Source organism: Cupressus sempervirens, chromosome 2 (assembly GCF_028749045.1).
Source record: "Cupressus sempervirens isolate cs-2001-9-10 chromosome 2, ASM2874904v1, whole genome shotgun sequence".
Classification (NCBI taxonomy): domain Eukaryota; kingdom Viridiplantae; phylum Streptophyta; class Pinopsida; order Cupressales; family Cupressaceae; genus Cupressus; species Cupressus sempervirens.
Genome location: NC_143119.1, coordinates 672,089,960 through 672,162,048, shown reverse-complemented (window position 1 = coordinate 672,162,048; position 72,089 = coordinate 672,089,960). Strand labels below are relative to the sequence as shown.

The 72,089-nt window shown below is 36.6% G+C and overlaps 1 protein-coding gene across 2 annotated transcripts; it reads right to left on the bottom strand.

Annotated features, from left to right (window-relative positions):
• Nucleotides 1-45,631: 45,631 nt before the first annotated feature.
• On the bottom strand, nucleotides 45,632-48,452 carry LOC149575141 (fanconi anemia group E protein FANCE protein). 2 transcript variants are annotated; one of them, XM_089815002.1, is made up of 3 exons: nucleotides 48,090-48,452; nucleotides 47,352-47,560; nucleotides 45,632-47,147 (listed from the first exon to the last, which is right to left on the bottom strand). In XM_089815002.1, exons 1-3 carry the CDS (start codon nucleotides 48,305-48,307, stop codon nucleotides 45,919-45,921), a joined length of 1,656 nt encoding a protein of 551 aa, XP_089671128.1. In that variant the 5' UTR covers nucleotides 48,308-48,452; the 3' UTR covers nucleotides 45,632-45,918. The 2 variants fall into 2 exon arrangements, with proteins under 2 accessions (XP_089671128.1, XP_089671129.1); XM_089815003.1 differs by having other exon boundaries at nucleotides 48,094-48,230.
• Nucleotides 48,453-72,089: the final 23,637 nt, after the last annotated feature.

Genomic DNA, 72,089 nt, shown 5'->3' with positions numbered 1-72,089 from the left:
CCTTATACCTATTCCAATCCTCTTCCAACTATGGTTCTAAGTGTTCCTGTAGTTGTGTCTTCCATTCTTGCCGCTTCCTACACTCTTCCTAAATACATCCTTACTAATCTAGTTCCTAATACTCTTAATCCTAATCCTATCCTTCCTAATTTTATTCTTGATATTCATATTCCCAATTATCCATCTATTATTCCTAGTTCTTCCCACACTTATGATAAGGCTCCAGCTATGGTTTATGATGCAGATGTACAAGAATTCTTTAAATTACCTTCCCCTTCTTATCTGATCCATAATGATATTAAAGGGAAGAGAAAAGAGACTTCCTCTTTGAGATTTCTTCATAATTTTACTTCTCATTCTTCTATAAAATAGATCTTTTCTCCTCTTGTCTCTTCACTAGGGGGAAATAAGTATTTCTTTCAGTTCTCTAAGATCCATTATGTTTTTTTTAGATTAATTGGTTATCCTTTCTGTATTTTATACCTATGGTTTTGTATTATGTTAATAATCATCCATCATTTTCTTTTATTATTCCAAATATCTTTTCTAAAAAAATCTATTTTGCAAAGGTATCCCTTGTCTTCATCCCTCAAGGGCAAGGTTTTCCCTTCTTTCTCTTTGTCTAGGGAATTGCTTTCCTTAGCTTAGTGCTACTCATTTTTTATTGAAATATTTTTTGTCACAAAATTTTGTATCCTTGTCCAAATTTTTTACCTAAGGGCAACCTTGTGAAACATAGAAACAACCTCCAAGCTGTGGGACTTGAACTATGAGCTTAAGTCTCCAGAGAAGGCCGACTTCCTTTGCTATCAAGATGCACCTAACTACTTTTGGAGAGGAAAAGGGAGAAGGAATGCATAGAAGAAAACTACCTAATCTACTCTAAGGAGTTGATGCACCAAAATAGAGTGATCAAATCAATCTCTACCTATACATGCACTTTTGAACCATCATGACACCAAAGATATACACATCCAGACTTTTTTTAATCTAACAATCACATGCAGATCAAAAAACCCAAATAAATGACACAAGGAAGATGAGGTTCACTTATATATCATTCATAGGTCAAAGAGATACAGTCATGCAAAATTGCATATATCCACTACACTAATGAGAGGCAAATGATCTTGCACAATACATCAATGGATGAAGGGGATAAGGTAGGATGTCATTAAGTCTAGAGGCAAAGGGATTTTACAGTGAACTTGTAGAGCAATATCAGAGAAAACAAAGAAGAGTCAACCCCAAGAAAGAATTACAACCTTGCTTTTATAGTTCAATCATAACTGAGATATTTCTAACTGAAGTCACTCCAAAACCACTACCATTAAGTGCTTAGAGAATAATCAAGATGATCCAAACAATAGATTTGATTTGGTCACTTGCAGAGGCATGAAAATCATGGAAACCTTGACTAGAGAAAACCCTAAAGTGGTGGAAATGGTGTCAATCAATGCATTGTTAGGGTAGATGGATAACTAGGTGATGAGTGCTTACTCTTTTTCATTTACTAGGAATGGGAGTAATGAGAGCAATCTACAAATGATCAAAAATTTGATCTACCATTAAAGAGCTATTTCATCTTCACTGCTAGCACACCAAGTCAAATGTATCAAAAAGTTAATTATATTCAATGCTAACATCATACCCTTCTTACAATTGTATTGGTCAGAGACCCTTCCCTTTTCCAACTTGGACAAGTAAAACATCTTTATCAAGTCAACCCAAGGTTCTACAATCTTACGATTGTCAACCCATCCTATGGTCAAGGACACTCTTGATAACCTCTACGATCTTACAATCATCAGTTTATCATAACATCAGGCTCTCTTTAAAGTTTATTTACGATCTTATGATTTCTATGATATTATGAAAAAGCCTTGCCTTTGTGCCTTTAGAAAACCCTCTTACTTGCACCTACGATCTTATGACAACCATGTATTGTAAGATCATAACCCTGACCCTTCACCTCTATGATCTGGAGACAATGGGCCCACTGAGAACACGCATCAAGTCCTCGCCATGTCACATAAAATAACTCCCTTGCATCTCTGCATAGTGACACAATGCTGACTGTAGATCTTCTTTCATCAAATGGCCCAAGAACACACAACCAACTTACTGACCATGCCAAATTCAAACCAATCAGAATCCATTCGTATGCCAACCTTTCTAACAACCTTTCTACTTTTTTGGCTTGCCAAGGGAATGATGTCACTAGATACACACATCATAATGTCACTATGTTACATGAATTAAAACACTCACAGCTTTCTATAATGACATGGTGAGGACCGTTGATCTCGATAAGATCGATGGTTCGGAAGATGTATGATGCACTCTGTCAGAATTGAGGAAGAGGGTCCACCCTATTATATGTTCATTCGTTGATCTCGAGAAGATTGATGGTTGCGAAGATGTATATGCACTCTGTCAGAACTGAGGAAGAGGGTCCACCCTATTATATGTTCATTTGTCACTTTTCCACCTTCCATAAAACCTTTTTAACTCCACAAGGTGATATTTCCATGACCATATATCTAGAAAGATCTGACAGTGGGGAAAGTTGCGGCCTTGCAGAAAAATAAACTTAGGAAAACAAGAAAATATTATAAGGCTTTTATTTAATTTATTTTTTATTTCCATGGAAATGTTTAATATTAAAGGTGGGACATGAAGGTTTAACATTTGAATTCAAATATGGCAATTTTGGTGGGAAGGCAAATTTGGCCAACAATTTCGGTGACTCGAGGGGGGATGCAAGCCTACTATGCATAGACCAGTAGCTTGTGCATCCATTGGGTTACAAAGTCATAGAAATCATGAAGATCCACCTAGTAGAAACCCTAAAATCATAGAAAACATGCCCAAGAACCTCAAAATTGCCTCTGTGCAACTAAAACCAAGAACCAAAATCCTTTGCAACCTCTGCAAAAACCACATGTACTCGTGCACTTCTTGGAAAATAGGAAACCACAGGAAAGAAATGAACCTAACTATATATATTCAATACTCATCTTTTATCACAAGAAAAACTTAAAATATATTCCATTAACTGGAATAGGCAAAATTTCACCATTAGGCTTGTTTGATTGAAAAGCTTTGGCCTGTTTGCAACTAATAACCACATAGGGACCACTCCATAGTGCATCAAATTTTGAGTGCCTCCCTAGTTTTTCCCTATCTGCATCCCACTTAAGCACAAGGTTACCCTCTCTAAAAATTCTAACCTTAGCCTTCTTATCAAAGCTCTTTTTCATCTATTGTTGATGTGTTTCTAGGGTCTGCATGGCCTAGTTTCTTTTCTCTTCCAACTCCATTAGCTCTTCAATTCTTACTGTCATGGTTGTTAGAGTAATTAGATATTTTCTAATTAACTCTAGTCTACTTAAGCTAAACTTTAGGCATCTAATAATTAATTTCTTTCATTAATTATTATGATACAACCTAGGTTAGATCTTTTTAGGGTTTCGATCTCCTTTATAAGGATGATCTCTCATTGTAAATATTTACTTGAGATAATTCATTCAGTTTTGATTATAGAAATCTCTTTTATTCTCATCAAGAATGTCTCATCTATGGATCTAGCGATTCCTGTCTCCATAGCTTTTTGTCTCTCTCTTCTATAACAGGTGTTTGTATGCAGGTGATTCTTGGGAGTCATGGGGTTGAGCTTTCATCAACTTCAACATGGTATCAGAGCTCCAAATCTTCATGCCCCTATTTTGTTCTTGACAGATTTGGCTTCAATTTTCAGATCTAAGCTTTTAACATGTTTTTATTTGGTCTAGGGGTCACTAATTTTTGATGCACTTTGAGCAAAAATGGACATCACCGTAGAGCTCAGAGTACTCAAAAACCCCCATTTCCATATAAAATATGTCCCATTTGGATGTTGAAATTTGAGGCAAAAAGATTTTGTACCCATATCGTTTTGACCTAGCACACAAACCAAGGCAAAAAAAAAATTGATTTTATTCATCAAAGAAAATAATTTTTTTAGTATTACCTTGTGCTACCATCTCATAATTGCATTGTGTTCTTGGTCAACAAGTCTTGGAAGGTGTAGTTTTTTGGAGGTGCATTTTTTTATGGCTTTCATGTTTTGGAAATCAAGCTTGTTGTTTTGGAGATCATTTTTTATGGGCAAGCTTTTCCAATCACCCCTGTGATACACATCGGGTAGTCTACACTTCAAACCCACCCACCAACCTCCTCGTCTAATGCACAGGTCTTTTTGATGAGCCATGGAAATTTATTAGCTGTAGCTTGGAGTTTTTTGGTGACTTCCATAGTTTTGGGCAGTTTAGGCCATTCTTTGACAGTGCATGAGTTTTGTTTTGGAAATTGTGTTTTGGATGCCTCTTTTGTAGGTGCTTTGTTCTCCACGTTGCGTGCATATTTCATCACCTATCGGAGTCATTTCTACCTTACGTGGACCCTTAACCAGTGGCCTCTTTGTGTGGTTTAAACATAGTTTTGATTTTTGTGGATTATATTGCACCTATTTTTGGTTGCCTTTTGCTATTGGAAAATGCATGAAATTGCAGGCTCCTACTTAGTTCGATGAGTTTTTCGGCACCCAAGGTTTCTTTCCTTAACTCATGCAACACATTTTATGGGAAGCACATTTTTTAGAGATTGTGCTAAGAGTTTGGCTCCAAGTTCAAACTCGTGCTTCTCCCATTAGTGGCTATTGATCTGACAACTCCTTGTGCATTAGTTTTTTCCTCCAATCACAACACCACCTCCCTCCCATGTGTTCCTCCTCCTTGGCGTGCAAGAAATTATTTAAAACATGTTGCAATCACTATGTGCAGTGATTTTGTTAATGTTGTGTTATCAATGGTTTATGGGGTATGTGGAATCAAACCTTAAAGGCATACTTTTTGGCATTTGATAGGCGCATTTTTAACCTCTCATACGCATGGCCCTTTTTTGGGCTCCTTTTGAGACACTTGGTGCTATTGAGAGTAACCTCCATCCTTGGTCTAAGGCAACGTTTTCGTCTTGAAAATGCTAACTGCATGTAAAAGTGTGTGATTTAATTGGGAGCATTAGGTTGATATGGCATTATTTGTTGGAGTTTTAATGGGCGGCTTGAAGAGCCTTTATGGGCATTTTTTAAGTGAATTTGCCTTGGAATGCCCCAGTGCCTCTTTTACAATCCATGTCGCAACTCATTGATTAGAGGCATTGCAATTTGGGGGAGCTTGTGACTCACATAGACATTGAGCCTATTCTTATGGCTTGGGAATCGCATGGCTTATCAATTTGTGTTGCTCTTTGGGAGCTCATCTTTGGGTTGCATGTTTTTGGTGATTTACCACTTGCTTGGGTGATATGATCAAAAAACATGTTTTTTTTCCTTATTTTTGGCAATTTATTTTAAAACATGTGAAAGTTTGATTTTGACCATCGATTTTTAATTCGCCATTGACCCTTAGTTTTTCGGCTCTTGTTTTTGGTGGTTGGACTTTTTCTTCAATAGGGATCATTTTTTAGGCTTTTTTTTGCCTTGATAGCCATTTGATCATCAAATTTGGACTCATCACTTGCTAATGTTAGCACCACATCAGCATTGCATCACCACTTCCTATCACCTCCTCGGCCTATGTTTGGACCTACCTTCATTTTTTTTCTCATATCTCGGGTATACAGACTCCATTTTTTTCAAATGAGATATCACTGGAAAGTTGGTTATGAACCCGTCATAGTGGTATAGTTAGTCTTTAGTTTTGATGATGTTTTGATGGCTTTTTCTACTGTCAAATTCATGAGTTCAGTTTTGCACTCCAAGAAGCATATCTCGGGCATCCAATCTCCAATTTGGGAATTCTTTATATCATTGGAAAGGTCTTTCTGACATCTTTTTAGTGATGTTGGTTGTTTTTCCAGATTCTACTCCAGGCACATTTTATTTAGTCTTCTACATTTTTGCATTCTGCTAGATAACTTGGTTGTTTCAAGTCTAGGGATTGATTTATTTGCTTTAGATGATTCCTCATGATTTATACTATCTTTTATATATGTCTTATGTCTTTTTTGGTCTATTTAGACATCATTTGTAAGCATTCTTGCAAACGCACTAAGATAAAGTGCCATACTACATCTATATTTTCATTTTAGTTGTTTGCCTTTTTTTTGCCTTTTGATTCAAGTAGTGTCATCTAAGGATACTCATACAGATTATTGTATTCTTTGGATTCACTGTATCTTGTGTTTTATTGTACATGCACTACTCTGATAAAGTGCTATGGGGGGTTGATGTTTTGCCTTTGTTTTCCATCTTCCTTTGTCTAGTGAGTATCCCTTCTGTGACATTAGCCTCATGATGTGTCTAAGATTGATCACCTCAGTACACACATATGTATTCTTTTGTGCATCTTGATTATGGTTCCTTGATATGCAGTTGTTTTGGCCCACTTTTTTAGTTGCCTATCACCTCACCCTTATCTGCATTGGGGGGGTTCTTCTATTGTTTCTCATGCTTCCTTGGTTCAATTGATTAGCTCTTCAGGGTTTGGTATTTCACACCATCTGTATCTTCGAGTTTAGTTGTTTGCCTTTGTGTGCCTCCCGATTTGATGTAGATTACAATCTTCTCTACCTAGTTAAGTTCTATTTTAGTGGAGGTTCTTCAGATTAGCAATTATTTTTGACAGATCTTTGCAACTTCTACATGCTTCAGTGGTGTTCTTCATGATCATCTTTGTTCCTATCTTCTAGGACATTCCCTAGTTTGGAGGCTTCTTTACTCCTTCACTAGTTTTCTTTCAGCATGTTTTCCATCTCATTTTGGAGTAGGGTTTTTCCCATGTGGTTTTCTCTATTTCTCCTCTTTTTAGAGATTTGGTTGTGCTTGGGTACCTCATCAGGCCTTGTTCGCCAAGACCTAAAATCTACTTTTAGTAGTAGTTTCTAGGTTTTTAGCTACTCCCTAAGTATATTTTAAGGGGGGGTGTTAGAGTAATTAGATATTTTCTAATTAACTCTAGTCTACTTAAGCTATACTATAGGCATCTAATAATTAATTTCCTTTATTAATTATTATGATGCAACCTAGGTTAGACCTTTCTAGGGTTTTAATCTCCTTTGTAAGGATGATCTCTCATTGTAAAAATTTACTTGAGATAATTCATTCAGTTTTGATTATAGCAATCTCTTTTTGCTCATCAAGAATGTCTTGTCTATGGATATGGCAATTCCTACCTCCATAGCTTTTTGGCTCTCTCTTCTATAATAGGTGTTTGCATGCAGGTGATTGTTGGGAGCTGTGGGGTTGAGCTTTCATCAACTTCAACAATGGCATCACTTTCCATTAGCTCCAACTGATGAGCCAATTCTAGAGATGGGAATTCTAATGAAATTGGAAGCCTTGCTTCTCTGTCATATACCAACATAAAGGGTGAATTTCCAATTGCCTTCTTAGGTGTTATTCTATCAGCCCACATTGCTATCTTCATCCTTTGATGCCAACACCTTTGGTTATCCTCTATAGTCCTTTTTATAATCTTGATTAGGTTTTTGTTAGATGACTTAGCCAATCCATTTCCCTAAGGATAGTAGTTTGAGGATGTGCTCAAGTAGATATTATGATCAATTTCCCATGCACAAATCTAAGCTCCTCCAAAAGATTTTGCATTATCTAAAATAATGGTTAAAGGGGCACCAAACCTAGTCACAATTCCATCAAGGAATTCAACAACTTAAGATTATGTGGCATCTTTCAATGCAACTGCCTCTATCCATCTGGTGAAGTAATCCATAGTAGTTAGGATCCATTTGTGACCAGAGATGGAAGGTGGATTGATAGGGCCTATGAAATCTAATCCTCATTGAGAAAAATGTTGATCTACCTGAATGGGGTGAAGAGGAAGAGTTGCAAGTCTTTGCTTACCAGAGAAGAAGACACATTTTTTACACTTCCCCACATGTCTATGACAATCACGGAACAAGGATGGCCAGTAGTAACCAGCTCTCATGATCTTCATTATAGTTGTCCTTTCCAAAAAGTGGCCACCATCAAGACTGTCATGAAGCTCTTTGATCATTCTTTTAGCTTGGTCTCTGTCAATGCATCTCAGTAGGGCTCAATTGAAATCTCTCCTAAAAAGGATACTATCAACTACAACATAAACAATTGACTGCAACCTATACTATCTCCTTTTAGTTCTATCCAATCCTTGAGGATATACATTGCCTAACAAGTTCCCTAGATTATCATCTCGTGCTTCCTACCATTTTGTCAATTCCATAGCAACTTCCTCATCTGACTCCTAAGATGAGATCATTTGTTTGCACAATCCTTTCCTTCTTACTAACTTGGTAATCTGAATGTCAACATCATACTCCATTACCTTAGTGATCCATCTAGCTCTCTTCTCACTAATATCTTTTCTCAAAAGAAAGTCCTTCACACTAGCATGGGGTACTAACAAATGGATCTTGTTGTGTGGCAGAAGGTGTTTGAATTTCTTCAAATCTCATATTACTGCAAGGGTCTGCTTGTTTACGTAACTGTATTTGTCTTCATATTCCTTAAGCCCTTCATTAAAGAAGGCAATAGGTTGTTATCATTCTTATCATTTACTTTAAGTTAAAACAACAAAAATACTTGATTCACCACAGTATTAAGGATGAAATCCTTCTCAAAATTTTGATTGATGAGAGTAGGGGTTGAGGCTATGGCTAATTTGATCTCTTCAAAACTTACCTTCCCTTCCTCGGTCCATGAAATACCATGTTCTTCTTAAGCATGGTTGTAAGAGGTTTCACCATGGTAGCAAGATTAGGGATAAATCTCCTCACAAAATTTATTCTACCAAGAAAACCTTGCAAACCTTTCTTATGACAAGGGAGGGAGAGGGCAAGTATGGTTTTAGTTCTCTCTGGATCAATGATTAGACCATCCTTTGATACAATGTGTCATAATAATTTTCCTTGATTGGTGGCAAAGACACTTTTTTGGATTCAAAGATACTCCAAATTCTCTACATCTTAGGAATGCCTGTCTAAGATGGCCAAAATGATCTGCTATATCCTTTGAGTAAACTGTGATATCATCAAGGTAAACCAACACAAACCTTTTCAATCATGTTTTTGAAGGCCATCTCTATTTCCTTTTGAAATGTGGCACCTGTGTTTGTTAGCCCAAAAGGAATTTTACTATAAGCATAGGTGCCACACTTTGTTGTGAATGAAGTCTTATATATGTCATCCTCCTTGACCAGCACTTGATTGTAACCAAAGAATCCATCAAAAAATAAGAACCTCTCTAAATCACTGACCTTAGACAATATCTGCTCCATGGAAGGAAGGGGATGATGATCCTTGAGGGAAGCTTGGTTAAGATCTCTAAAGTCCACACATAATCTAATTTCTCCATTCTTCTTCCTAATAGGGACAAGGTTTGCTACCCATGATGAGTGCTTGATAGGGAAAATTATATTAGCCTCAATCAGCTTGGATAGTTCTTTTCTCATTAATGGTTCAATCTTAGGATTCATTAGCCTCTACTTTTGTCTTACTAGTTTGACATTTTCTACTAGATCTATGGTATGTTGAAATAGGCTTGGTTCAAAACCTTTTAAATCATCATATGTCCAAGAAAATATACCATTAAATTCTTGAAATAGATGAATGAAATTCTCTTGCACTGTTTCAGAACATACCTTCCCCATGTTTAAGAACTTTCCATCAGCAATCACAACTAGTGTATAATCATCTTTGTCAGCAATTAGGTTCATGCTTCTATCTCTTGCTTGGTCATCAGGATTGAAGACACTCTCTAAGGTAATGAGACCCTTCAACAACTTATTAGAATTGAGATTGATGATCTAATCCACATACTGACCATGCAACCTAGATTGGTTTCTCTTTGAGAATTATGTTTCATTTTGCAAGAAACTTACAATTTGTGCATCAGATTCAAACACTTGACAATTGATATTATTTTTAGGAATAGATGGTCTTTTGATATTATTTTTAGGAATAGATGGTCTTACTACCATTTTAATTTGTTGCATATTTTCATCTTCAAGGCTCTTTGGTACATCATAAGATGCACCCACTACTACAAGTCTATCAGCATGTCTATTCTCTATTGTAGGGATGCTTTCAATATTAAATGCATTGAAACTTTCAAGAAAATCTCATACTCTATGTTTATAAGACTTGAGCAAACCATTCTTAGTGACATTTTGATTTCTCACCTAATTAACTACCAACTCACTATCTCCATATACAATTAATTCTTGGATTCCTATTTTTTGAGCAAGTAGAAGACCTTGAATCAAGGATTCATCCTTGGCCACATTAGTGGTACAAATAAATTGGATCCTAAAGGAGAAGTAGTACCTTACTAGTGCATAAGAAATGAACATCACACTAGCCCCTGATCTATTCTTATTCCTTGATCCATAAAAATACATACTCCATATCCCATGCATATCTTCTTTGGTCTTCATAAGGTTAGGGACAAGAACACCCCTTTTCCAATATACAATAGGTACCAAGGCCTATCTTAAGGGTTTCTGATATGGGATCAAATTGATATGCATTAGCCCATTCATTTAAGAGAAAATTAGGTATCTCTGATATAGAAGTGGCAGGCTCATCTACTATATCATTTTCATCTATCTCTAAAATGGTACAATTTATATTGATGAGATTAGGAGTGTAGGGCTCAATATGATGGAGGGCTAGAGGTTTTTCTCTAATTGAAGCCTCGGTTCCATATCTTGTTGTAAAAAACATATATGACCAATCAAAAGATATGTAACCACCTATTTGAGTGGTGAAGTCTCTTGAGAGACAGATGGCAAAGTGTGGCTTGACCTCAACAATTGATATATCTTGAGTCACAGTACAACTAGGGTATGCATGTAGGACCATTTCAATGTTCCTAAGGATCCCTATAGTCCTGATAGTACTACCATCCAACTATAATACATCCTTGACAATGGGCTCATATTGCATTTCTAAAGCATCAACAATACACTTAGGCATCACTAAACTACTAGCCCTTGAATCAATCATCAAATCGTGGACTAGTTTATCCCCTATAATCAAAGAGAAATAAAATAGAGGAGGTTTAACCTTTTTATTTGTTTCTATCTCGCTTGATGGTTGTACCAGGCTTGTGGCACTCTCCATGCTAGGTGGTTGATCTTTGGGTTCAATACTTCCCAATTCTTGTTGCAGCCGCCTCTTTTGCATGGGTATAGTAGCAACATCATCCCACATGGAGATATTTACATTAGTCTTTTTCAGTTGATCCACCACATTAAAAGGAGTGTTGATTTCCTTGGTTGAAGCTTTGCGCATTGCATGGGTAGGTGGCTAAGGTTGAGTAATCTGAGGTTTAACAAGGTCTTTGTTACTTGAGTTTTGCTTCTGCTGAGGAGTAGCATTGGATTGGACATTCATTACTAGCACCTGAGGGACAACATCTAAAGTTGAAGCTCGATTGGGTGACAGGGGCATAGAATCTTCAATAACTCTCCTTATACTCTTGGTATTATGACCTATAGCATCATAACTGGCATGACAATGTTCCTCTAGTTGATGGTTCATAAAAGAACAATCATTTTGCTATTGTAAATAAGAAACATTAGTAGGTTGACTAACATGGTATGGTTTCCCTACTATAGGCCCTTGGGTAGTTAATGCAAAATAAGATTTTGCCTTCTAGCACATGCAATAGGCATAAGAATAGTTGCAAGAAGGGCAGAAATCTTGCTCTTGAGCAAGGTTGTTTTGGGGAACCAAGGCTCCGTCTTGATTTGTATTGGTAGTAGAAGCATGACCATTAGATTTGTTTTGATTATAGGGAACATAATTTGGATTTTGGTTTGGAGGCCTACTATTTGTAGGGGATTGATATTGTAGTTGAGGAGCCTTATTCACTTGAGCTTTTTGTCTCTCCAAAGTACCACCTTATTGCTTGCCTTTTGAATCACAGAGAAAATATCTTTCAACTTCTTATATTGAATTTGAAACTTTTGTCCAATATCTTGCATTAATTCCTTCAACTCTCCTAGCTCACTAGATGATGTGGAAGCTTGAGGGGTTAGAGGAAGAGGTTGTGATGTGGAGGAATTGGGAATAGGGGCTATCATTGGCTGATGATTTGGCATATCAAGGAAGAAAGGCATAAGAGGTCTTAGAGATAGCTTTCCTCCTTGTATCAAAATATTCTATGCCCTTATGGAAATCTCATAAGCATTAGGTAAGGTATCTACTCCCATAGTTTGGATTGTAGTGGCAATATCACTATTAAAAGCTCTGAGGTAATGCAAGAAGGCATTACCAGGGGTAGGCTTCACCAAAGTACGTATTATATCCCATTTCTTTTGAAATTTATAGTTGAAATTAGTCATACATTCATAGGGGCTCTTTTTACAGTAGTTAGTTGTTCTAAAAGTGACAAATAGTCACTTTTGTCCTCAAAGTGTTTACATAATCCTACTCCTAACCCATCCCAATCCGTTATAGAACCATGTGGTAGACCCCTATACCATTGAAGTGCTTTCCCCTTTAAAGATGAAGCTAGAAGCCTTAGACCATGGATATTGTAGACATTTGTAACCTCTTGAATGTGTTATAAGGGAGAGATAGAAGTTTCACCAGTAAATTCAAGTTACTTTAAAGAGTTGATACTAGTATGTCATGTCTTTGAGCTAGCAATGGGGGACTTCCACCATTCAAGGTGGCAAAAGCATGAGCTCTATTTTGTGCCATATAAACAGGTGATCTATTGATATAAGCTAATGGTATTCTAGATTGGGATCTAGCAACAGGAGGAGTGGAGATCGATCTTGTAGGGGTATGTATTTCCTCTGTACTCCTAACTGGTGATAAAGACAATCTAGTCTTCTTCCTTCTAGGATTTTAAAATAAAAGCTCTTGATATTGAAATTTACCTCTAGAAGACACCCTTGTTTCAGCTTTGGGCACGAATCACTGCAACTTGGTCTGGAAACCAGATATGAAGGGTGTAGAGTTGCCAAGTGCTTTGTGGAAATGAGCCTCTTGAAGACCTAGAATACTGAGAGCAACATTGTTTCCTTAACATCAAATTGAAACTCTTCTCTTTTGACACCAATAGACTTGAAATCTTCTTGAATATTGTTCCATCAGACGTGCCAAGACCTATTGTCACAAAAGTGTGCACCCTTGTCCAAAGTTTTTACCTAAGGACAACCTTGTAAAACATAGAAACAACCTCCAAGTTGTGGGACTTGAACTATGAGGTTAAGTCTCTAGAGAAGGCCAACTTCCTTTGCTAACAAGATGCACCTAACTACTCTTGGAGAGGAAATGGGAGAAGGAATGCATAGAAGAAAACTACCTCATCTATTCTAAGGAGGTGTTACACAAAATAGAGTGTTCAAATCAATCTTTGCCCATACATGCACTTTTGAACCATCATGGCTAATGAGGCCAATTATTGCCTCTATTTTATGTTAATTTTAATAATCTATTTTAAATACTACCAAGACATTTGTGAACATATGCTTAGTTGAACTTATGATAAAGTCTAGATAGAACCATTAACCTATGGGTAGATAGTTATGTCATATTTTGCCAATATTATGCATATAATGCAACATTTCATATAATCATCAAAATGTGTGTTCTAATATTTGGATTTAATTTGATTATGCTTATTCGCAAATATTTTTGCATCATAACTAACATGTTAAGGAAGAAGCTGGAGGATGGTCAACAACATTCAAGGAGGAGTGTTAAAGCCCAGCCGCAGTGGAAGAATCATAATCGTACCAGGAGACATAGCTACTACAAAGGAGGAGCTATTATTCTAGGAATGCAAGGATGAAGTAGTGTTGCTATATTCCCTCTGCGTTTACTATTGTGCTGAATTGGATACCCAAACTTTATTGCTTATATCACGAGCTGTTATATTTCCTTCTTCTTCTCTGGCGGATTTGTAATCAGTTTGTTTTCTTAGGGATTGGATCGATAGTTTTGGTGTTAGAGAAAAGTTTATGGAAAAATATTGTTGACTCATGTAGTGAGTTTTTTTACAATTTTTATGTATTGTTCTTATGTAATGAGTTTTGGAATATAATGAAGTAATTCTTGGTTTACATTCTGTGTTAGTAGATTAACAGAAGTCAACCAAGGGGGCTCACTTGGGAGGTGGATTAAATTAAAATAGCATAGATTTACTTCCAGCATTTCCAGTATTTTAGGTAGAGGTTATAAGTTACTTCTTGCAGCATCATATTTTATGATTGTTCTTACAACATTTGCAAGAGCAGTTATAGTGGATGGTCTGAGTTGAAATATAAGTTAGTGTATAGTTGTATTTGCAACATTCATTTTAGTAAAGACTTAAGTGTGTTTCTTTCCTGCAACATAGGTATAATGACTCCTTAAGAAACCTAGTGCACATATTGTGCCGACCATTTCACGTATACGTGCTTTGGTTAAAAAATTAAATGCACCTCATGGTGGGAGAAGTAATCCTTAAATTGAATAAACTATTCCTAAGTAAGGCTTTGGGTATGATTATCATATACTTATTGTGAGGCGGACCATTTTTCGGCGCCATTTCTAGGGATGGTGTCAACCTAGGAACATCTTTTTGGGTCATAGTTTTCTTAGTTAAGGAATTTCAAAGTTAAAGATATCTAATCTACTCTCACATTTCAAGCAGGACATCATAAATGATGTTGCTACACATCTCAATACAATGACTGCAAAGAAGAAGCATGCAGAAGCTAAATCATGATTGGTGGAGTATTGCCCTCATTGCCACAAACAAAAGCAAGACTGTGCATGTAAGCTAGTAGCCAACCTGGAGAATCAACATTTACCAACTGAGTACATTAAGATAGAGGGGGACAACAATCAAGTGTTCTTTGTTGCTCAATGTCAACTGTGGGCTTCAAGACAAGGTATGCCTCAAGATCCTTTACAATTTTCAAATCCTTACAATAATCAGTGGAAAAACCAAAGCTATTAGAATCCTTTTCAGTACTCCCAACCTTCCTGGCAAAACTAGCAAAACAACTAGTTGCCTAACCAGCAAAACAACCAATGGCCTAATCAGCAAAATACCTAGTGGCAAAATTAGCAGAATCATTGGCAACTACCACAAGGAAATTGGCAACAAAATAACCAATGGAGAGGACCTCCACAATGGCCTAACCAAAATCCTGGTAACCCACAACTACTACCTCTAGTCCAACAACCTGCAATAATGCCACTTCCTACGGCAAGCAATACTAATCCTAAACCAACCCAATTTCTTGCTTAGTCTTAGCCAAATCCAAACAACAAGAAAGAACAGTAGAAAATGTATACTACTGATACTCAGTAGTGCCCTACATACTCACTAGAGGTATCTGATATCCATTTGAGATCGGGTACAACTTTTCCTACACTAGAATACCCCATTATCATGGAAGTTGCAGACACTCCTGCAACACCCCTTCTAGAATGATGTACCCACTAGAACTACTAACCATACTACCATGAATCCTCCCTTTCCACATAAGATAAATAAAGAGAAATCCATATCCCAAAAGGAATAGACATTTGATATTATTGAGCAACTAAAAATATGCACATCCAAATTCCTCTACTTCAATCTATTAAAGATGTCCCTCTTTATGGAAAGGCTATTAAGGAAGCATGCCTTAAGAAGTTGAGGCAGAAGAAGAAAGATCCTCAAATAGTCCATGTCGTCAGGCAATTAATAGATATCATGTTAGGGAAGGTAGTGATACCAAAGTATTCAAATCCTAGTAGTCTAGTAGTTAATCTGATCATAAATGGACAAGCTATGAAAATATTTTAGTTGATCTAGGAGCAGCAATAAATGTGATGAGTAAAGATACAATGCATATGTTATGTATGGAAGGCTTAAGAACAACTCCCACAGTGTTACAACTTGTTGATAGTTCAACTGCCACTCCAAATAATCTCATAGAAGATGTGATAGTGACTTTAGATTCATGGGAATACCCTGTTGATTTTCTTATCTTATCACCCAAAGTAAAACTTGTTGGCTATCCTGTCATATTAGGAAGACCCTAGTTAGCCACCAGAAATGCTAGATTAGTTGACGATCAAGCAATATGACAATTTCAACCGGTCAAACCATAAGGAAGCTAGAGCTATATCCACCTACCCAACCCCAACCAAACTTGGGAGAATTTATTTGGCTAGATTTAGGAGATGAAGAGGAAGAATTGAATTTTGTAGCTCAGCTCATGATGTTGCATAGGCAATCTTTTCTTAAAATGGAGGAAGAAGATGATGTAGTACAGTGCATTCTTACCAATGAGTGTATGGTGGCTAGAGATATTGCTGAAAGTTTTGTGTTAAAGCTATGTATCTATGAAGACTGTGTCTACCCAACAAGCCCTGAAATAATTGACCAATTACTACCAAGTGAAGTAGCTACAAGTCCAGTACCAGGAGTGTCAATGGTAGAATTAACAACTACTATGGAACTTTCTCCTGGTCATAATCTCCATGTAAACAACAACTTGTCCCTATCCCAATTGGAATTGTTAACTAAGCTCTTCAATCAGCATGAAAAAGCCTTTTCTTGGGATTATAAGGATATGGTAGGATTGATCCCTAAACTCTGCACCCATAGGATAGACATCAATGATGGAAGCTTGCCACTCCATCAGCCTCAGAGGAGAATAAATTCAGCATTGCGTGAAATAGTTAAGAGTGAGTTACAGAAGTTGTTGGTCAATGTTGGATTCATCTATCCAATCTCTGATAGCAAATGGGTATCACCATTAGTTATTGTACCTAAGAAAGGAGGAAAGTGGTGGATATGTGTAGACTACAAAGAATTAAATAATGCCACAAAGAAGGATCACTTTCCTTTACCCTTTATTGATTGTGTTTTGGATACTTTGGTTGGAAAGAAATACTTCTCATTTCTAGATGGATATAGTGGATACAATCAGATAAGTATTGCTCTAGAAGATCCAGAAAAGACCACATTTACATGTCCTTGGGGTACCTGTGCCTATTCTACATTACCACTTGGCTTATGCAATGCACCTGCTACTTTCTAGAGAGCTATAATCAACATCTTCGCCGACATATCACATGATTGCATGGAGATATACATGGATGACTTCACTACATTTGGTGTCACATTTGAGGAAGCTTTAGTGAACTTGGAGAAAGTGCTAATCCAATGTGAAGAGCACAACCTATCTCTCAATAGTGAGAAATGCTTTCTGATGATGCAGAAGGGGTGGTATTGGGAAATTTTATCTTTGAAGCTGGAATCCAAGTAGACCCTGTGAAAGTAGAGGTAATTCTCACACTCCCTACTCCCACAAAGAAAAAAGAGGTCCTAGATCTTTCCTATGACTTTCTGGCTATTATAGGAGGTTTATTAAACATTTTAGTCGGATAGCTAGCCCTCTTTATACTTTTCTTACCAAAGAGGTTGACTTTTCCTAGACAAAGGAATGTGATGACTCCTTCCAGGAGCTCAAGTCATTGTTGACAACTGTACCAATACTTAGGGGTCCTGATTGAACTTTGCCCTTTCAAATACATACAGATGCTTTTGACTATGTCATAGGTGCAATCCTAGGACAAAAAATCTCAACATCTTGAAAATACAATCTACTATATCAGTAAGAGCCTTCATGGACCAGAGTTGAACTATACAGTGATTGAAAAAGAAATGTTAGCAGTAGTTTATGCTCTGAACAAATTCTAGCATTATATAACTAGGTACCTCATATTTGTTCATACTGACCATGTAGCAATTAAGTATCTTGTGAACAAACCTGCCATTACAGGTAGGTTAGCAAGATGGCTACTTCTTTTGTAGGAATTTGATATCACAATCATTGAAAAACCTAGAAAAGAAAATGTGGTAGTTGATTATCTATCCATAATCCATCATGGAAACCCTAACTAGAGCAAACCCTAAAATGATGGAAATGGCAGTAATCAATGCATAGTTGGGGTAGATGGATAACCAGGTGATAAAGTGCATACTCTTTTGCATTTACTAGGCATGGGAATGTTGGAAGCAATTTGCAAACAATCAAAAATTTGATTCGTCGTTAAAGAGCTATTTCATCTTTGCTGCCAACATGCCAAGTCAGATGTATCAACAAGTCAATTATATTCAATGCTAACCTTGTACCCTTCTTGCAATTTTATTGGTTGGAGACCCTTCCCTTTTCTAATTTAGACAAGTAAAACACCTTTATCAAATCAACCCAAGGTTCTATGATCTTACGATCGTCAACCCATCCTATGGTTGGGGACACTCTTGATAACCTCTATGATCTTACAATCATCAATTTATTGTAACATCGGGCTTCCTTTAAAGTTTCTTTACAATATTACGACAAAGCCTTTCCTTCATGCCTTTGGAAAACCCTCTTATCTACACCTACGATCTTACAACCATGTATCATAAGGTTGTAACCTTGACCCTTCACCTCTGTGATATGAAGACAACAGGCCCACCAGGGACACACGTCAAGACCTCGCCATGTCACATAAACTAACTCCCTTACATCTCCGCATAGTGACATAATGATGATTGTAGATCTACTTTCATGTGACAGCCCAAGAACATGCAACCAACTTACTGGCCATGCCAAGATTCAAACCAATCAAAATCCATTCCTATGCCAACCTATCTGACAACCTTTCTACTTTCGTGGCTTTCCAAGTGAATGACATCACCAAATACACACGTCATAATGTCGTTATGTTGCATGAATTAAAACACTCACAACTTTCTATAGTGACATGGCAATGACCATTGATCCTAGGAAGATCGATGGCTTGGAAGATGTATGATGCACTCTATCAGAACTAAGGAAGAGGGTCCACCCAATTACATGTCCATTTGTCGCTTTGTCACCTTCCATAAAACCTTTGTAACTCCACAAGGTGACAAGGCGATGACCGTAAATCTAGAAAGATCTAATGGTAAGGAAAGTTGTGGCCCCATAGAAAAATAAACTTAGGAAAACATGAAAATATTAAAAGGCTTTTATTTAATTTATTTCATATTTCCATGGCATTGTTTAATATTAAAGATGGGACGTGACCTTTTAACATTTGAATTCAAATATGGCAATTTTGGTGAGAAGGCAAATTTGGCCAACAATATTATTTCATCATACTGACAGATGTTTTTGATGTAAATCGCTCAGTGACACACTCTCATCACTGTCACACCACAACTCCATTCCTCCAAATCGGCATCAACCACAATCCCCTGGCCCATTATTGTGCTCCTTCACTAATATCTTTGGGTAACATTTTATCGCCATTTTCATAATCCAAGATTGATAGCCTTCGAGCTCTCTTATGGACTGGTGCTCTCAAAACATACGCAAAGAGCATTACTAACTGAATGCCATTCATGCACATCTCAAAGAGATCACAACTTGTTTATTTTATATATATATATATATATATATATATATATATATATAGCCATGCTACCACTCTCCTTCATAGAATGGCTTCTCCATTAATGGATAACCTCATGTGAAGCATCCACTCTCTCCTTCCATTGGTTATTAGGCTACTTCCACAACTACCACCCGAGTTCCCTCCTTAGTTTCGTTGAGTTCCTTCTACACCTGATCCTCATCATTATTGGGCTCCTTCATATATGAGCCAAAAAAATGATACCGCCACCTTTTCAAATGTTATCAAGTTTTTCATACCCAATTCCTCTCTTTCCATTATCGAGTTGGAGAATCACCAATGGTGGTTATCTCGTTCAGTCCTCTAGCAACATGCATGAGAGGAAAAGAGGAGTGTTGTGGACTGAGGGAGCACACGGGTTGTTTATTGAATTGAAACTACCATATTTTTCCATAACTACTTCCATGCTGGCCCATACTATTTACTCTCCTCCTCCCTATACAACCGAACCCTTTCTTTCCATTATGACCATCTTCTTCACATATTATCAGGTTCCACAAGTATAGTCTTGTATCATTCTTGGTACCACAGATAGTTTTTTTTCAATTTTCCCCAATGTAGCTCCATTTTGACTGAGTGCATACCACACCCATAACCATCATAGTAAACTTCAAAAAATTGAAACACAATAACATGCAAAATTTGAATGCAAGTGAGGAAAGTCATACATGAAACAACAATATAAAAAGAACAAAAACCATTATATTACTTCATCATATTGAATACATGCATGGAAGCTCTCTGGCTGAAGGCCAAAGAACCAATTCCTTTCCCTAATATTTTCTCAACTCCTAAATCTCATAACTTTTTCCCCTCTATCTACTTGGTTACAAAGTTATCTCTTTAAAAGAGATTCTAGGTAATTATTAAAATTGAAACAGTCCATCTACCTGACATTCATTTTTGAGTAAATTAACCATTTCATATGTGAATACTAATTTCTATGCTATTAACCATTTAACCTTTACACATCATGGTCCCTACAAAACTCTAAATGATTTCTTGGTGAAAACATATCATTATGACAAGATTTGTCATATTGCTCGAAAATGTTGAGGATGTCAAGGTGCCTCCGCACCATACTCCCAAAGTTGAAATATTTCCATATCCCAAGGAAATGTCTGGGACCAAGCTGGAACAAGGCTCTTGCACATGCTTTTGTTGTGCACTCTGATGTTGAAACTAACTCCCATTAAATGGAGTACATACAGGTTGTTATCAAGGTGTTGCTTCGAGTCCATTGCACAATGCTGCTACAACTCACACTAACATTGCCTCACCCATGAGTCCTTTTATTGCCTCTATCCCTAGGTCTGTTGGCAATCTTGGACCTCTTGCTTAGGCCGTGGACCAACTTTTATGGTCCCCCATGACAGATCGCCTGTTTTCCATCTTGCAACTTGTGGAATTTACACCATACAACCACATCTTTATTAACACAACCAAATATTCAACTCATAATTCCATCCAAATCTTTCACTTGCTCTAATAACACTTGATGTGAATCACTCAGTGAAACACTCTCATCACTATCACACCACAACTTCATTCCTCCAAATCGTCATCAACCACAATCCCCTAGTCCATTATCGTGCTCCTTCACTAATATCTTTGGGTAACATTTCACCACCTTTTTCATTATCCAAGACCGATAGACGTCGAGCTCTCCTATGGACTAGTGTTCTCAAAACATATGCAAAGAGCATTACTAATTAAATGTCATTCATGCACAACTCAAAGATATCACACCCTGTTTATATATATATATATGCCACTCTCCTTTATCGAATGGCTTAAACATTTATGGATAACCTCATGTGAAGCATCCACTCTCTCCTTCCATTGGTTATCAAGCTACTTCCATAGCTACCATTCAAGCTCCCTCCTTAGTTTCATCGGGTTCCTTCTACACCCAATCCTCATCATTATTGGGTTCCTTCGTTTATGAGCCAAAACAATGATACCCCCACCTTTTCCAATGTTATCAATTTTTTCATACATGATTCCTCTCCTTCCATTATCGAGTCGGAGAATCACTAATGTTGGTTATCTCGTTCAATCCTCTAGCAACATGTGTGAGAGGAAAATAGGAGTGTTGTGGACTAAGGAAGAGTACAGGTTGTTTCTTGAATTGAAACTATTGTATTTCTCTATAACTACTTCCATGTTGGCCCATACTATTTATTGTCCTCCTCCCTATACAGTCGAGCCCTTTCTTTCCATTATGCCCATCTTCTTTACATATTATCGGATCCCACAATTACAGTCTCATATCATTATTGGTACTATGGGTAGTTATTTTTCATTTTTTCCCAATGTAGCTCTATTTTGACTGAGTACATACCACACCCATAACCATCATAGTACACTTTAAAAAATTGAAACACAATAACATGCAAAAGTTGAATGCAAGTGAGGAAAGACATACATGAAACAACAATATAAAAAGAACAAAAACCATTATATTACTTCATCATATTGAATACATGCATGGCAGATCTCTAGCTCAAGGCCAGAGAGCCGATTCCTTTCCCTAATCTTTTCTCAACTCCTAAATCTCGTAACTTTTCCCCCTCTATTCACTTGGTTACAAAGTTGTCTCTTTAAAAGAGATTCTACTTAGTTATTAAAATTGAAACCGTCCATCTACCCAACATTCATGTTTGAGTAAATTAACCATTTCATATGTGAATACTAATTTCTACGCTATTAACCATTTAACCATTACACATCATGGTCCCCACAAAACTCTAAATGATTTCTTGGTGAAAACATATCATGATGACAAGATTTGTCATATTGCTCAAAATTTTCGAGGATGTCAAGGTGCCTCCGCACCAGTTTTGACTATGGATAACCTTTTTATATGAGAGGTTGTTGTCCTAGCTCATCACCTCTTCTTTATGTTGTAAATTATATTCTTTATAAACTCTTACCCTTTCTTTGGTGTTAGAGTTGTTTTCCTCATTACAAAGATTCCTTTTCCTCTTCTTTATAGGGGGCTTGATGATTGAATCTTTGTTCCCGCTTGGTTTATCTTTGAAAGATGATATTTTATCTAAAAGCACTCCTCTATGGTGGAGGTCTTGTTGATAAGATATTTTTCTTTGAGGATCCTTTTTCCATGAGTGACATATCCTTTTCACAATTATCTATACTCTTGGATGTAGGGGTCAATATCCCTCACTGAGAATATGGTATAAATTAAATAAAAAATCGATCTTCATTGTTAGCTAACTTGCATGAAGAGGTGCAATCTTTGATTTGGAGGTGCACATTGGAAGCTATATATAAGAAATCATTCGGAGGTTGTTTGATCAAGAAATTCATTTAACATCATTACAAGTCAAGTGATTTTTAAGAAGACCTTAAAGTGAACCTAAGGAGGAACTTTGAACAAAACTCATTGATGACTAGTCCGCCTATATGAGCAAATATTATTGGCAAATTATTGCAAACCTTGTGAGAATATATTATTGGTGAGTTACTGCATTCCTACGAGCATATATTACTGGCAAAATTAGCATATTTTTGTGAGCATAAACTATCAAAGACTATAAAAAGATTCTGATGTATATTATTACACAACAATGAGCAAAAAATATTGAAGTTGATGACAAGATTTCAAGAAGCGTTTTGAGTATATTTATGGAGGTGGATCAAATACAATTCAAGAAGATCAAACGTGTATTACTTTATCCTTTTGGTAGGGGTTTGCCTCATCTTTAAGGAGATTTGTGTCTCTTGCAAGAAAGGAAATTACTTGGTTTCTTTTACTCCAATGAAATAACTCGGTTTCTTTTACTTCAATGAAGTGGAAATACAATATTCAGAAATTACATGCACTAACCACATTGGGCTTTACAAAATCTGCAAGGTAGACCTACAAGCTGCATTTCTAAATCTTTGAAATGAAGGACCATTCCCCTTGAATTTTAATGCTATAACTACAAGCTCAATATCCCAATTTATAGAAATTTGTGAGGAATACCACAATGGGAACTCAAAAACATCGGTTAAAACCAATTGAAAAATCCATGCCTCCTTTAAAAGAGCCACACATGGCACATTGAAAGGCAACACGTGGTTAATAGAAAAGCATGTGAGGCTCCTCAAATTCCCTAAGTGTGTACCTAAGAAAGAGACTCATCCTTCATGCTTTACAACCTCCATTGACATGTGTAACCAAAACTCTTCCACTTCCCAATGTGGGCACCTAAGAATGAGATTTATCCTTAATGCTTTGTATCCCTCACTAACATACAATCAAGACACTTCCACTTCCCAAAGAAAACACCTAGGTGAGAAATTCCATGACTTTGCCTTGTAACCACCACTCGTGTCCACTGTTAAGAAATATACTTAAAATTTGACACAAGGCACTAATTATAAATATTTGTCCTTAGAACACTTTCCAAGGAATAGGGGATCGCATAATAGTCTTGCCATGTTAACCCTTATTGAAACATTATTCACCTAACATAACAAAAAATTGACTAATTTTTTTGGGTAATGGAAGGTTGCTCTTACACCCCTGGGTGTTCCTGCTTCAAAAGCCCATTTTAGGAAAAATCGAACCCCGTAATTGTAATAGATACCTCAAAAGTTCTTTCTCCTCTTCTAGCACGTAACTAGAAAAAGCATCCTTCTCAAACAACTCGGTTCTACACACCTCTTTCTCAATATGGAATCTATTCCATCATGATCTGACCTCCTCCACCAATTGCAAATCTTAATCTGGGGGTCTAATCCACCATATTTTGGCCACCTCCACCAATATGCATCACACTATTCTCTGCAGCTTAAAATGCATCACAGTAGTCTCAAATTTAATAAAATAAGATTTGGACACACGTCTCCACTATGAAAACCCCCAAAAAACTGTGCCTATAAGCATGGACCTAGCCTTGTTTGTTGGGGTTCCAAACCCAAAACGAAATGTAGTAGTTTACCCAATTAACATTCAATGGTTGTGCCTATAAGCATGATGCATACTTCTTGGGATTTGAGCACAAGTATACACAATGAAAGCCTTGATGATTTATCACTTGAACTGATACCATAAGATCAAAAGAGAGGTGCTTTTGGTTTGTCCTTTGGACAGTTCATGAAAAGTTCTCACCAATATTTTTAGGAGACTTAACATTCATTCAAGAGTGATCTGTTGGAGTTTTCCACCACGTTCCTTGAAACACCTCTGAAGGCTAGCTATCCTTATGCTCGAGGATTTTCAAGCTGATTACCAACAAACGAAACTAAACCCTAAGTCCTAAACCTTCTGCACTTTTTGCTCTACCAAACCAAGGAGGGTGATCCTGTGACAATATACTAATGACACAACCTTAAACACTTGGATATAGCTATTAGTCAAATGTATTCCCCTTAATATAATCCATGTTCATCGTATATTTTATCCCGCACTAAACTCCATGGATTTCAATTCTTCTTAAGATTAAGGAATACATTTAAATCCTAAACTATTAAAGACAATACGAAACATGAAAGTAAAATTTGTTTTTTTGATTTTGAGATTTAAAGACAACTTTGCAATTCTAACTCTTAAACTTCACAGACCATAGCCTTGTCATGGCAATAGAGTCAAGATCATCAAATCAATACACAATTGAAGCATACAATAATCAAAACCCTAGGTCTTAACAGATATAAAGTCTTGCATTGAATCTCCCATTACATTCATGATCACATTCATCTTTAATATCCTAAATAACTATCTTAGATGCTCATGTTCTGATTTAAGACAATGTAATTTTTAGTAAGAAACCAAAACAAAATTGCAGAATAATCTCACAACTTTGAAATAATGAAAACTTCCTTCATAATTCCATCAGAAACAACACATCAAAACAGGAGACAATTTCGCCACAAAATCCATATTCCATTTCATTTAAAGTTTTGATAAGTGTTACAATTCTTTATGATATGAGTTCCCTTCTATATATTCATAACAAAATACTATTTGCCAATCCCAAAAACCAGAAACTACAATCATCTACCGAGGAAAACTGAATTAGGAACCCAATACAATCACTACAGATTCCCTTTTATAAAAAGAAGGGAGCAACAAGCTTCTAGCCATTGCCCTAACTAATTTATGACTTCACTTGCAGATTATAAACTATCCTAATTAGCAAAAGGTCAGAGTTTACAAAATATCAGAAGAAGCAGAAGAAACAGAGGGATTTCCTCCTTGAAATGTGCTTCTGATACAGGTCCTCTTTTATCTGATTGCTGACTTGTGAAAGCTAAATTTGAGGTTGAATGTTCATTTGAGGGAGCCATTATTTCCCATATCAATTAAAATCTTCTCTTCAGCCCATGAAACAAGATCATATTTCTAGTTCATCTTCAGTTGGTCCGAACTCTGACTAGCATTGCAAGAACACCTCATCACTGGGCCAGGCAGTCTTCAGCATGTTTTCCAACTTCTCCACATTGCTTGCATAGTTTTAATCAAGTAACAACTTCACATCTTTTTGGAAAATACTACAGATATGGTCAAAGGCATAAAGTTCATCAATCAACTTATTCATCTTTGCCACATCCAAGTCACCATCCTTGTACACTAGTATTGTACCTTTTGCTAGTAGAGAGGTGAATTCACCTTTCCATTGATCAAGTGTCTTAAGATTTCCTTGATCATCCTTAATGCTAGGAATTAAAGTGCATTCTATCTACTCCAATACCTTCAAATCTTTTAGTAAACCCAACCACCTCTTCAAGTACTTTAGTAGCATCATATGTTACCTGCAGCTCAGGTGGTTTATCTGCTGCCTTGGATATTTTTTGCTACAATCAATTAGCGATTAAGTTCTGAGTAATGACTTCTCTTGGATTGGTTTTACTTTTAATTGCTCGACATGTTGTTCATGTTTTATGTCAGGTTTCAAATTAATCCTTGATATCCTATGGCCAATTATCTGTTATAGTTGCATGGGAAACAAATGCCTTTGACTTTTTCCCTTCTTCAAGCTTCTCTTACAATTCTTTGATTTCAAAAACTAATGATTCCTTATCAAAAAATACACTAGAAGTGGATGATAATTCAAAAACTGGAATGCTTCCTACTTTCAAGATATAATTTTCCCTTTTCAAACCCTGAATCTCAATAATGAGTTCCATGTACTTTTGTTTCGAGTCCTCAAAGACATTTTGCAATTTATTTGCCACTGCTCTTCTGAACATGGCAGTGTTTACTGCCAAGTCTGCAGCCTTTGGAGCAGAAGCATCAACAACACTCTTAACCATCGTACTACCTCTGAATTCATCACAATTTTGAAACAAGTCAGGCTTCTTTGTTGGTGGGGCTATAACCCATATACTCCAGACTGATGCCAAACCTGACATCACTTTTTCAATTTGTTCTTTAATCTAGAATATAGGTTTATGTTCATAACTTCATTCCTTACAATATAATACATCATTATTGTACCTATATCCCTGCCTAATTTTTTAGCTTCTTCAGTGTTGTCTTTTCAATATTGAAATTGAACTTATTCCTCATTTTCTCTTTTACCTTATCCCATTCCTCAGGAGACACCTTTTTCTTTTCCTCCTCAAGCTCTTCTAGATACCTTTCCCATTTACTGGAATCAAGGCATATGACAGATCTAGTTGCATAGTTCCACCAACTAATGCAGTCCACTTTCTTGAGAGCAACATCCCATAACTAAAGGGAAAATCAACAACAATTATATTCATGCAAATTTTTTCCTCAGGAAATGTTGCTAATGCAAATTCTACATTTCCCATAATGCCAATGACAGGGACTTCTCTTGAATCCATAGCAATATGCATGGGTTACCTGCATCCCCATCTCCTTCATGACATGGATTGACATTACTTTTGTGGATGCCCCTGAATCAATCATACAATTCATGAGAAGCTTATTATTTACCAACAAAATGACATAAAACGGATCAATTTGGGAAGGACACTCTGTTAGGATGGTTCCACATACACCTCTGGGATTTCCTCAATTTCTTCTTTTACTTGATTGACTTGCTTTGTAAGTTCATCAGTCTGGTCACCATTGTTCTCTGTCTAGGGTACAAAATTTGCAATTAAAGATGGAGCATTTTTCTTTTTCTCATCAATTCACATCATTTCAAGCAATCGGGCTGCCACCTTGATTTGAGTTAATGCTAGGGCCTTATCAAATGAAACGTAAGAAGATGGTTCCAAACTTGCACCTTATCTTCTTTTATAACAGAATATTTCTCCTTTTCTTTAACCTTTTATACTCTTTGGGTAGGCTTCGCCTTTGCACTATTATCCCTTATTTTCCATTTCATAGTTTTCTTAGCTTTCTCGTTCTGAGGTTTTAAAATGGCAGCAGCATTGCCTTTTTCATCACCCTTCTTCTCACTGGTTGCTGTTTCACTACTTGCATTTGTCTTGACAAAGAAACTGTCAGGCTTGCCTTGGTTATCATTAAGAACTCTGCTTCACAGATTATAATTGCTCCTGGCTTGAAACACTGCAGAAAAAGTTAGTGCCAAAATTTCCTGCTCAAAGGATCTCCTGAGATTTATCAGTTCATGTGATTGCTCTAAGTAAGTCAGTCGTGTGCAGCCTTGTCATCTGAAAATACTTGTTGGGGATGCACCCCTTGATTTTCCTTTCTCGCTGCAACATCAGTCTCCACATTCTTGCTCTGATGAATAACATTCATTGTCATTTAAGGATGATTCTGCAATGCACATCTTGAGATCCTCTTCCTGATCACGTCGATTTCATTGCATGGAACATTTGATTGCTCAAATGTCCTAGCTATTACACACTGTTGAGGAATTTGGCAAATTACAAGGTATACACCATGATCTGGTTTCAACCATATTTGCTCCTGGTCTTTGCAGGGGACCTAGTGTATATTTGATTGCCGTAGCTCTTTGATCATCTGATATTGGCTTACCATTATGCCAATTTGTTTTGTACTGTGGCATTTGAAAGTTAGGTCTGTCATTAGTTATGCCCTCCTCAATTTTTGCAACCTTGTAACTCAAATATTTCAAAGCACTATAAACTTTATCCAACTTATCCTCACAAACAGGTTGCTTCTGCTGATGGGTTTTGGGATGCTGCAAGATTTTTACTTCATCTCTCTTGCCAAGTTTCCCTGATGCTTTTCTATTATTTTCTATATGCCAGATGGATCTAAAAACATCTCTAACTAATTGGGGATCTTTTTCCCTCAGCTGGTATCCCATCTTTGAATCAAAAACGTTCAATTAAAAGATCAGAAGCCAAGACTCACTGGGTCTGATATGCTGTGGGAATTTAGTCATCAACTTAGTGAGCTTCGTATTGAAATCTAGCACCGCTACATTAAATACCCTTTGCTAATATTTGTGAGTTCAGTAACTACAAATTTAGGATCACTACTACTCCCATACCTTTTGATGAAAATCCTTCTGAACTCATCCATGCCCGGTGATACTTGAATTGGGGAGAGACATATACCAGTCCCCAGCATCCTCTGTTAATGACTGCATGAACAATTTCATCTTCACATACTCGCTAACTATATCATGATCATCCATCAAACTGATGAAAGCTTTATATTCATCCTCACCAGATAATGCATTATCGCCAAAGAAAATTTTGGTAAGATTTTCCTTTGTTCTCCACTGGATTATGGGTATCCTTGGATCCCGTGAAGTTCAACAGTCTATATTTGGTTACATTTGCTGGTACTCTGTTAAATTATTGGCCTCCACCTTGATCCCCACCTTGTCCTCTTGGTGGATTATGGGAGGCAGCTTGACCTTGGCCCAGCTAGCCCTGTTAGTTTTGTGCATGCAAAACTTGATGACCTTGTGCACTGTGCATCTGAACACCTCCAAAATTCATCGTCCGATTTGAAGTTTAAAGATGATACATACCTTGACCCAGAGGTTGAGTATAGCTGCAATGTCTTCCACTTTGTTGTCCTCCTGCAGCAACTATGGATTGTGGTTGAGAAATGTAATTGTATCCTGTGAATGGTACTGTAGAGGTCCTAGTAACTGATACTGTTGCTCCTGCAAAAGTAGTTGGAATAATATTCTGATATGGATCGGAAGTTGTGATAGTAGTGAGAGGAGGCTGAGCAGCAGAAGCAGAGGCATTTACATTCTCTGAAGCATTAACAAATGTGGATGTTTGAACAGTACTTGTCTGAGAATTATTCATGTCTTGCAACTGCTTTAAGAGTTCTTTTCTCTTCGTCGGTCTGAGGCCCAAATGTTGATGCTGGTGTGCCACCTGATGTTAAACATTTATTTGCATGTGTAACAAGGTTTTGTATGTGTTGAGGCTTCCAATCTCACATATGGGGATGAATTTGGAACATCAAAAATCTTGAGATCAGATGCCTTTGGGTCCAAAGGTCTTAATCTTTCTGGATGATCAGAAAAATGAATCTCATTACAAGAGTTCTTTTCTCTTCATGTCTTGCAACTGCTTTAAGAGTTCTTTTCTCTTCATCGGTCTGAGGCCCAAATGTTGATGCTTGCACCTGATGTTAAACATTTATTTGCATGTGTAACAAGGTTTTGTATGTGTTGAGGCTTCCAATCTCACATATGGGGATGAATTTGGAACATCAAAAATCTTGAGATCAGATGCCTTTGGGTCCAAAGGTCTTAATCTTTCTGGATGATCAGAAAAATGAATCTCATCACAATCTGTATCATATCTCCTATTGGGTCCCCCAGTCGAGTTCCACTGCCGGCATGGGGTTCACTGAAAGAACAAAATCTAGTTGGATCCCATGCACTTTCAGATGGGGTTATTCCTTTATCTAAAGCAGTGTGGTCGTGGTAGGTTCTGCATTAGGATCTTTTACAAAAGCATTATTATCATTTTGAGATGAAGGTTTGCCCACTCCCTTTGATCTCCATTGTTGATTCCTAGCATCAATTGACATTGTTCCTTGTATACTTTTTTATGCAAAGATCTTCTACCACACATGGTTAGATTTCTTCAAAAATAAAGTGTTACCCGGGTGCGCGCACCCGGGTCAAAACCCCCGCGCACCCGGTGCGCGTAAGCACCCGGTGTGGGTGCGTCATGCACCCGAGTACCCCCGCCGGGAGTTTTTCTGCTGCCGCACCGGTCAAGCACCCGGGGGGGACGCAGTGCTTGGGTGCTTCCAGGGTGCTTGGGTGCGCGGGTGCTTCTTGGGTGCTCGCAAGTTGCTTCCTGGGTGCTTCTCGAGTGCTCGCAGGGTACTTCCTGGGTGCTCGCGGGGTGCTTCTTGGATGCTTCCCGGGTGCTTCATGGGTACTCACTTTGATATGGCTATGATACATTATTATTATTTCATTGTTTCATGCTATTCGGCTCATTGTCATCATGAGCATCTTTATGATAATTGATATTTGATATTCATAGAATCATATTTGAAGAATGAATTTTGAATCTTGCATCTTGAACCAAGTTGATTTGTTAAATGGTCATTAGTAATGGTTATGAAGTTTCAAGTTTCAAGTTTGAACTTATGGTTTGTGAATCACATTTCAATTTTCTCTTTTCATTGTATTCAACTATATTTGGTATGTTAATGTTATATAATTTATTGAATTATCATTTCATAATTAGCATTTTCAGTCATATATATTATATATATACTATGCAACTCCCTCCCTCCACTCCCCCTCCTCCCCTACCCCCCCACCCCCCCTCCGCTCCCCCACCGCTGCACCCCCGCCATCCCCAAATTGAGGCTTTTTTTTTCCCACACCCGAAACTTGTCCCGACATCCCCCCGCACCGCCGCACCCCCGCGCTGGGGTAACACTGATTAAATAATTGATCTGAAACTCTGAGTTGCCACCCACAAATGGGAAAATGAAATGAACTTTTGTATCAACTCTGTAACTCCATGCAAGGCTAAAAGGCTGATTTTATGACATGAAAGTCCAATTTTTTCCCGGGCATGATCCATAAGACTAACTCTCTCGGTAAAACCCCATAAATATTAATTTCCACTAAAACTTATGCAGCAGACAAGCAGCATGTTCCAACAACAAATAAAAATCATGTCCGCAACCACCATCATGTCCACAATGATTTTGCACATATAGAACCTGATTTTAATGACTTCTCAATTCCAAGTCACTTGCAGATATGCCAAGAGATTTGAACCTATATGGTCAAACATGTTGAATGTGAGTTCATCTAGCAACATGGGTCTATACAGCTGTGGATAAGTCATCTTCACTTCCCATAGTCCACAAGAACATTGATAGTTCTTCTTACCTATTACCATTATAGAATCATTGGCATTCCAAATATAAAAAATCAATCATTTCATTAATGGCTAGCAAAATAACCCACGGTGAAGAAAATCTTCTAGTGATTGCATCTTGTTTACAGAAGTTTCCACCAAGTTTTTTGACTAACACCTTGCCATTCCTCCAATTGTCATAATCACAAGAAAAGTCCATCTACACTGCATCAAGCCATTACCCATGTCTCTAACTTTGATTGACTCTCCTTCCACAAGAAAATTGATTATCAAAAGAATGACAATGACCACCATGCATCTAATTGCTAATCACCTTCCTCAAATTATACCAACAATAGATCATAATCCTTAGTTGTGCAGCAGTTTCATGTTGGCATGAATAAGGCATTTTACCTAACTACTTCACTAGTGGATCCCATTCACATGTCCACTTAGGTCCTAGGAATCTTTCTAAAAGTCTTAGTTGTCATGTGATCTTATCTTGGCATTTACTTCCTGTCCTAGGTTATTTATTATTTATCATCTTAGTTGGTCTTTGTAATTGAGTAAATTTGAACCTGCCAAAGGAAAACTATATTTCCTTAATAGCCAGGTTCACACAATACATTCATATATTTCCAACTAGCTAAACCAATGGAAATATCTTATTACAAATAAAGAGAAAGAATATTCTAGTAGCAGAAATGGGAAGAATGGACTATAGAGATTCTTCGATCCAAATCTAGATGTCTCAGCCAAGGACACTAGCACAGTGCACAAACGTTTGTGAGGCATGATGTAGTCACGTATGGATCAAAACAGAAAAGATTCATAATTTGGCGAAAACTCAATTATGTATTCTGAGTAACATGCAAAACATTACAATTAGAGTTATAGAAAAAAATACTATATATCAAAGGAAAAATAAATAAATCGGATAGTTGAATACAAGCAAACCTATTTGTAGTTAAATGTCTTCAATAAAACTGCACACAATCAAGAGAGGAAAAATGTTTGGGGTTGTTTGGAGACTTGCCTCAATCAAGTCCATGCTTTGGTGTTTCCACCTCCACAAAAGCCAAACAGATAGATAGATTACAAAGATAAATGGATAAATGATAATGTAAGAAACAAACCCCACTAGATGGAGGAGAACCCCTATCATGTGGGATATGCAAATAGAAACAAACCCTGCTGGTGGAGAAAAACCCCTATTTCATGAAATATATTATGCTAATAAATCCCAATATGCTCAAAGACACAAGATAAATGGAAGGATAGTACTGAATCACTGTAAGAGATTGATGTAGTGAATTAGAGATCATTGTAGCCAAATGATTAATAAGAGAATGGAAATATTGTGAGCAAGAGCGAGAACCATGAAGAAGTTAGATGGCTTGACTGAAGCAGGAGGATGGATTTAAAGAAAGGGAGAGGAGGGGAATAGAGGCTTTCGCGCCATTCTAGAAGATTTCCGTCAACAAACACAAGTGACAAGTGGAAAGCATGCATAGGTCTGACATTTAAACGTTGGGATGTCGGTGGACAAATGTGCAGTGCACTATTGTCCACACGAATCACACTTAAAATTGACATGCAACAAAGGAAACATGCAATTAATGCAAAATTGACGTTTGAAGATAGTTGCTAACAACAAAATGGACGTACTCATATCCTAGGGGAATGGATACTAAAGTGGTTAGAAAAGTGTGGCCTAAATTGCAAATGGGGGTATGCAATTTTTGACTGCACAGTTGCATTGTAAAGCATTAAGGGACATGTGACAATCTTGTCTAATCATATCACTTCACCTTCCCAATATAAGCAAGGCATCACATGTAAATTCCATATTCAATCTATTCAATATTGCATCCATAATCCAATGAGCTATTCTTGTCATTCTTTCTTCAAGAAGGTTATTTTTGTTTTGTGAGTGATCTAAGGGTGTCATGAGTTCACAATCAACTCCGACATGGTATTAGAACTCTAGTTTGAATAATTACATCCAAGACCTAAGGGTAAGGGAGGCAATTTGGATTGAGTTGCATGTTGGGTGCATTCTGGGGATGAAAGAACCTCGCAATTGAATATAGGACGTTAGAGTTCGGCTTTTATTTTGTCAAAATTTGACATAGTGAGCCAGATCTACAAAGGTTTCAAGTTGGGTGAAAGTTCCCAAATCCAAAATGGTAGTTGAACTTTCAAAGTGAATTGTGCCAAAACAAACCCCACCATCACATCCAAAAGGCCCAATACCATGAGCCTACTTGTCAAATCGTTAAAATCTAAGATCTTTGCTTTGGGCCATCAAGGATTTTCTCTACCATTTTCTCATTATGGGAATACCATACACAAATGGACTATATGTTGTCGTTGTCGTCAATTGTTGAAGATCTATACTTGGGCAAATACTTGGCAAAGATTCTTGGCACATACTTTATGTTTGTACGATTTCTTCAATCGCTACATCATCCTTCATTTGGTAGAAAACTATTTTGCAATTATTTTAAAGAAATGTCTTGATTTTCTATAAATTATATTTGCTAGCATCTAACCTAAAGGTTTTTTGCAAGGTCAAATCATTTATTGAAGCAAGTTATGCCTCAAAAGGCACAACTTTGGCCTGCCACCTCAAAACTCCACCACTATGATTTCCTCGATCCCTGTGTCATCTTACTTTTGGTCAACTACAATTTCTCAATTTTTTACTAGTAAAGATTGCAATAATTTTCTACCAATTACATTTTCTAGTGCCTAGTCCAAAGGTTTTCTCACAAGATCATATTGCTTATCAAAGGAGGTTATTGCCCCAAGCAGCCAACTTTAAACCACCACCCCAAAACTCCACCACTACCACCTATTGGTCACTCCATTGGCGACAAGTTGGCTATTCTTTTAAACAAATTTTTAAACCAATGGTTGATATGAGCGCGCGAGCCAATGGCCTTAGGGTTTAATTAGGCCTAACTAATGCCCCGATGGGTTTTTTTTTCCAAATTGCCATGACTTTTCACCACAATGTATGTTCTTTGAAAACGAGATATCCTTGAAAAGTTGGCTTGGTGTTACTTTGGACTAGAATAGGATATTTTTCCAAGTTTTGTTGTTTGGTAGCAATATTGTTGTTTGAAGTCGAAAAACCACTTTTGGCTCTCAACTTTTTTCCACAAGCTCCATGTGTGTTTCTCGCAACATTGGAAAGGTATTTAGGAGCTCTTTCAAGCCATCCATGCAATTTTTCTAGACTTAATCCTTGGTACATTTTATTTCAATTCTTGTCCTAGGGGTTTCCTAGAGGATACTGGGACAAATTTGGATGTGCTAATTGGAGAAATTTTGTTTTGCATTGATAATTTATGTTATTTTTCATTGGTAGAAATATATCACAAACTAGCTAAACCAGTGGAAATATCTTATTACAAATAGAGAGAGAAAATTCTAATTGCAAAAATGGGAAGAACGGATAATAGTCTTTGATACAAATCTAGACGCCTCGGCCAAGGACGCTAGCACAATGCATGGATGTTTGCGAGGCATGATGTAGTCATGTACTGATCAAAACATAAAAGATTCATAATTGGCAAAACCTCAAGTTTGAACTTCGAGTAACATGCAAAACATAGAATTAGAGATAGAGAAATAAATACTATATGTCAAAGGAAAAATAAATAAATATGATATTTAAATACAAGCAAAACTCTATGCGGTTAAATGTCTCCAATAGACTTGCACACAATCAAGAGAGGAAAAATGTTTGGGGTTGTTTGGAGACTTGCCTTAGTCAAGTCCCTGCTTTGGTGTTTCCACCTCCACAACTACCAGATGGATAGATTAAAAAGATAAATAGGTAAATGATAACATAATAGAAACAAACCCCGCTAGATGGAGGAGAACCCCTATCACATGGGATATGCAAATAGAAACAAACCCTGCTAGTGGAGGAAAATCCCTATTGCATAAAATAGATTGTCCTAATAAATCCCAAGGTGCTCAAAGACACGGGATAAGTGGAAGGATGGGTACTAAATCTTTATAAGAGATTGTTTCAGCAAATTAGAGATCACTATAGCCAAATGATATAGCAAGAGAATGCAAATATTGTGAGCAAGAGACACCATGAAGAAGTTAGAGGGCTTGATTAAAGCAAGAGGATGGACTTAAAGAAAGGAAGAGTAGGGGAAAAGAGGCTTTTGGGCGAATCTATAAGATTTTAAGCCATTTCCACTAACAAACGCAAGTGACAAGTGGAAGTATGCATAGGACTAACATTTGAACGTTCGGATGTCGATGGACAAATGCACGGTGCGCTATTGTCCACACGAATACACTCAAAAATGACATGCAACAAAGGAAGCATGCAGTGAACCTACTCAAACACTAGGGGAATGGACACTAAAGTGGTTACAAAAGTGTGGCCTAAATTACAAATGGGGGTATGCAATTTTCGACTCTACAACCTTATTTTAAAGGATTAAGGACTAAATCATATTCCCCATATAAGCAAGGCATCAAATGTACATTTCATATTCAATCTATTCAATATTACATCCATAATCAAATGAGCTATTCTTGTCATTCTTTCCTATGGAAGGTTATTTTTGTTTTGTGAGAGATCCAAGGGTGTCATGAGTTCATAATCAACTCCAACATGGTATTAGAACTCTAGTTAGGAGAACTCCTTGCATCTAAGGGAGGCAATTTGACTTGATTTGCATGTTGGGTGCATTTTGGGCATGAAAGGACCTCGCAATTGAATCTAGGACATTAGAGTTTGGATTTTATTTTGACAAAATCCAACATAGTGAAGCTGGTCTACAAGGGTTTCAAGTTGGGTGAAAGTTGCCAAACCCAGAAGGCAACTGAACTTTCAAAGCACTTTGGGCCAAAACAAACCCTATCATCAGATCCAAAAGGCCCAAAAGTTCAAAACCATAAGCCCAATAGTCAAATTGCTTTGGGCCATCAAAGGTTTTCTCTACCATTTTGTCATTATGGAAAAACTATGCACATGGACTATATGTTGATGTTGTCGTCAACCGTTGATGGTCTATAATTGGGCAAATACTTCGCAAAGATTCTTGGCATATACTCTAAGCTTGTATGATTTCATCAATCTCTACATCATCCTGCATTTGGTTGAATACTAATTTGCAATTTTTTTCAAAGAAATGTTTTGATTTTCTATAACTTATATTTGCTAGTATCTAGTCTGAAGGCTATTTTGCAAGGTCAAATTGTTTACCAAAGCAAGCTATACCTCAAATGGTACAACTTTAGCTTGCCACCTCAAAACTCCACCACTATGATTTCCTTGATCCATGTGTTATCTTATGTTTGGTTAGCTACGGTTTCACAATTTTTTTATTAATAATTGTTATAATTTTCTACCAATTACATTTGCTAGTGCCTAGTGCAAAGGTTTTCTCATAAGGTCATACTGCTTATCAAGGGGGTTATTACCCCAAGCAGCCAGCTTTAACCCACCATGCCAAAACTCCAGCACTGCCATCCGTTGGTTGCTCCATTAGCAACAAGTTCCTCGTTGTCTTAAGAAAATTTTTAAACCAATGGTTGATGTGTGTGTGAGAGCCAATGACCTTAGGGCTTGATTTGGCCCAAGTAATGCCCTAATGGATAGTTTTTTCAAATTGCCATAACTTTTCACCACAATGTATGTTCTTTGAAAACGGGATATTCTTGAAAAGCTGTCTTGGTGTACTTTGGACTAGAATAGGTTCTTTTTCCAAATTTTGTTGTTTGGTAACAATAATTGTTCTTTGAAGTCAAACATCCACTTTTGGCTCTTAACTTTTTTCCACAATCTCCATGTATGATTCTTGCAGCATTGGAAAGGTATTGAGGAGCTCTTTCAAGCTATTCATGCAATTTTTCTAGACTCAATCCTCGGTACATTTTATTTCAGTTCTTGCCCTAGGGATTTCCTAGACGATACTTGACATGCTGACATTTGGGAAGGTGTTATTTTGATCAAATCACTTCTTTTCAGATCCAATCAATTTTTTGCATTTGCTCCGTAGAGAGTTTTCCAAAGTTCCTTTGCAGTAGGACAGTCAATCATTTTTCTTGTTGCTTCAATCAAACTCAGAGGTTGCTCCATTGAAAGTTTCCAATGTTTCTTTGCATCAGATTTATCTTGTCATTGATAATTCAGTAAAATTCCAAAATGAGCATCCAATATTTCATCATTGTAGGTTACCACAATTAAAGGAGACTACATAGTATCTCTCTTTCCTTCCAATGGTGGAACAATTCATTGTATAGTTGTGATGTGATGGTGGAACAATTCATTGTATATTTGTGATATGATGTAACATCTTATTCAGTCTAATCCATTGCGCCCATAATCAGACATCATTTTGTTCTTGCTGCTCTCTTGTGTTAAGCATCTTTTAGTTTTGCGGGTGATCCTAGAGGATTGAGTCCATCGGTGACTCTAACATGGTATCACATGTTAAAATTATTTAGTTCCTATGAATCTTTCTAGAAATCTTTAAACGTTATATGATTGTTTCTTGGCCTTTGCTTCTTGTACTAGGTCATTTAATATTTATCATGTTAGTTATCTTATTGTATAGGATTAAGAGTCAAGACGCATCATAATCTTATTTTATTATATGCCTCAACCTTACCTATATAAACAAGGCACATATGTATATTTCATATTCAATCAATTCAATCTGGCATCTATAATCAAGCAAGCTATTCATGTCATTCTCTCTTGAGGAATGTTATTTTTTGTTTTGTAGGTGATCCTGGGGTATGGGAAGTTCACACTCAACTCCTAGAGTTTGAGAAAAAATGGAATCCAAAGGGTTTACATTTCAAGGCTAACTACACATTTGACAAATCTCTACATTCTTGATACAAACATCATGCACTCCAATAAGGTCTCTGTTGTGAGGTTTTCACACCATCGCCCCAAAACCTTGGGGACCCCCTTTTTCGAGCAAGCCTTGGCAATTTTCACGGATTTTTGGAATTTTTTCGATTGCCTTAGCAAATTTTTTGGAGTGGTCTATAGGTCTTCGATTTGAAAATTTTACACCTTGGACGCCTTTGGGCCAGGAAGGGATTTGGTTTATTTTTCACCCTATGCGAAACTTGATTTTCTGAAACATGTAATTTTATCCTTAGGCCAAACAAAATTCAAAAACAACATTTTTTTTCGATGGTTAGAACAATATATGACAGGATAAAATTGCAAATTTTTGGATTTAGATGGATTTTGAAAATTTGATATAATTGTATAAGCTTGAGCATTTTCAAAATGAAATTTTTAGATTTAGTTGTTTTGAAAAATCTTGAATTTTTTTGGTGAAAAAGAAAATTTTTGATAGTGAAATTGGAATTGGAGTTTGAATTTCAATTGCCAGGAAAATGATTTATTTAGTTAAAAAAATTGAAATCGTATTGCAAAATTGAAATTGGATTAAATTGCAAAATCTCATTAATTTAGTTGAAATTTTGCCTAGAGGATTTTAGAAATGATAAAAGAAATTGGCAATTTGAAATTGAAAATTGATTCTGGCTTGCTAAATTTGATTTTAATGATATTTTAATTGCCAAAACGTTATTAAATGAAAATTTTCACATCTCCTAGGCTTACCTTGTTTCTATTTTGCAATTTTTTATCAAAACTAGCAACCAAATGGGCCAATTTCACTATAGGGCTAAGTAATTTTAATGTTGCATTTAAATCTGGGCCATTAATTAAGAGACTAATTTAATTTTGTTTTCCCTCCAAGCAGGTCGGCCCACTTGGAGAGGCAAAAAAATGTGGTATAAGATGGGCTTCCCCTCCTCTTATTTTCTCATTCCCTTTTCCTCCTCCTTGGATGTGCAATTTTCTTCTAGAGGCAAATTTCAGACTTGGGCGATTTTTCTTGGGGCAGATTTTCCATTTTTTGGCATCGATTTTTTTTTCTCCTTCTTGTTTGGGCGAATTTCTGCCCTAAGGCGATTTTGTAGCAGATTTAATTTTTTTCCAGCTTGAGCGATTTTTGTTGGGTCTGATTTCTCCATCTTTGGCGGCGATTTCTCCTTCCATAATTGGGTGATTTTATTTGGTGAAGAGACTATATGATTTAAGGTCTGATTTTTTGTGAGTGTGGGCAATTTCAAGGAAGTCGAAATTCTAATTTTTGCTAGGGCATCATTATTTACAAGGAGGATTGAAATTTCTAAGGTCTGATCCGAACTTGAAGAGGATTTGATTATTGGTAAAGGCAGATTTAAGGCAAAATTCTATTCATTTTTTAGAGGTGAAGATTGGTTTTAAAGGCGGATTCTATTGCTTGTTCTTATTTGGTTCGTTTCCCTTATTTTCTTCTTACACTCATCATCCAGCACTTCATCATTCCATTGATAGGCTGAAGTTGGGAAATATAAGTGTAGATTTCAAGATAGGACACTTGGATAGGCAGAAATAAGCTAGACCACCCTAGGATTGAAATTGAGAGATATAAGTGTAATCCATCCTAAAGTAACGAAGAGGCAGAAATAAGTGGTAGTCCCACCCTTAGGTTGAAAGTTGGAGATTGATAAGTGTAATCCATATCATTTAGAACGAAGGTGCAATGATAAGTGTTTAGGATGGTAGAGGTTAGTGCAAGCAAGAACCCAAAGGGAACGAATACCAAAAATCACAAAGAAGACATGATGCCTAAGACCACCTTCTTCTCGAAAGTGAGGCGAATAAGTGATACCAATATCAATACAGTGAACATGATACAGTTAAAAGACAAAGTGAAGGAGAGGCAATCCCCCATAGCGAAGAAGATCTACAAGAGCGGAATTGTACATGTGGCGACTTTCCCTCCTACATTGCCTTGTCCAGAAATGGTAATGGAATGTGCATCCCGATTTGATATTGTTACTAAGTCCATCATTTTTTATGAAGGGAAGAGAGTGTTAGCCAACATCGGCGGACAAGTGGTCGAAGAAGTATTTAATATTCCCCAATATAAAAGCATGACAGTAGTAATGATGGATCAGGCGGCCAAGTTATTTCAAGATAATCAAGAGGCTTACTTCATTCATCTAAAGTACAATTGGTTACGCGAAGGCAAGAAGGGAATTACCAGGTCATCAAAGCTCACCAAGTCAAATTTCAAATCAGAGTACGGCGATCTTATTGTGCTTCTTAGCGGAATCATGGGTGTGGCTCAAGGTATGCAATTTGAGAACTAGATGTATTATTTTATTGATGAAATTGAAAATGGATAGAGAAAATTTGATTGGGCTAGAATCATAAGTGAAAATTTAGAGTTGCAACTTAGGACAATGCAAAATTAAAAACAATTCTACATGAGGTCCTATCTTTTCTATCTAATTGGGAGACTATATGAAAATCCTAGACTTAAAGCCTTAGGAGTGATTAGCAATGGGCCAGGGCAATGTTTGGTGCATGAATGCTATCCATAGCTTCATTTGCACAACACCAAAGATTATAAAATGTTTTATGACACCTTTACCATGAAGACGGTAAGGATATTACAAGGGACACCTGCTAAGAGACTCTCAACAGAAACGGAAGCAAAAGTTAAGAAGTATGGGAGTTGGTTCATCCAATTTCCGCAATTCACATATATTAGAGTAGTAGGAAGTACAGTTTGTCCCAAGGGACTTCCAAGGTACCCACCTGACAAGATAGTTTTGATGGAGCTGGCTAGGCAACTTGAGCATTATGACAAGATGATGAAACTTAAAGGTGAGACAGGCATTACCTTCTCATTTGGAATAGGCAATGATACTTACCCCAATCCTGTCTCCTTTGCACCTGCGGAGAAAGAGTTAGAACGGTATCGTCTAGAATGGTATCGAGCAAGACAAGGATTCGACCCTAATAGTCTTATCAAGGCATCTCACAGAAATACATTCAAACATATTCCTACTATAGAAGATTTTTGGGCCAATGCACTAGATGACTTTCATGTGAGGAAGCTAGCTTTCTCAAAGTTGTCAGTAAGAATGATGAGGGCAATCAGATGGAGAGGCCTTGATATTCCCAATCAATTGGAAGATGATGAAAATGTGCTAAGAGGAGATTATGATACAGTGGATAGAACAGAGTTGATCGAGTGGATTGGGATGATCATCAGGATCCTTCCTTGGAGACAATTACAAGGACAATTGATCTACACACCAAATCATGGTACAATGAGAAATTAAGGCAATTACAAAGTCGGAGGGTACGCCTTACTTATGAGAAGATGAAACCATAAGAGGGTCCAGTGGAGTCAGTCGGACAGAAAGGTGAGGGCAGAAGCCAGTAACAAAGAGTAGTTAAGAGCAAGAAGAGAAGTTTGGAGGCTGAGAAAAGTAAAGAACATCAGGAGCCTCCAGCAAAGAAACAGAATGCAGCACCGTCAAGGGAGAGCATAATTGAGGCTAGAAGCCAAGGGGATAATACAAGTGGACAAGGGGCCGCAGTAGAAGTGAGCTCTGATTCATAATCAAGTGGTTACAGTGACAGTACCGAGTACTCTCCTCTCCCGGAGAACCAACATGGAGATGATGTGACAGTCACTAGTGAAGAAGAGGATAGGCCAATTGATATTGAGGAAATAAACCAGGTGCCTCAGGCCGTTGGTGATGCTTTGCTAGTCGAACTGAATCCAGATTTGGGGAGATGCATTGCACCACTATGGTTAAGGCAAATGCTTATACCAAGAGGCAAGTTGGTGGTTGTCCGAACAATTGAAGATATCCAAGGGTTAGTGGAAAAGGGTGGTAGCGAGAAACAAAAACAAATTGCAAAAATGGTGGCAAAGGTAATCAGGAGTGACGATGATGGTCATTGAAAAGTTCAGATTGCTATACCAAATGTTTGCAAGGCAATGGATGAGATTGTAGCTCAGGAATATGAGATAGTAGAGCATAACTTGGGAAGAATCACGGATTACATAGAATGTGAGTAGATCCAAGAAGGCATGGTTTCAATTAGAGAAAGTTTGAGGAAGGCAAACGAGAGGATTGTAAAGTTGGAGGCTGAAAACAAGTATTGGAGAGATTGCCAGCCTATCCAATAGTTGCATCAGGCAGCCATTCCACAAGATAACGAGAGCAACACAGAAGAGATATCGGCCCAGCTGCACAAAGTCAAGGATTGGATCCATGATATAATTAGAGATGGGTGAAATTTATTGCCTTCCTTTATCTCGACATTCAAGTCATTGGTGGCTATTAGAGACAAATTCAGAACATTTGAAGGGGAGTGGAAGGATTTCCTTCCAGTCAAGGACTTAGCCATTCCCAGGCTACAGGCATTTATCGAGCTATTGTAGAGATATTTGGAAAGAGCCAAATTGGTAGATGAAGGAGGAATGAGTACAGTGGAGTCTTGGTTTATTGCCTTGACCATCAGATTGAGGATACTTGAAGAGATACGAAATGAGATTGCACAGCACAACCCAGGCATTAACACTTCCATTTCAACCATGATGAGTGATGTCGGGGTTGCACTTGATTTTGAAGATATCAAAGAGGAGAACATCAATGAGACAGAATTTGGATCAAGATTGGATGAGTTGGAGAAGGTTGCCATCAAGAAGAAACATTTGGGCACCCTTGCCTCCCTCAATGCTTTTATCGGATATGCGAAAGAATATGAGAAGGATCACGAGAAGACACTGCAAGCAGCAAGCAACATGATCAATTCAGCTGAGCTCAAAATGAAGCACACACTTTGCCCTCCCATGAAGGAAATCAACGACAGGCTAGCCAAGTTCATTGCTTTAGCTAAGAAGATAAAAGAAAAGGGTAGAATTATATTAGGAGATCATTTGATGTAAGCCCAAGTGGCAAATTCTCCTTCTTCTTGGGTAGGATAGGTGTCTGATTCTGATTGGCTACCATTTTGGTGCCTTCTCATTGGTTGCCACTTTTCCTTTTTTTTCATTGGTCCATTGATGAGGGGGCGTCTTCTCATTGGCCAATGGGGTAGCAACCCTAATTAGGGTTTCTAGGATCTAATGCGGATCATTGATTTTGTCTCTTAATCTCTACCGTTGGTTGTAATTTTGGCCCCTATATAAGGCCATTTGCTCTCATTGTAAAGGGTTGAAGAAAATTGTTGCTTAAGATAATACCAAAATTGCCTCTCTTTATCATTGTTGTGACTTGCATGGTGATAAGAACATTTGGTGTTATTGCATGGTTTCTACTTTCAATAGTTAGAGTTAGATTCTTTTGAAGTTGTTAAAGTAGATTTCATTTCAAGAAAGCTGTTAAGTAAGAGCAAGAGTAGATGGATAGTTGTATGGTGATATTAGTGGATGTTTGATAGGGATTTATAAACTAGGCCACTAGCATCCTAGCGGCTTGTTAGGAAGCCTTGTGCGGTAATTTAATTTTTTCCCTCGAATCATTACATCTATGGAGGTAGAGCCACTGGTCAGCTTTCATTAGATTCGATCTTCGTCCATTTGCTAATCTTTCCATTTATAGGAGTAGGATTAGAGCAGCAAGTAGTATAGTAGTTGGAATTCAATCGAGAAAGTTAGTTAGGAGAAGCATCATTGCCAGACACACCACCCATCACCATCACCATCACCATCAACATCATTTGGCACTCATATACTTCACAAAGCTAGATTCATTACCATCACACCAAAAGTCCAAGTTATCCTTGAATGAACAACGTAAGACCGCCTACGTGATTACCAACAAATCACATTGATATAACTGAGTTAGTATTCACAGGTGTAAGGAACATTGGAGTTTTTCTCATGTCTTCATAAGTATTACTTTTCAAGAGAGGGATTGAGTGTTTGACATTCCATGTCAAGTTTTCAATCGCTATATGTTATGTAGTGGTACAAAACTGACATCAACAGTCTCCTCTCGCACGGTATCTCCTTTGTATCAGGGTTCTTTTAGCATCAAGAATGCATTTCAATCTCCAAGCTATCCCCTCTTTTCAACATTTAGATTTTCTTTCTTCAGACTCAATCATCATTATTTGTGTTCCACATCTGTTCCATACTGTAGCAAGTTCAATTTTCTCCTAGCTCATCTTGCAGCAATTGGATACCTCTGACTAACTTAATGAAATGAGTGGAAATGATGAAATCGTTCTCAATGATCTTTCTTACAATTATCTGCATCATTGTAAACCTTCTACACATACAGTTGGCCCAGTTCATGGACGGCATCTAAATTAGACAGGAAATTTTCAATTTATCGGAATCTCATTACTAACCACATTGATTTTGCACACCCAGTTCTCAGACAGCTTGCATGTGCTTGACTTGGGTCAGCCAGCACTCATTTTTGTCCTTCTAGTACTATTTAACCCACATAATGAAGAGTACTTAGATTCAGTACTGGAAGGTCTGTTTTGTTATCCTGTCTGTTCTGTCTTGTTTCTTTACTTTTCAGCAGTCAGAATAGAGAGAATATATAAGTTCCTGTAAGCACAATCAGATTAATAATGCTACAAGGTTGCTCAAGTCATTCAAGTAAAAGAAAATGAGCATTGCAGAAAAGAGGAAAACCATGGAGTGGCAACAAATTATAGCAATCTTTGTAGAAGAATGGGGTTCAAACAAAAATGCTAACTTGATTGACAAACAGAGAATGCTGGTTTCTGAAATGGATTATATATATATATATATGACAATCCATACACTGTATATGTGATAATGTCACAACAATCTGAAGTAAGTTGTGATCGGCGCCATTAGGTAGCTCTGTACTAAGCCAAAGCATCAGGTAGAAACTTGGGCAAACTTATATTGTCTGAAAAATCTTTCTGTGGCTATTCAAAGTCAACCTTAATATTCCTGAATGAAGCTGTGAGCTGTAAAAGTAACACTAGATCAAAAAATAAGTCAAATTCTAAAGCAATATCCATCCAAATTGCCTCAATCAAGACAAGCACTGCTAGATTATAAAATGATCTCAAGACACTTGCAAGCACTTAATTTAATATTGTTTTACCTCCATATGGTATTATGTGGAGTACATCAAAATTTTACGGGCAGTCTGCAAATATCCATTTTGGGTTCTACAAAAAACTGATTTTGTTAAAGGAGCTGGGGCAGGAACCCCAATCCACCACTCAAATTATACCATACCAGACTTTGGACAAAGATTACAGTAGCGTGTACTTGTACCTGTAATAGAATTGTGGTCAAAAATATTATTCTTTCTTCTTTACAAAGGAAGTAAATGGAAAGAAAATCAGAGGCGCGCTAACTTTCCCAATATTGACTTAGTCATAAATGTCCCAGTCCTTTCCACTACTCGTTGGAGATAACTCTTGTGATGTTTCAGCGAAGAAGCATACTTGTTCACAAGACAAAGCAAAAAATTGCTAAACTTTAAGGACTTGGTAAATTCTTCAGCCACATCATCCAATGAGAGAACCAGGAGGTCAAGTAATTCCTGTGTTAATGACATTGGACTATTCAATATACTCTGAAATAAGGTAAATACAGGTTCAGTCCATACCAAGCTCTGGGATAGCTCACTTTGATGACAGGGCAAGCATATCGCAGACTGCTGCTGGCTTTCTTGACAAAGTATCTTTTGAAAAAATGAAGACACTTGTTCTGCTTGTAAACAATCTTTGATGAGCCTCTGGAGGACTTCGCAAACAGCAATATTTAGCCCTTTCTTGCAAAGCATTAATGGGAGCAACAGTGCGTCAACAGTTGCCCTCTGGTGTACTTTACCTGCCTGCAACACAGCTGTTACCAAAATACGGGATGCCGGTTGTCTCAAAGACAGAAGCTTTGGAAGAATTAGTGAACACAACATATCAGTCGACCAGGCATAACCTTCTTGCCCTTTTAAGAGACTCTCAACCAACTGCAATGTAACTTCGTCCTCAACTTCCCAAGGCTTGATGAAACTAAGTACTTCTCTTGAATCTGCATTCATACAGAGTGTATACAATTTTTCTGAAATGATAGAAACATCACTGTAACTGTTTGAATCAAAGCTTAGTAATACTTCTCTTAGAGATGTTGCCTGAGCAAAAATCTGAGGATCAATTGCTAATTTGGACTCAATCTTCTCTTGGTCTACAATACTGGCATCTGCTGATGTCCATGCTCCTGAAACTGCCTCTTGAACCGATATACAGCTCGTAGCATGTTGAACTTCTGAAGCATGATCAGCAGTGTGTCGTGATTCTTCTTTTCTCTCTCCAACATGTTCTCTGGCCTCAGGAACGCATAAATTTCTTTCTGAGACTGCATTCATACTATATTCAGGTTTCTCATCTAGCACTTCCTTACTTTGCAATACATTCCCCTCCTTTGAAGATTCTCGAGCATTACTAGCTGTGATTTGGGCATCCTCGAAAGCCATTGGAATCCAAGGAAATAGTGAGCTTGAACCTCTTTGACAATTATCCAGGAATTTGGGCAAAGCGTTGTATTCCTCCATCTCCGAGCCTCTATCCACTGGACTAGAATCACAAAATATTAATTAGCACAATATATAATCCTATCTGGAGCATCACGCAGGAGAACTATAAAGAAATACGAACAACAATATCCTTATCCTCGAATCAAATACGCTCTTGCTGCAATTATATATATATGTGTCTGTGTGTGTGAACCATTTTTTAAGTTTAGACAAACTCAAAGACAATGTCACCCAATTACCTGTATGAAATGTAGGTGCACCGTGTCCAAAAACTGCAAAGTATAAATTTTCCGCTGCTCGCCTCACCCAAAAGTCAAGATCAGGTTTTGCCACTAGAGTTTGGGCCAAAACTTGAAGATCCTTTGTACGAAACCGACTACGTTCTACAGAGAGAAATGTCAAGATACTAGACTGCATGGCACTTGGCAAAGTCTCAATCCACATACACCTGCACAGACATTACACAACTAAACAGTCTGGCATTCGTGCTTGAAAATTCCACAACCACTCACAGCATTTACTGTTCTGTACTTTATTAGCATCTGCTTCACAATGAGCACAAAGCAAATTGACTACACATATTTACATAAACTAAACCTACTCCAGCAATCCACTAGTCATTCAAAGTAACTCGTCTATTCCTTGTCGAAACCGAGAGGAAAAAGAAAACTTTAGTCATTTTTTACTTCATCGTTTTTGCAGAGATACTTGGCATAATTCAACCAAGCGAGCAATAACTAAGCTTTCTAGGTTAGCTGCTCATGCTTCTAAATTTTGATCCACTGCTGTGCACAAAAACAAATTTATAAAATTGCCTAAAGAGAGAGGTTGAATCAACCCATCATTTTATTTTCCGCGATTGACCATTACCGAAACTGCACTGTCATTTCCACTGCTGTTTTCCATCAAACACATGTGCAGTCATAATTTTAAAAAGAAATATCTGTACCAGAGTAGTAAAAGGAATAAGAACGGACTTGCCTATACTGGAACTGGGAGGTCCAGCAGATTCGTCATTTGCTCCTCCTTCATCATAAAAAGCTACATTCTTTGAAAGGAGATGAGGGACAAATTTCCAGAGGCCGCTTGCAAGAGGGCCATCTTTACGTTGGTACGTCTGAATCCAGTGCGAGGCCTCTCCTACTGGACATGCAGACTTAAGAAATATCTCCAACAGAGGAACCCATTGCTCCATCCTTGTGCTCGCTGATTTCGCCCGTCTATGCCAAGAAAAATTCTCTCCGACGCAAATTTCAGACAAATATGTCCTCCGACATTTTATAAACGAATAGCTCGAAAGCCGATCCCCTCAAGTATTTAGAATATTTAATCATCCAACTAGGGCTAACTCTAGAGTAAAATGTCATTTTGATGTCGGCATAGACATTGGCCAAATTCTACACTTTGAAATAATGTTCCATTTTCTTTCCAACTAGTTAAATGTTAATTTCCTGCTTCAGCATTTTTTTCTTTCAAAATGTTCTATAGATCAAAATGAGGTGAAGGATTTATATGTGATGCTAGCTTAGATCACAATTTGATATGCAAATAAAAAGATCATTAATTTAATTTACAATATTATTAGTCTCTATAGGCAGGGAACTAATGTTTTCATTACACTTCTTTATTAATTTGTGCAACTCTCAAAAATCATATTCTAAAGTTTAACTAACATTTTATTTTTAAATTAATTTATATTGATTTAATTATTTTTTCTAATTGACCACTTCCAAATTTCCTGGGGTTTATAATATTTTCTCACTTAAAAAATAGAAAAAAAAAAGACTAAACATCATTAATTGCATTTAATAATACTGTTATACATTGTATTGTTTCCATTAATAACCTATAAATTTGCGAGGAAGGCAAAGTAATTACTGACATAAATTACTGACATGTCTATTTCAATGGACTATTTTCACTCCAATCACCAATTGCAGTGTGTCATCGTGCCATCGTTTCTTTAAACCTTCATCCTTATCCAAAGTCATTTCATTATTAGATACTTTTTCCCAAAACAAAACAGTTTTAGGCCAATTTTTTTTTAAATGAACTACAAGTACAGTATTTCAAGGGCAAATGATAGGGTTTCAAACAAATTGAGAACACTGCAAAAAACCACAAGAATCCTACTTCAGATTTTAAATGAATAAAAATGTTGTTTCAAGGGTTGAAATACATATTGAACCATTTAGCGATCATTTGATATAGGATATTGCAGAAAAAATCGTCAATTTAATGGCTTAAGATTTTAAATCCAAAGCAATTGGAATAGAGAACGAGTAACTGCTTGTGACAAAAAAAAAAAAAATACAGAAATGACAAGCATGAACCCTTTAAGAGTGCGCTCTACGAAAGCAATCGCAGAGCTTAAACGTTGATTATTTATGTGGGAATATTAAATCGCTCTAGGCGTAACATGCGGCTTATTTATCCATAATATGATGAGTTTTTTAATTGATCGAACGAGCAGAAGTGACTTGGCTACCTTTCGAATATAGCCATTAAGCACAATAATCTACAGTGCAGATACGTCCGGACAGTATTCTCGTAATTTTATTAAAAAAATTATTAAATCGATTTAGATTTTTATCTTTATTAATAATAAGATTTTGAAATTGATTGGTTAACGTGTAGTTCCATTGTAAGAAAAGGATTTGGCATCCCCTTTAATTTATTTATTAAGCTAAATTATAAAGAGAAAATATAGATTTTATTTTTCAGTTTTCTAAGAAATAAGACAAATTGTATGTCAAAAGAACTTTATCCATTTGAGGATTTGTTGTTACTATATAATATGGACTGCTATTCTCCAATGACATATGCAAGACACAAAAGTATAAGTAAACACTATGTCTGTTGTGCCAATTTATGTAGCCCTTCAATGGTTTGTGTGGAGGTAATTATTAGTCCTTACAGGGAACCCATGTTTTCATTAGCCCCCCTAATTAACATAATTAATTTTCAAGACAAAGAATCTACTATAGGCTAAGGTTTGACACTGTATATTTTTTAATTTATTTATCACAACTAAAATTTTAATTTTTGATTGGTCCATAGCCATTTTCCTAGCCATAAAGCTTTTTTTTGAATGGAAAAATATGGAAAAAAATAGAAAGGATAAACATCTCATTAATGTCCTTGTCAGTATTTATTTAATATTTTAACCAAAGTTTGACAAGTGTCAATAGGCGTCTGATGGAAGGGTAAGCGAATTGATATTTTATCCAAACTTAAATTATGTCCACAACTCTCTAACAGGCTAGGGAATGGCCAGCGCTGGTGTACTCAGCCCATGCCTACATTAGATAATATTTTTTATGAACCCAAGTTGACATCTACAACTTCATTATGACTCCAAAATGTAGGGACTCCAACTCACAAAGAGCTCTTGTTTATAAATATATAATAATATGTTTGTGTTTGTAACTTTTTTATTTATAATTTAAAATACATACAATATTGTATATTAAATCTATTGTGTACCAAATGTGAATTTCTATGTTTTATGACATGATTTTAGTTGTATTAGTGTGTACAATTTGTGTAATGTAATTTGGGGATAGCAACTTCTACAAGTTATGTCAAATTACTTCTCCTTCCTATTATTTATCCTTATTGTATTATTTCTTATTTTTAAGCTTTGAGCAATAAAATAAAATAAAAAATATATCAATCATGATAAAATGCATTCTTATTTGAAAATCAGCACCCATTTTAAAGCATCATGTCATATAATATGTAGATGTAATGTTCAAGCTTGGCAACATTAACATGAACCTCGTTTGTAAAGAGTTAGTCTTACCTCCACATAATCTCATGAATCTCGAGTTACAAATCTAAGCTTGAGTTCCCTATCCTTCAATGCCTGAGAAGAGTAAGCACATATTCTTCTAAAATTATGCTCTTAAGTGTCAACTAAAAAGATTTTGGCCACTTACCTAATTTAATTTTTTTATGGGATAGAATGATAGGCTTTAACATTTACATTTTTTACCTTTTACTACTACTTAGGGAGATTAATATCAAGTCTTGTTTTGTTTTGTTTTTTTAAAGAGAGAGAAACAACAATTGGATGTTATAAGGCAAGAGCCTACAACACAATGGTGAATTGTGAGCCTCTTAATTGGGACGTCTTGGGTTTGAATCTACTCAAGATTAACTAATAATTGAAATAATTAACCAAAACAAATAATAATAATTAGCCTTGGCTTTGGTCTCTTACCGATCCAAAAAAGAGAGGATGTTATAAGATAACCTATAGTTTAGGGATAGAGGCTCGTGGTTTTGGAAATTTCATCTAATGATTATTATGATCCCTAAATACTTGTCTAAGTAAGAGATGTAAATTTATCTTAATGGTAGAAGGGTTATGTTTAGGAAGATAGTATGTGGAGAGATAGATAAAAAAAGATATTTTTTCTAATATTTCCAAATCAATATAAAGAAATAATCCTTACAAAGCCATCTACTCATTGTTTGTAATGTAAACAACAACATTATCACAAGAACCCTAGTCATTTACTGTAACGCCCCACCAGGGAACCCAAAACAAATTAACCTAAAGTGTCACTAAGTCTGCCAAATTTGTTTTTTTGAAAGATTAAAACAACAAGAAATAATATAGTGGAAGCAATAACTCACATACATACAACCAATTCATAAACATATTACATCTCTTAAGGGTTCCATGATGTTGAGTCACATACATAAGTTTTATTAATACTAAATTTGATACATAACAAAATCCACATCATAGAATAATCATAAGTATGAAACCAATGAAATAATATACAATTACATAAGATGCCACATGGCATGACCATAATGTATAATCATTTGTTGTACAAGTCATAGGGTATGAAAAGCTCAGATAATATACATCATGAATAAATACATCTCAAAAGATCTCTAACTAACCAAGTACACTACATCATAATATGATTACCAAACATAAACATAAGATAAGAATGAAAGGAACAACTACACAAGTACATCCATCAACGACATCAAGTTGTCAGATCTCAATGGTATAAGACACACTACCACCTAACCTCATAGAACCTAACTGACCAACTCCCATCGTGTTGAGGAGATAATCTCAAGTCCCATATGGATATGAAATCCAACAGTCATAACCAACATCTAGGTCAAGGGAAACCTGATAGTAATCTATCTCAAAGGTATCAAGACACAAGTAACATCTAAACCCAAAGGTAACAAAGACATGTAGGAAATCTGCTATGTACGTGGACAAGTGTCATCGTATGAGTCAACTCTAAGGTTACCCAGTAGCCTCTCTAGACTTTGGCCTCCTAGTGACTCTATGTGGCATCAGTATCTTTTTGTACAGATAAGGTATAGTAACAAGGCAAGGTTGCAACCAAGCATCCTCTCTACTCCCATCCTAGCATGTACTAGCACTTGAGGCATGGGTGAGGTAAAACACTAAATCTTATTAATTCATTTTAACTCATTTAATGAAATTTTATCACTTATTGATACTACTTATGATGGGTTACCCAAGCAACCTCTTTAGGGCTTCGGGCTCCAGTGCAAGCCACTTCCCAACATACACATAGATAACCTACTCTAAACTCATAAAAAGTACAACTCATAAAATCACAATATTCACCTTACTCCTATACAAGCAACTAGAAAGCACCAAAAGATAATTGATCGAAACTCAAAGGTTACAACAAGAAAATGACAATATTCACCTCAATCCTATACAAGAAACTAGAAAGCACCAAAAGATAACTAATCAAAACTCATCATAGAATTACATGATTGTGTCACAATGTTTGGGAATAAAATATTGTGACCAAATAATATACACAACATCATTATAGATCAAACACCTAACCATGACATCACATACAACATCGTAAAACAATAACTCCTAGGCCTCTGGTAAACATCCAAAATTGGTCAACGTACTAAGTCGAGCCCAACCCCAATAAAAATAAACCATACATCACACTAAATGTAGTTTCATAATTCATTTAGTTTTGAAAACATAAAAAATTGATTTTCACAAATAGGTTCGAGTTTTCAATTTTCAAAGTGTCATATTTGCTAAGGTTTTCGAGTTCACAAGTATCTCAAAAGACTCAACAATCCATTAGAATCACCTTAATATAAAACCCATTTTTTCCCTTATAAAATGAACTACCATTTTAATAAAATCCAAATCTCATTAAACATCTCTTAATTAAACAAAACTCGAAATTATAATTATCAATTATATATATATATATATAATAGTAAACCCATTTATATAAATCTTTAATTAAACATTATTAAGATCTAATAAAAATTATTAAATTAATACTAATTATTATTATTGAATTATTAATAACAATAACTATTAATTTTTATAAAATAATATTTATTAAATATTAATAATATTCATTAATTAAAATTTAATATAAATTAACAAACACATTTTTTTTTCTTTTTTTTTAAATAAAATAAAATAAAACTAAATAATTTTATAGCCTGATGGGCTTTCACGCAATGTGTTAGGCTGCAAAGCAACGTGAGTTGTTGCTTGTAGTGCTCACTACTGTCACAACAATGTGAATTGTTGCTTGCAACACTCATAGTTGCTTGTGTGCAGCATGAGCTTGCTGCAGCAGCCAAAAAGGTAGGGCTGGGGGTAATGGCCCACTTCCCCATTTTTTACATAATTTTGTTTAAAACAACAAAATTTTGAATATTATATTTAGTATTATTACCACAATAACAATTTATTATTGCAGTAATCAATACATATTTTTTTTAACATACATTTCAAATCTAGATCTGATAGGGTAAAGAAATTGAAACAGTCAAGATTAATAAATTAAAATTGGTCTTCTTTCCCAAACCCCATCCTGATTCATAATTTACTAAAGCAATCCAATTATTTTTCACTAAGAATTTCTCAAACAAGGGTTTCAAATCCCATTTTTGTTCACATACTTTTTCACTAATGAAGAACAGTAAATTTAACAAGGGTTTTAGCCATAACTATTTTTGAAAATAAATCCACAACCACAGAGAAGATAGAGGAAATTCGAAGGGAAATTACTATGAAAACCTCAACAAGAGCCTACCTCAATTTGATGCTAACTAGACAAATGCTTAGAAGTTGCAAGAATTCTCATCTTCTCGAAAACCCTCTTTCTCAAAATTTGTTCCTCAAAACCTGTGTGTGGAGAAATGAGCTCTAATTTCTTAATAAATAGCTTTCTCCTTTAGGGTTTCAATTTTACAAACACGCAAACCCTTTTTCTTTATTATTTTAATTTCATGTGCAAACTTTTTATATTTTAATTAAAATAAACTTTATTAAATTTATTTTCTCTCTCATTAATTAAATCACAAGACGTATTTAATAGTATATTTATTAATTTAACTAATAATAATATTTAATTATTATTTTTAAAACTCCTAAATACTCACTCAAACGTAGTCATGAAAACAAATTCACCCCTCTCCATTAGGCAAATCTGCACCAGAAGAAAGAAATTGGCACTCTGCAAACACGAAACCAATCTGAAGTTCTCTCCTCTAATCAGCAAGATCAGTGAATATGCAAACCTAAAACAAATAGCTTTGAAAACCTAATTCAACTCCATGTAGAATGAAACATAATCATCCAAGAAATTCAGAATAGAAAAAATGAATATGGATGGCAAATCACTCAAAACAAGAAGAGGCAAAAAAGGTGATGGTCACCACATAACAAAGAAGACAATATGGCTCAGAGAATGCGGAATCAAAAAGATTTCTTCACCAGAATGAAATATTCAATTTTAGAAGACCTAAACCCTAGATCAGGGAAGATCAACCACAAAAAGCAAAAGGATCAACCTAAATCAATTTTTGAGTCCAACAGTATACCATTAGGCCCATTATTGATCATTATACCGGCACGAACTAGAAAATATGATTCGCAAGTATTTATCTCCAAAAATAATTTAGAGAAGGGAGCAAACCCTCCAACAAAGGGGGTATATATCCCCCCACACCAGAATAACAATCAAGAAGAAATCAATCTGAGCAAAGGAAGGAGCCCTAATCTAGGGCACCCAGCTGAAATCAAGAAAAATGACACTATAATCATCAACAACACTCACAATGAAGCTAGATGGTTGGAATGCAATGAGAAGGGTATTTATGTGCACTGGAACATGGACTAATGAAATTCAGAAGTAAGTTGGAACGTAATCTAGCCAAGAGATGGGGCAAGAAGGTAAGTAACATAACCTCCTATGCTGATAAACATTGGTTTATACAATGCTAGAATACAGAAACAAAACATGAAATTTTAAGTTTATCAAACTGTTTCTATAAGGGGCATCACATTAATTTCATAGCATGGCAACCTAACTTCAACAAAAACTATAATAAAAATAAGCAGTCAATCAAATGGATGGAATGTACAGACATACCATCGAAACTAATGAAGAATAACATTATTAAAAGAATAGGCAAATCTCTAGGATCTCTCATAGGAATCAAAAACAACAAAATTAGAGTCTTGGTGAAAATAGATCTAAGCAATGTAGTAAGTAGGAAAATCATAACAAACAAATCAATATACAACTTAACTTTCTATGAATATACAAGAGAAATAGGAAAAATTAAGGATACAAACATCAACAATATGCATATCAAGAACAATCTAAAAGGAAGTCAAAGGATAAGGAAAAGAATAGACAAGAAAAAGGAAAAAACCATGGCAAAAAGAACATCAGAGAAGGATAACAGAGATAGTCAAGGAGCATCAGAAAAGAATAAAAATTAAAATATGGGAAATACAGAGACAGTTAAGGAGCATCAACAGGAAATTTTGGATAGAGAAGGTGAGGAGAAAAATGGATGGATGACAAACATGACTATCAACACTCGTTAGACAAATTCAAAAAGTATAAGGATTTCCAAATGGAAAAAAGACAATAGAAGAAATAGAACTCAACATCAAAAAAATGAATAAGCTATCATGAGATCTTGTTACTACAAAATGATCTGATAGATCAAAGTATTCTAGCAAAAGCCGTTCACATAGAATATAAAGGCAAAAGGATGTTAATAATAGATCCAAAGGAAACATCAAAAAATAGAAATAGTCAGATCAAAGTTCTAGAAGAAGGGACATCAGAAGCTCAAGAGGGAAAGCTTGGTAATAAACAGATGGAACAAGAGAACCATAAAGAAAAGGAATCCAAGCAAGAAAGGAATCAAGAAGAAGCCCAAATATTGGAGATATCAAAACAAAAACTAAGTATCCCACCGACAAATTCAGTTCAATGGAGCAATATCACTATCAGGGAAAAAGCAAAAAAGAAGAGGTACAAATTTTGGTAGACTCCTAGCAATGGTAAGGACATGTTTGACCAAAATGAAGAAGGAAAACAATCCCAGAAACAGAGCAAGTAAGAGAACAAACAAATTTACAAAATGAAGAGCAAGCGATATGGAATGACTTCAGAGCTTTGGGGATAGTCTCAGCAGGGGACATGGAATCAAAGAATAAAGATCATAAGAAAAAGAGCAAACCTCAGAAGCAAAAGATTACCAAATGAATAAAATGCTACTCAAAGAAATACTAACAAAAGACATTCAGGTAAGAGAAGAATCAAACATAGCCAAAAAAGTGACAAAAGAACAAAACCTAGAAAATATAGGTCTATCAATAAATTAGGAAGGACTAAAGACACCTAACTATGGAAAACCCAAGCAGAAGCGAGGAAGAAAATCACTAAAAGAATTGGGGGAGGTTGCAAGACAGGTAAAGGAACAAACCAAGATCCTCAAAATTCTACAAGGCGGGAAGGGGAAGAGCCTTCCCAAGGAACTGTTGATCTTAGATTAGTTTTGACAATTGAGTGTCAACACACTTAAGAAATTTTCTAAGTTTATGCCCAGTATAATATAGATGTCGAGTTGCAATATGTGCCAAGCTAGAAATACAGTTAAGTGTTGAGTCATTTAGATGTCAAGCAAATAGACAATGTCGAGCAAGTATATGTGCTGAGTGAACAATAGATGCCGAGCAAGTTCAAGTGTCGAGCGAGACAAAATTTTAGTATGTGTCAAGCATCAGTATTATTAAGTGTCAAGTAACACAAAATTGATCTAGTTATTTGTGATGGCACAAACAACTATGTAAACCATTTTTGAGCCGACATATGGGTAGATCTCAAAGATTTAAAGATAAGATCGAATCTATTGGATACCCTATGAGATCTACATGCAACCAATGAGAAAAATGGAAGGAATTGAGCAAGAAAGTTGAATGAATCTCGATCATAGATTCATACCTAACCCTAAGCGATCGAAGTCTTTTAAAGGGAGATGAAGCTCCATAATTTACAGAGTGTAAGAGAGAATGCATGTGAGGAGATAATACTAGAAAAGATTTGAAGGAAGTGAAAGGGGTGAATTGATCAAGTTGAAGGTGACTTAGAAGAAGGAAAACATTGCAGAATCAGTTAACAGAATAGAGGATCAAGGTTATAGCACTTTCATATTAAATCAGATAGGATTAAGATGAACTAATTAGGGATTTGGAATCAACAATATTAGATTGTAAGTGTATCAGGTCAAACATTCTATTGTACTCTCTAACAATTGTTATAGCAGAATGAAATCCTATGAACTTAGGTTGGTTTAACAGCCATTGTATAAAGCCTTTAATAGGGTGACATTCCAAGTGAATGTTCTAAAGTCCTTCAGCTAAGCACACTTCTAACAGGGTGTTAAAATCCTTTAACATGGTAGGATCTAACAATCCTTTGTAAGCCTTTAACAGGGCAAGCCTTTCATAGAGCAGATCATGAGAATGGTCAAAATATGTAACCTTAACAAGTGAACTTTATTGTTGCAGTAGTGAAGAATTGTGGGTGTCATCCCCACCCTAGTTTTACCTTCTCATTGGAAGGTTTCTAGGTAATCATATCTGGTGTCAAGTGTTTATGTGTTTGCATTTGCTTAACATGTTATTTCTATATGTTCATGCATGCAATATTTTAAAGGTTAAAGTTTAGTACTTCTTATTCACCCCCGCCCCCTGTCAGAAGTATACTTCCTACTTGTTAATTCCAACAATTGGTATTAGAGTTAAGTTCTCATCAGGAGAAGCCTTACAGCTTGGAGAAAAGATCTAGAGATGTAAGTTTAAAAGTTAGGAAAGACCATTGAGAATCAGGAGATTGAGATTGATCTCTTACTGCAGCAATTGGATGAAGCCAAAGATTTCGTGAGAAGTTTGCTAAAGAGAAGGAAAGAGATTTCCATAGCAGATAATGACACTCAATACAAGGAGATTAACACCCCTAAGTTATTTGCAAATGGTAACTCTCGTGAATTTAATGTAGCAATTGTAGATCTCATGGACAAGAATAGAGCACAAGCTGAAGAGATCAAAAATCTCAAGTTGGGGCAAGAATCACAAGCAATACTGCTATGTGAAGTGACTAAACAAAAGAAGAAAGCCATAGAGGACAAGGCCATGATTGAAGAAGACAAAAGAATCTTGTCAAACAGATTGGAAGAAAAATTAGCAAAGTTGTATAAGGTCTCAAACATGCAATTGGACACCCTAAGCCATATGATGAATTCCTATCATGAGTTGAATGTCAAGGACATTGAGATAACTACATTGAAGCTGCAAAATGAACAACCACAGAATGACCTAAAAAGAGAGAAAGAGTTTGCTAAAATTTTCAACAAGCCAAATGAAGTTATCAAGTACTTTGAGCAACTATTGAAATCCCTTAGATCCAGCAAAGACACATCAGGATTGGGCTATACAAGCACTGAAGAAGGAGAGTTATCCAAGACTACTGAACAAAGGAATGACAAAGGTAAGAACTCTAAACCTACTTGTCATCATTGTGGAAAGAAAGGACATACAACTAATGTTTGCAGGAGCAAGAATGCTAGTTAGAATGACAAGTCAAGAAACATGATCCATTGTTACAAGTGCAACAAACAAGGTCATCTGGCACATGAATGCAGAACAAGGACCATGCATGCACCAAGATTTGAAGGATGTTGCTACAATTGTTAGAAGTTTGGACACAAAGCATTTGAATGCAGATCCAAGACCACATGGTCATCAAACAAGGGAAGAAGCCATGAAAATTCCTATAATTAGGACTACAATACAAGACATAGCTACCACTATTGTCAAGAATATGGACACATCCCTGAGAACTACACCAAAACACATTTCAGTGGAAGCTACAACAGATGGTTAAGTCAAACTACATGCTTTAGTTGTTTGAAGACTGGTCATATCAACAAGAACTACCCAACAAGGACCAAGGCACCCAACTCAGAGTCAAACAAAGAAAAGGCAAGGTAGATTTTGAGTACATCAGAGGAGAAATGAATAAGACATGGAAGAAGAAAGATGGAAGTAGCACATCAAATGAAGGGATCACTTCACCTGAAAGGTCAAGTGGTCATACTTCATCCAACTAAACAAGAGAAGGTATGTGGGACTAATATTTAAATGCTTTATCATACATCAGTTCCTAGAATAAGTCATTACTAAAAAGGATAGATCAGCATGAATAAAGATGCAAATTTAAATCCTCACAGTTTTTCACATTGTTGCCAAGTAAGGAAAGTTGCCTTCAGATGCCGAGTAAAATCCTAGTATGTGTTGAGCTACTAGCCAAAGCTAGTTGGAGCCGAGTGTATAGTTGCTATTGAAGTCAAGTAAGGGTAATTCCTATAGCTGCGGAGTGAAATGAAATTTGCATTGAAGCCAAGTGAAACAAAAATTGCATAAGGAGCCGAGTCTATAATTGTATATACACTAAGCATTAAATGTTATGCATTGAAGGGTATAATGTCAAATTTTCAATCATTTTTCATCATCACGAACACAGAGCAAGAGTGAACAAAGAACATAAGCGATTGGCAACTAGAGATTGAAGCTTTTGCATGGATTCCAACAGAAATCAAACATCATTTCATCGATTTAAAGGTATTTCTCACGAACCAAGCTACACAGTTTCATAATTTTATATTTTGAAACCCTAGCTTACAAAAATGGCCTCTAGCTCTAGGAATCCCAAGGACAAGGAACCCTTTTAAGTTCAGTTGATTAGTAATGAAGTCAAGCAACCAAATTTTAGGCCAATACCTGAAGTCACATACAAGAATGACCCTGCTGGTGCGCTATCCATTGTTCCACCTAAAGTCATAATGGTCCAGGATGTTAGAAAGTGTTATAATTGCAAGGTTGGAGCAATAGGAGATATGGAAATTCAATAGGCATACGACAAACTGTGTGAGAATGGAGTGTTAAAGGAAGAATTTCAAATTATTGAGAGAAAGGGCTTAACCCGTGCCCTAGGTTTTTCCACCATCTTCAAGACTGAATGGATAAGAATTGTGTTAAGTAGAATCCATGATGGATGTTTATGGTTAGAAGGAGGACCCATCAAATTGCCAAAAAGGATTGTGCATAGGTTTATAGGGTTTCCAACCCTAGAATGGCCAAAAACCCTAAGAAGCAACTCAAAAGAAGCTATTGAGAAAAATACTAGGGCTAAGTGGAACAAAAGGGGCATGACCATTGACACAATCAAAGATCCACTTCTAGAATTTGCAGTGGGGGTCATATCCCAAAAATTTTATTAGTCAAGCTAACTAAATAGTGTACCATGTATTGCAGTTGATGTAGGGTACAAGATTGTGAAGAAAGTTCACACTTATGATCTGGCCGAGCTACAGTTACAACAAATCATGGAGAACCTAGGAGCAATAAGGAGAACAAAAGGTGCTAAATGCAAATTTGGTTCAATTTTGATATGTATATTTTTCTATGTATAGAATGAGTTTCCTTCTTTTGGTAAGGTAGGTTGGCAGACCAATAGGCTTGTGGTAGTACATATTAGTGAATACATTAAGCAAATGGGAGACAATTTTGAGTCTATAATAACTAGTTATTTTGAGGATTTCAAGAAAATCATGAAATAAAGGTTAAGAATCCCAGTTTCCCTAGTGGAAAGGTATTACAATGACATTTCCTTCCTAGTATATATTGACTACACATTTATCTAGGCTGCAGTACTAAGAGTTAGATGGCTTTAAGACCATTAGAATATGAGATAAACATTGATGAGGCATCAACAACAATCACAACATCGCTTGCAGAAGAAATTGACAAAGCAACAAAACCTTTTGGTACCTATGATGTTGTAAAGTCTAAGGTGGAAATGGAGTTGAAAACTGCCTCAACTCTAAAGAAAAAGGATAAATTGGTTAAGAAGCTTAAGACCAAATTTGGAGAAGGGACTGCAGAAGGAGAAGAAGAATAGGGCCAAGAACCACTTGCCTTGACACAAGGCATGGGTGAAGATGAAGAGGAAGAAGGTGTCAAGGAAGAATAAGCCAAGGAAACACTAGCTAAACCAGAGCCTAAGAAGAGAAAAGCTCAGAAATAGCCTGTAGCTCAGCCCAAGGGTAAGAAGACTACAAAGCCAAGTCTAGCCAAGCCTATTTCACTAGCCACAAGAGCAACTACAAGGGCCACCACTCAAAAGGAAAAAGAACAAACAAAAGAGAAGAAAGCTACTGAGAAAATAGGTCCAGTGCAAAAGAAGATAAGAAGAAAATATGTTGCACAACCTGACTCTGATGAAGAAAGGACCAAGTCAAAAGACACAAGCCAATTTAGAGTGGTAAGTCATGCCACCAAGTTTGATTTAGAAAACATTTGTGATAATATTAAAGATAATGCAGACTCAATTGGCTTGAAGAACATTGATTTCAATAAGTTAAGTAGGGAAGAACAAAACATGGTTGAAGAATCAATCTATACCATGATGGCTAAGTTCAAGAACACCCCACTTGAACTTGACAATTCAATGCCTAAAGATTTATATTCTATTGTTAAAAATAAATGGCATTATTGCCTGAACATGGAAAAGGAAATAAGAGAGTCTACATTGGCTTGAGTAATGCTAGAGCTTACCAAAGGCCAAATAACTAAAGCTAACAAGAAGCATGGGAGAAAATTTGCACCCAAAAATAGAGCCTTTAGCATTCTTCAAAATAAGATTGAAGATGTTATTAAAAAGTCCACTCAAATGTGGAAGCTAATATATGGCCTAACCACTATTAAGGAAGGAGAAGAAGATCCCTTTGAGGGAAGAAATAATGGAGAAGAGGAAGACAATGATGAGGAAGGAGAAGGTGAGAAGGAAAAGGCAGATGACACAGTGGAGGAGAAAACACAAAAAGAAGATAATATGGCAACTGCTAAAGAGCAGTGAACAGATCAGAGTGTGCAAGACACACAATTGCCACCACCAAGCCCTCCACATGATAGAAACACACTTGTAGAAACAATCAAAGTGAAGGATGTTCCTAACAACTCTGGTTAGAACATCAATCCATTGACTGCAGAGGATCTCAAAAAGATCCTTGACCAATCGACTCTACAAGCAAAGTTGTGTGACAACCCAGTATTGGTTAGTGTAGATGAGTTGTAGAAAGCAGTAGCTAACCTAACTAGGGACAAGGTGGCCACACAAGAAACATCCCCTACCATCCCTACAACTAAAAGTGGACAACCTCAAAATCAAGCACCATAAGATACATTAGCTAAGGTTGATACCACAATTAAAGTTGCTACAACTGTTGAGGAGCCAACAAAGGAACAAACAGGACAAATGGATACTTATGTTCCTACTGCACAAGTACAAGGTGCACCACCACAAATAATAATTATTGATCAAGGAAGAATAGAGGAGGAGAAGGAGATTCCAAAGTAAAAGGAGCAAGAAGAAATTCAAAATTTGGTAAATCTACCAACTGCTGGGACTCCTACAAGAATGCCTCAAAAGTTGAGCATTGAAGCAATGCCACTCCAAATTTCAACACCAGGCTCAAGCTCCATAAAGGTTGCAAGGGTACTTCACTACGGAGACCCTATATTAGATGAGGAAATATTTATTCCAAAGTATGACTATGTAACCATGAACATAGACTAGATCAATGAGATGTAGGAGGCATTGGAAAGAAAGGAAAACCAAGAGATACTCAGAAAAGAGTACAAGTAAAGGCAAGATCTAATTGAGATAAAAGACATCTTTCTAGATGCATTCAGCTTGTAGGCACATGATGAAACAAAGCTAATATTGGAACAACTGTCAGAAATTGTTGAACAGGTACCAATGAAGACCAAGAGACAAATGTAAAACTCATGGAATGGTCTGAGAAGAAGTTTCAAGCAAAGGTGAATGAGAAAATATCTAGTGAAATAGCACTATCACAAGTAGAGCTGGAAAAGAAAATTGAAAAGGTGAACATAGTACTTGAGAATATATTCTCATTGTACACAAAATTGTGTGATCTTTCAATCTTCACACAAGAAACCAACCAAAGCAAAATGAGCTTGGAAAGAAATCTAAAAGTATTAGGCATACAATTGCCAAAAGATCTAGCTCAAAGTGAGAAGAGCTTTCATACAACGCTTCACACACAGAAGGAACTAGTTGTATTAACAACAGAAGAGGCTAATACTAGAGCCAAATAAGTTCAAATTCAAGCCTCTCTAACCCCTCACATGGAAATATTATAGAAAGAACTAGCCTATGAAAAAAATGTATTGAAGAAAGATCCTAATATTTCAACACTAGATGGCTTAGTTCACCTTGCAGCTGAGACAACAATCCAAATCAAGTCCCTAGATGTTGCAATCAACAACTGGGATATTGCTCTAAGAATTGTGATGGAAGTAAACAAGAACTTCTTGGCAAAATACTCAATCAGTGTGTAGACCCTTTGACATAAGTGTCAAAAAAAAGGGAGAGAAATTGTAAAAACAAGGGGAGATAAATCTAAATCAAAAGGCCAAAAGGAGACTTAATATGCAACGAGAGACATGTGAAAGGGGGAGTTACAAAACAAAACAAACAGAAAACAAAAAGGGGGAGATAAAATAGCAGGAAACAGAGCATAACAAGACACATTAAATAAAGAGTATCAGAATTTAGAATAAAGATAAGGAATGTCAGCAGAGGCAAATCACTTTACTCAAAGAAATTTTGGATACAAAAAAGGCACATTAACTCAGAGGGAGTTATAAAGTTTTGAGGTGTATAGTTCTTTACAAAATTTTGAACAGATTTTGAAGTTTTGTATATATGCCGAACAAAATGTATATTATACTTGATGAGGTTAGATTCATCATGTATAGTTAAGTGTTTTTGCCACTCATGTCAAAGGGGGAGATTTTTGATCTTAGATTGGTTTTGACAATTGAGTGTCAACACACTTAAGAAATTTTCTAATTTTATGCCCAGTATAATATAGATGCCGAGCAAGTTCAAGTGTCAAGTGAGACAAAATTTTAGTATGTGTCGAGCATCAATATTATTAAGTGTCGAGTAACACAGAATTGATCTAGTTGTTTGTGATGGTACAAACAACTATGTAAACCATTTTTTAGCTGACATATGGATAAATATTGAAGCTTTAAAGATAAGATCGAATCTATTTGGATTCCCTATGAGATCTACATGTAACCAATGAGAAAAATGGAAGGAATTGAGTGAGAAAGTTGAATGAATCTCAATCGTAGATTCATACCTAACCCTAAGCCACCAAAGTCTTTTAAAGGGAGACTATAAGAATTTTCCTTAGGGAAAAATTCACCCAAGACCAAGGAACTCAAACACAAACACAACAATAGAAGAAAGAGAGAGTATGATCAGAATGATGATATATTCATTAAATATGCCACATGAAAGTACACTAGGAGTGCCTATATATAAAGGCCTTTGGAGAGCTTCTAGAATGCATAGAATTTAGCAACATGATAAGTCATACAACCAAACACATGTCCACCAGATATGGGTTATCCTCCATTAAGCACGAAAGTAAGTGTGATGATGAGAGGATAAGCCTACAATGGTGTAGCACACAAATTTATGTTGTAGACAACATGTGCTAAAAAGGGAGTGCGAATAATTGTGTTGTCTACATGACAACTCAGTGAATGAGGCAAACTCCAGTGTTGTAGACACCATGTGCTAAAATAGAGTTGCATACTTCTGTGTTGTCAACATGACAACTCATGAGAGTACACAAACTCCTAAGTGTCTCACCTAAATAAATAATAAAATAATGCAATATAATAAAATAATGTATTAACCTAAGTAAACTTAAGTAAAGTGTAAATAGTAAATACTTATTTACACCAACACCCCTCCTTAAGTGCAACTTAGGGGAATGCCCTTAAGCTCACGAAATCTAGGATGAAGTGCATGATGGGTCTTGGCTACTAAGCCATATTAGGTACCCATGTACATAATGAAATACAATCTCTCATAAAGTAGAGAAAGAGGGAAAACCTCATGGGAAAAACCCTCCCCCAAAAAGAGAGATGAAAAATACATACGATGTATGGATGGATGGAGTAATCAAGACCCCCCCATTACGACATACATCTAGTATATATAGAAGAGAATGATGAGAATAGGAAGAGAGATAGGATAGGCTCACCCCCCCACCCAAAGAAGAATGCTTGGCAATGACTGATCCAATGAAGAAGTTGATCCAAGACTGCAGAATGGTGTTCCTCCCCTTAGGAAGAAACAATGCCAAAGGTAGAAATGAGATGCTTCCATTGTGTGTGGAAATAATTCCATGGGTAAGTGATGTCTCTAAAACCTACTCAACTGGCTGAAGAACTTATCTCAAAGAACTACTTGTCTCCTTAGTTGATAAAGAACCCTTCTACAACTGTTGATCATAAGTATCCACAATCACTTCAACCTGTGATGATCAATCATGTAGAGAGTGAAAAAGAGGGTCAGACGGGGCCCTCATGACAACTGAAGAAGGTGTTGCTGCATCAAAAAGAAGAGGCAGATCATCAATACTATCCCCCGAATATATCACTAAATTTGGACCTAGAGGACTAGATGTACCCTGCTGTGTTGGACCTATCATTGTGGTGATATATGCATGTGGACTGGACTGATGTAGTGACCTCTCACTGCAACTATCAATACAACCCCACATGTTTGAATCCGTTGAAGCACTAGCGTTGGTGTCACTTGTAGGACCAGAAAAATGGGTTAAATGCATAACATACTATGAGCAAATCACAAACTCAATCAACATACGTTAGCACCCACTAGTCTACCATGAAAGCCAAACTAATAGAGAAAGCAATAGAAACCCCCTTTTTCATTTGTAGCTCCCACATTCTTTCTTCTCCAATGATTGTAGCTCCAATTCACCTATAGTGCACACAAGGTTGAAGCCAAAGCCTATGATGTGGATAATGCCATGAGAATACTTGAAGTGTGATTTTATGTGAGAGAGAGAATGCAACATGCAAAGAAGTAGAGACTCAAAGATTCAAAGATTTGGACTTTCAAAACTTAAGCCTTCAAGGATTCAAGGACTCAAAATGAGAGAAAGAGTGTTCATTTTATAATCAACACTCAAAGTGAGGGCATTGGATTTGTCACCCATAGATGTGCGATGTGGCAAGAGATTCCTATGACGCATATGACAGAATATGCCAATTGTGAGATTCTATGTCACATGCAAGTCAAACTTGGCTAAATGTGGAAGAGAATCTATGATGCGTCATAAGACACCTCAACCCACTTAAAGCCAAGAATCTATGACAAAGAAGCCAAATAGAGACACGCGTAAGAGGTAATAATATTTGATTATGACAAATCTTAGCCAAGTGTCAAAGGAGGATCTATGAGGTGTCACATCCAAGTGTCATGATGACACAATATTTAATGGAATATTTGAATTAAAAATCCTCTTATTCCACAAAATAAGAATTAGTAGAAAATGGATTTAATAATGAAAAATGGAACTTAGGAAATTAAGAATTTCCATGGTTTGCAGATAATGAATCAATTAATTAATAAAATTAATTAATTGAGGATGATAATTGGGAAGAATAATTAGAAAGAATAGGATTAAATTATGGGTTATTTAATCCTATAGAGAAAATTAGCAGATGATTGGCCAAATTGATTAAATGAATGCGACCGTATCCTTTGATGAAAATGTGACGATGGTGGATATCGAATAAGATGATGAAAAGGTAGACCAAAACCATGGTCAAATTAATTGATAGATAGAAATTGATAACATGCCAAGGACACATGGCATGAATAAAATTGATATGTAACATTTAATCGACATTGTAAATGCTACAGGATTGAAATTGATTGATAAGGTTTGATCATAATAACATCGACGGACGCTATCAATATTATTAAAATGGTTAATGATGCCATGATCCAACATTGAAAGCCTCAACAATGTCAAAGATTAAATGACATGAATGATAGTTTGACCTAGCACTGAGAGCCATGACAGTACTAATGTCAAATTGATAAGTTGATAGGTTTCCAAGGCACTGAAAGCCACAACAATGCCTAGGAGAGAATAAATGATGATTGAGTTGGGATGTTCAATATGTTTCGAGTTGATTAGGACTAATTTTGAGTGATTTCAGGTTGATTTGGGGTGATTCCGAGTTGATTTGATATGATTCTGAGTTGATATGAAATTGATGTGAAAGGGGATACAAATGACGAAATATGGTCAATCTGGCCAAAAGATCAAAGTTAGTAGAATGAGAAAATGGGACAAATTAGTATGAAGAAGTGATGAAGTCATAGATCCAAACCATTTTTGAGTGTCTACATTTTGCCCCTCTTTGATACAATGTGATTTAGAGTGTTGTATCAAAGAATAACTGATGAGAAAGCCACAACATGCCCCAATAGGGATGATATATATGGGTGCCCCCTTGAGAAATTGACTAAGATAAGAATATGATAATTCAATTTATTGACAACAAGAATCCAAAACCATAGCAATTGACAGATCACAAATCAGAGCTAAGATGTGAAAGTTATGAGGTCTAGAGTGCAAAACAGGGTCACTCTGGAGCCCGAGAATGATTGCATGGGTTACCACTCAAGAAAAAAAAAATGATGAAAATGATATTTCATGTTGTCCACAATGAAGATTCAAATCCAACGCAACTAACAGATTGCAATTTCAAGTTAAAATGCAAAAGTTATGGGCTCTAGAGTGCAACATAGGGGCTCCAGGAGCTGTTCTGGGTATCCTAGGTCCCCAACTATGCCCAAAACTCAACCAAGTGCATCATTGACGCACTTGGTAAGCCCAAGTGCACCATGATAGTACCAAGTGCGTCAATGATGCACTTGGGAAGCCCAACTGTGCCCTGAAAGTGCAGATTGCGCCCTAAAAGGCTCCGGGGGCAAGAATCAGCCCGATTGGACTCGGAATGACCCGAAACTGTGTGTGCATGCCCAAAATGATGGAAAGATGTCATAACATGAGGGAAATCATAAAAAATGGTCGTATTTGGTCAAATATGGTGAGACAAATGTTAGATTGAGGTTGAACCAGGTGGAAAGCCATAGAAAGTTGATTGACGATGCAGGATGATGCAGGAATGCAAGAATGCGAGATGAAAATGATTTGGTGAATCGAAAGACATGATTATGGCGTTGGAGGATGAGGTGAAAAAGAAAGATGAGGAGGTGTTAGTATGATGGAAAGACTTTTGCTTCTAGAAGGTGCACTATATGTCAAATGGAGCTTTATTTTGATATGGCAAATGGAGTGCAACGCATCATGGCATAAAAGGCCAGAGTGCAAATGCAAGCCTTTTGCGTAAGCAAGCACGATGCAAACAGAGAATGACCTTGTCCTTCTTGAGGCATATGTACATGCCCCAGACTCTCAAAGGTACATTATAACAGACAGAAATGGAAAAAAAGATGACCATGAACCATCCTAGCCAGTCTCATAGATTAGTTTTATATCATCGAGTGGCATAGGAACATGATCAAAGAAAAACAAAGCAAAAAATAAATCACTCACTAAACAGTGTGAGCCAACAGCTATCCTTGTCCATTATTACTTGCCTTGTAGTGTGTTAGGTGTTTAGATGGTGTTCAATAGGTTGATAATATGATAGCACTATTTGTGGATTCAGTTGATAGGTTCATAGTGACCAGTTGGATTGATTGTTGGTTCATGTTGCACAGATATTGTGATTGGTACTAAAGTGTAGCGCTTTGATTTTCAGTTTGCAAAGTGCAAGTGTTTATGCAAAAGGGGTGGTTATCCATAGTGAAAATGTGCAAGGTTTATTGCAAATTTTTGATGAGTTTTGTGATTTTTTAGGGTTTTGTGGAGATATTTGATTTTTTTGCGTGACTAGTTTCTTCAGGACATTTTATGATTTTTAGGGTTTTTTAAGGACATTTTATGATTTTTAGTGCTTTTTTCAAGACATGTTATGGTTTTTAGTGATTTTTTTCAAGATTGTATTTGAATGTTTAGGATTTTTTCAGGACATTATGTGAATGTTTAGGATTTTTTCAGGACATTATGTGATTTTTAGTGATTTTCTCAGGACATTTTATGATTTTTAGGGATTTTTTCAGGATCGTATAAGCATAAACAAGTGTTAGCCCCAATCTGTTATGCGATAGGTCTAATGGATAAAAAGAACTTAGGGATATGCCCCCAGTTCAAATTCAAACTCATGCACCATGTAGGTAATATGCCCCCAGACAAGACGCAAACTATGTACAAAGGCCAATGACAGAGTGTGTGTGCAGACTGGTGATGCTTAGGCAAGGTAAAAAAGGACATTAACCAATTCATGAGCCATGATAAGGGACCAAGTATGTCTTGTAATAAGAAGGGTATGATCAAGGAATGATAGAGGGGGAAAAGACCAGATGGAATCCTGATAGATGGAGGAGCAATAACTGATTACACATGGCACCTGTTTACCAAGTTTTCACCATGGTACTTGCCCAAAGCCCCTGTTTGCTAGGTTTTCACTTTTGGACGGAATTTTTCTCTTGACTCAAATTTTCCTGCCAAGATGCCTGTTTGCCAGGTTTTCATCAAGGCATCCTTTTTTTCATGACTTTTTTCACTTTTTTCCTTTGCTTTTTTCATGACTTTTTACTATTTTTTTGATTTTTTTTTAGGACTTTTAGATGAAATCAAGAACGTCACTAACAAATGCTGAGAAGATATCTGTTGTTAGTGCTGCTAGCTAATGAGCTCTGGATCCATGACTGACCATAACTATGGAGGATTTGTTCCGAGTTTGTAGCTAAAATCAAACCACTAGAAAGGCCTCGAGAGATACCGTCGTGTACCGTATGTAAGACAATGTCTATCTCTTGCGAATCAAGGCATCTAAGGATAATTGGGTCAATAGAAATGTCATGTGGGATGTCACGGATGATGACATATGCAAAGGCTTGTTGGATAAAGGACTGATTTTAGTTATAGGACAAATTAGGTAGCTGGACTGGGGGATAAACAAAGGGATATAAGGGAGGGTTGGGAGGGTTGAGACCAATGACCTTCCGCATGAATGCTGATTGAGAGAGCTCCAAAAGACTTTGTGGCATGTTGAACACTGGAACACTGATATTCATGGCATCATGTTTTTCATTTTGTATCAGTGGGAGCTGCTTAGCTTTTGATTTTTTATAGTCTAATGGCGCCTTTTGATTTTCACCAAGAGACCTATGCTTGCTATCTTTTTCTCTTTTCGCTTTGTAACTAGAAAGTGGATTCGGCTCCCCAAAATATGCCAATGTGTTCTCTTTAGGAGAAACTACTTCTTTATGATCTTTAATCATAATGCCTTCAAATTCTATTATAAGAGTACCATCATTGTCGAATCGATCAAAAATTGGTGGTCCACATTGGTCCCAATCCAAAGGTTCACGATAACTTGAGGAGATGTCATCATCAGTGTTGAATGGGCTTTGGTTGAAGGTAGATATATGGGTAAATGATTCAACTGGGTCATTGGGGTTATGCTCAGAGGCTAGGGGATTGTTGGTTTTAGGTGGGATATCCTTAGATGCCTTTTCATCATTTGAAACATCCATAGTCTTACATGTAGGTATTGTGGTACTAGGAGGACCTATTCGTAATGGTTTAAATCCAAGCCCCAAACTAGGAGGTTGTCCTTCTGTAGTGATAGGTTCAATGATTCCTTGTTTCTGAGATCCAAGACCACTATAGCCATCATAGCCTTGTTTCTGCATGATGGTAAACCCAAGTCCATACTTGCTAGGAGATATCAAAGTGGGTTCTCGTTTTGCTTTTGCTTTCTTAATACATATGGATGTATTCTCATTGATAGAAGTATCATTCTTTGTATTGATGGGAGAAAGTGGTGACTCCCTAATGTGAGAGACTTGAGACATAAAGTACTCTCCACACCCATTGTCTTCAATCTTCATCTTTTCCTTGGCTTTACTGAGCAGTATATCGGCATCCACATACTTAGAGGGATTTGTGGGTTGTGCTTCATTGTTTGTTGGGATTTGGTATGCAGTAGCATCTCTTAGATTAGTACAAAATTGGAAAGGATCTGGATCACCAGGGGTGGTAACCTCTAGGTTGTGATAGGAAAACTTCAAACATTGATGATATGTAGAAGGGACTGCTTTCATAGCATGAAGCCAAGGGCGACCTAGTATCATGTTGCAATTCATTTAAATGTCTAGGACATGGAACAATGTGTCTTCAGTAGCTGGACCAACTCTGACAGGTAATGTGATGATGCCCCTAGAGAAGCATTCACCATCATCATAAGCTTTTATTGTGATTCTTCAAGAGGGATCCACATCATCTTCAGAATAACCCAAATTGTTGACAACCTTAAGAGTACAGATGTTCAGTCTTGCTCCTCCATCTATTAAGACACGTCTGACTTTGGCATTATGGATGAAGACTTCGAGATAAAGGGGATCATTATGGTTAGGTTTGTCCTTAGGAATATCTCGGGGTGAAAAAGTGATATGTTGTGACGCAGATAGGTTTCCAACCATGGCTTGGAACTGGGCAACATCCCTGTTATCTGGGACTATTGACTCTTTAAGGGCTTGCTC

What these genes read in the sequence shown, in the direction of transcription:
- LOC149575141 (XM_089815002.1), bottom strand. Translation starts at nt 48,307, where the DNA reads ATGGAGCAATGGGTTCCTCTGTTGGAGATATTTCTTAAGTCTGCATGT. An exon ending in CCCAGTTCCAGTATAGGCAA is followed by an intron (nt 47,561 to 48,089) that starts GTCCGTTCTTAT and finishes ATGTCTGTGCAG; the next exon opens with GTGTATGTGGATTGAGACTT. An exon ending in TGCACCTACATTTCATACAG is followed by an intron (nt 47,148 to 47,351) that starts GTAATTGGGTGA and finishes ATTCTAGTCCAG; the next exon opens with TGGATAGAGGCTCGGAGATG.